At 43.6% G+C, this 57,364-nt stretch overlaps 5 protein-coding genes and 1 long non-coding RNA gene across 8 annotated transcripts; 5 read left to right on the top strand and 1 right to left on the bottom strand.

Moving 5' to 3' along the window:
• The first annotated feature begins 862 nt into the window (after window positions 1–862).
• wnt10b (wingless-type MMTV integration site family, member 10b) lies at window positions 863–22,205 on the top strand. 2 transcript variants are annotated; one of them, XM_076741222.1, is made up of 5 exons: window positions 863–1,268; window positions 2,004–2,133; window positions 18,360–18,622; window positions 18,803–19,254; window positions 19,364–20,855. In XM_076741222.1, the coding sequence occupies exons 2-5, from the start codon at window positions 2,033–2,035 to the stop codon at window positions 19,862–19,864; spliced, it is 1,317 nt and encodes a 438-aa protein (XP_076597337.1). In that variant the 5' UTR covers window positions 863–1,268; window positions 2,004–2,032; the 3' UTR covers window positions 19,865–20,855. The 2 variants fall into 2 exon arrangements, with proteins under 2 accessions (XP_076597337.1, XP_076597338.1); XM_076741223.1 differs by lacking the exons at window positions 863–1,268; window positions 2,004–2,133 and adding an exon at window positions 17,556–17,738 and having other exon boundaries at window positions 19,364–22,205.
• Window positions 9,235–14,617, bottom strand: wnt1 (wingless-type MMTV integration site family, member 1). Its single transcript, XM_076742170.1, has 4 exons — window positions 14,225–14,617; window positions 11,966–12,219; window positions 11,510–11,775; window positions 9,235–11,384 (listed from the first exon to the last, which is right to left on the bottom strand). Exons 1-4 carry the CDS (start codon window positions 14,323–14,325, stop codon window positions 10,893–10,895), a joined length of 1,113 nt encoding a protein of 370 aa, XP_076598285.1. The 5' UTR covers window positions 14,326–14,617; the 3' UTR covers window positions 9,235–10,892.
• A 1,208-nt stretch (window positions 22,206–23,413) lies between the features above and the next one.
• arf3a (ADP-ribosylation factor 3a) lies at window positions 23,414–29,350 on the top strand. 2 transcript variants are annotated; one of them, XM_076740601.1, is made up of 5 exons: window positions 23,414–23,483; window positions 25,876–26,058; window positions 26,170–26,280; window positions 26,633–26,757; window positions 26,865–29,350. In XM_076740601.1, the coding sequence occupies exons 2-5, from the start codon at window positions 25,911–25,913 to the stop codon at window positions 27,024–27,026; spliced, it is 546 nt and encodes a 181-aa protein (XP_076596716.1). In that variant the 5' UTR covers window positions 23,414–23,483; window positions 25,876–25,910; the 3' UTR covers window positions 27,027–29,350. The 2 variants fall into 2 exon arrangements, with proteins under 2 accessions (XP_076596716.1, XP_076596717.1); XM_076740602.1 differs by having other exon boundaries at window positions 23,430–23,483; window positions 25,887–26,058.
• Window positions 29,351–31,986: 2,636 nt separating this feature from the next.
• On the top strand, window positions 31,987–44,641 carry erbb3b (erb-b2 receptor tyrosine kinase 3b). Its single transcript, XM_076741626.1, has 28 exons — window positions 31,987–32,317; window positions 34,038–34,192; window positions 34,277–34,463; window positions 35,121–35,246; window positions 35,342–35,404; window positions 35,599–35,717; window positions 36,789–36,930; window positions 37,140–37,253; window positions 37,342–37,459; window positions 37,543–37,616; window positions 37,805–37,895; window positions 38,340–38,542; window positions 38,747–38,879; window positions 38,980–39,073; window positions 39,743–39,900; window positions 39,986–40,042; window positions 40,544–40,685; window positions 40,771–40,890; window positions 41,026–41,124; window positions 41,275–41,460; window positions 41,562–41,717; window positions 41,831–41,906; window positions 42,035–42,181; window positions 42,253–42,350; window positions 42,434–42,610; window positions 42,713–42,784; window positions 43,082–43,373; window positions 43,497–44,641. The coding sequence occupies exons 1-28, from the start codon at window positions 32,239–32,241 to the stop codon at window positions 44,408–44,410; spliced, it is 4,392 nt and encodes a 1,463-aa protein (XP_076597741.1). The 5' UTR covers window positions 31,987–32,238; the 3' UTR covers window positions 44,411–44,641.
• An 894-nt stretch (window positions 44,642–45,535) lies between these two features.
• LOC143327499 (proliferation-associated protein 2G4-like) lies at window positions 45,536–51,814 on the top strand. The gene is made up of 13 exons (XM_076741869.1): window positions 45,536–45,756; window positions 47,391–47,519; window positions 47,604–47,709; window positions 47,818–47,887; window positions 48,033–48,125; window positions 48,216–48,279; window positions 48,374–48,452; window positions 48,535–48,613; window positions 48,701–48,834; window positions 48,936–49,030; window positions 50,339–50,466; window positions 50,669–50,722; window positions 50,809–51,814. The coding sequence occupies exons 1-13, from the start codon at window positions 45,669–45,671 to the stop codon at window positions 50,866–50,868; spliced, it is 1,179 nt and encodes a 392-aa protein (XP_076597984.1). The 5' UTR covers window positions 45,536–45,668; the 3' UTR covers window positions 50,869–51,814.
• Window positions 51,815–52,819: 1,005 nt separating this feature from the next.
• Window positions 52,820–53,671, top strand: LOC143327194 (uncharacterized). The gene is made up of 4 exons (XR_013077727.1): window positions 52,820–52,856; window positions 52,955–52,981; window positions 53,226–53,248; window positions 53,356–53,671. It is a non-coding gene; the product is annotated as an uncharacterized LOC143327194 (long non-coding RNA).
• The last annotated feature ends 3,693 nt before the right edge of the window (window positions 53,672–57,364 follow it).

Here is a 57,364-nt window from a genome sequence, read left to right as displayed (position 1 = left end):
ACTGTACATACAGTACTGCTATATAGTACAATATATCATTAGATTATTATTACTGACGCATTAAAGTAAAGCAGGATTTTACCATTGTCGTAGGTTCGTGTGGTATTTTTCAACACTTTTGTATAGGACGGCAACTAATAATTATTTTCATTGTTTTCTTAATTGATTGATTGATTGTTTGTAAAAATTCAACTCAGAGCCCTAAGTGACACCTTCATGATGCTTTATACAAATCTAAAAAATGATTGAAAATAAATTAGAATAATTAAACGTGATGTGAATGTGAAGCAGGAACCATGAAATATTTTTGTTTGAAACATTTTTTTCAACACTTATTTGAATTGTTGCCAATTAAGCTTCTGTCAATCAATTAATCATTTCAGCCATTCTTGTATATATTGTTGGGTAGTTTATAACATCATATTTTATAAGTTCTTCATATGTTTAGCATGCAAAAATCTTCATTGGTAAAGTAACTAAAGCTATTAAACAATGACTGTAATTAGCGGAGTTAAATATATATTCATATACTGTATATTAGCCTATGGAATGTAGTTGAGTAGAAGAAGACAGTAGCATGAATAATACTCAAGTAAAGTAAAAGTATCACAAATTTAAACTTCAGAGCAGTTCTTGAGTGAATCTTCTTATTTCCATTCAACGCCTGCAGCACAGGCAGGGTTTCATTGTGCCCTCAGGTGATCTGTCATCGCTTTGGGATTCAGGGACGTGAACACGTGATCAGACGTTACGTGAACAAACGTTAGCTGACAACTTGCGCACTAAGAGCTGCACGTTGTCGACAATAAAAAAAAAACAGCCGATTTCAGGTTTAAATTGTGTCAGCGGTCCTTACTTGTTCCATTTCAGTCGCCCACTCCTTCTTCTTCTTCTTCTCCTGCCTCTCTCTATCTTCGATTTCTTCTTCTGTTTTCCGAGTAGTTGGCAAACAAGGAAATGGTGCATTGCAGCCTCCAATGGAGGGAGGGATTCTATCAATCGGTTTTTTGAACAACTGGAGGATAATAAGATTTGTTATTTATTTATTTATATATATTTTTTTCAATCTGGTTTACTCTCTGGGTGACTAAGCTAAATAACGATGAGCCTGCCACATATAGTTTGTGTTAGTCACCTCCTAAAGTTCAGGTGCGATTGACCCAGGATCTGATTCCTCCTCTTATTTAAGACTGCGTCAAACTGCGTAAGTTACCTGCTAACGTTAGCATAACATTTAGCTACACGCACGGATTGACTCGAAGCTTCAGGTAAACAACAGCTGCTCATTAAACTGCGGTTATTTTTGTATTGCCAAATAAGTCTTTGAATGAATTTAGTGTTTTTCTTTAGACTAAAGTTAACTCTGTTCTCGCCATGAATATCAGGATTTTACTTCATGCAAATGTTAAGTTGGCACAGTCTCAGGCAGCTAGCTCACTGAAAAGCTTTTATTCCTGTCTAAACGACTAACTGTTAGCTGTGTAGCCAACAGGTGTGTTTCTATTGCGGTGCTCAAATCCAGGCTTTGGGTTAAATTAAGGTTGTAATTCGAACTGTATTGCACTAGATGGCAGCCGTTCACAATTTTTAAGTCCGCATTGCTCCTAGACTCCATTCAACAGTGTGACCTGTGTTTGTGCCCTCAGGTCTGTCTTAAGGCAGCTCTGTGTTACATCAGAGGTGAGCCATGAGTATACAGCAGTAAAAACACACAGTGACCGCCACACAAGGCCGCTTGTGCATGTAGCTTATACTTGGGGCAGGTTATTACTGCAAGTTTCGTCACGCTGCACATGAAGGTTCATTCGGAGACTACTGTAATCTGGGAAATTTGCTCATTAGTTAGCATTATTGCCTCAAGAAAGTAAAGAATGTTTGGGGTTAAAATCCCAGCTTGACTGGCAGAGGCAAACTAACTCATACAATGTTGGAATAGATCAAAAGCACAGGATGACTTTTCCCAGGGGTACACATATCTCATGTCCTTACCATTCTGCCTCCAGGGTCTCAGGGGCCATGTACAACCTTGAAGATGAAGACGAACAAGGAATGGTTGCAGGGGACAGAAATCTGCTATAAACAAGGCGGGAACCCCCGTACAGAAATCTCCAGAGCCCTGCAGTGCAAACACAGGTGAGCACTTGCATACACCTGTAGCTACACTAATGTATGAACCAATCAGTGCACAACACAAGGCACCTGACTTACAGTGCTGCACATCTGCCCCCCAGCCCATAGTTCCTCAAAAGCCACCTCGTTCCTATATCTTCCAAAAAGTGAATCAAGCTGTAATCAAACCGACTTGTTTATATCCCAGAGGATTTTCAAAACAAACTCTGGCTGCCAGACAAATGTGAAGCTGGTAGCCTGTTACAATCAGGGTAATTATTCTATCAAGCTAACACACCCATTTGTCTTTTAGATGATCCAGATGCCAGAAAACTTCATGACTGGCAGCCAAGCAAAACAACATGCTTGCTGTTCAGAGAAGCTGCTCACTGCTTCTGTACCGTGAAAGGGCTACAATATCCATGTGATATTAATTAATGCACTTATCATGCCATTTCAATTATACAAAGAATGTGTTTATTTTTCAGCAGCTGAGTGTCAGCCCAGGACACGTTCAGGTGCAATTAATCTTTCAACTGTCTCCTCTGCAAGGCAGTCTTGAGGGCTTAGTGCCCTTTCAGCATGTGTTGATGGCTGTAGCATCCCATATGATGACATTTACAGAGCAATTTTCATTATTTAACTTTGCACTTTGGACATTGCCCAGGTCAACAACAAGCAGCATTTAATGTTTCTAAATTAAACACATTTGTACATAAAATCGCAGCACTTAAAGCTTCTGCAGCGTAGCTCACCCAGCTCATGTATTACACTCACACAATATTCATTTTGGGGCCAGAAGGAACTTTTTAGGGTGCAAAATGTACTGAAAGGCTGCTGGCACAGTTTGTAGGACAGCTCTGGTTCTGGAAGCGATTAGCCCTCAAAGCTTGGGTGAGTATATTGCAGAGAGACAAGGGCGGGTGGGAGCAGTATTTGTGTGCATGTGTGCATGTGTGTGTGTGCGTGTGTGTGTGTGTGTGTGTGTGTGTGTGTGTGTGTGTGTGAGTGAGTGTGAGTGGGACATGGAGAAAGAACTTGTGTGTGTTTTGAGAGAGAGGGAGATTGGGGCGGTTCTGTTATGCAAGCAGTTCTCAGTATGCATGTAGATTGGAAGATGTGTGGCTCCTGTGGTTGGCTGTCCCCTGTGTCACTGCCTTTAAAAAACAGTTGCCAAGAGAAATGTCTTCTTTACAGGCTTTGGCTGCCAGATGCTAGGGATAATGGATAGGACTGCAGAAGGAAAGATGGAGAGGTGTGTGCGGCCAGCCACACAGACATGCGAGTGAGGACTCACACATATTAGCACACAGACATGCACGTTTGCACACTCTGTGGGCAGGGATCACCATAATGCTGAAGTAAGGCGTGAATAATTCATCTTCAAGTCACTGTTGTACAGCTGCCACACACACACACACACACACACACACACATAGTGACACACAGGGGAAGTATTAGGCCTAGTAAGTCGTGTCACACTAAGTCGCCATGAATGAGCATACGGTTTGGGCATGCTTACAGATTCCAGTGGTGCCACATTTTGTGGATGTGTGCAGGATGTGTTAGGAGGGAATAGTTGTGTGCGTCTGTGCAGCTGTGAACCAACACATGGGGCGCCAGTGTGTGAATGCGAGTGTGTCTGCGAGCAGGAGAGCCAGTGACACAGGAATGTGTCACAGTTCCTGCAAGCCACTCAGCTCCTAAACTGCAGCAAATAAACATTCCTCCACTGCTGTGTCAGTGCTGAGCCCTCGCCCACTGTCGCTGTAAAACACAGCTTGTAATTAAAACCAAAAACTGCACATTTCTCCCTTTGTCTCCAACAGTATTACTAGATTAGAGATAATGGCCCCATGCCTTCAGACATTTCTCAGTGCTGTTTATTGACTCAAAGATGGCATGTTGTGGTCCAGATTATGTCAAGGTGGGCCAACTGAAGTGCAGCAGATACAGTAATTTTGACTTGCTGTGGTTAGTCATATTTCACTGTGTAGCACAAATGATCTCACATCCAGGCAAGTAACACAGTACATAGTACTATACAAAACATCATACATTCAAATCCACATTTGGAGGAAGAGAAGTGTTAACATTCAATATAGCCAGACACATATTGCTACAATCTATCACTGACTAGTCTGTTTGATGTGACTGAAAGCTGGCTTCATCCTTGCTGACAGGTGAAATGATGCACAGGCTCATGTTGTGTCACATAGATTCCACCACAGTTTGTGCTCATATTTCATGTGGATCTCAGAGCTGAAACATTGCCGTGCTGTACCCATACATTGTCAGATGTCTGTAAATATATTCTACTGTTGGTTGTCCTTGCCCAAAGTCTTTCCCTGTCATTACAGCTCTGTTTACAGGAGGACTAACAGTGTTTGCTAGCACACGATCTCCCTCAGAATATACAGTGGTTTAAAGTCGCGCTCTGACGCACAGTTTTCCACCTAAAACACTTAATCCCAGTGGAACCAATTTTGACATGTCACTTTATCTGTTTGTTGTCTCTTGTCAGCTCGCACCAGGTTAACCATTCACAGATGTGTGACTCGGGAGTCTAACCTTTTCTTGTTGGATAATTGTTCTTAGCAAACTACTGCCTGTGCATTCCAAGTTGTTTGTCAAATGCTGCTTAAAGCAGATGATTCAGTGTTCGCAGTGGACTGAAGACTACTTTTAGGTGTTTAGTAGGGGTGGGCCGGTCCATTCGTACATGCAGATCTGTAGATTCTCAGAAAAGTCAGTAATTGGAAATTCAAAAACCCAATGCTCAACATCATGAGTACCTGTAATAATTTTGTAAGACGGGGCTGTACTTTCCTCACAGCTCAACCAATTTGATGGTGAAAGCAAAGCTAATACAAGTAAATTCATCTGTATTTTAATTATGGATGGATTACAAATGTTTTAAAAGTCACAAGTTGGCACACAGTGAGAGAAAAAATAAATCATGAATAGAAATCAAAAATTTTAACCAATATGCATCGATAATCATTTTCTAATCACATTGTAGCCCTTTGAATTGGAGTCAAGTGGCGAGGATTCCCACCCGCTAGCTAGCGGTGATGTTTCACCGATGATGGGGTGTTTTTTAATATCAACAAAAAATGGGCCAAGAGAGAAACGGGCCTTGAAGCCAAGACAGCCAGGAGGTCTCGCTGTGAATGTGCCGAGGGGTGAGGGGGTGTTGATAACCCCAACAAATATTATCGCGGCATGCGGATTCACTCACAAATGTGTGTTTCCGTGCAGGCGGCTACAATTCACGATGTGCTTTAACACGTGTGAAGAGTGCTGGGATATCACAAACGCACGCATGCACGCAGGAAAACCGCAAAGTTATATCCCTCCCACCTTAACTGCTGGGCTCACTCTCCATCTCGCTCCACAGGGGCACAGAGCCTGACCACAGACATCATACTGATTGCTCACCATGGTCGAGTGGTCTGTCCACATTCCCACCCTGATTCACTACGTGCAGAAAACCCAACAACGGAAAACAGCGGTTTGAGAGTGTCTGGAGGTTTGCGGACAGCAGTGAGCGTCCGCTGTGTCTCTCCTAAATCTATCCTCCTCTCAGCCCTTCCGACTGCCCTGCTGCACACCCCAGGAACATGGGAACAGTCGAGCACAGACCCGCACTGATGTGTGTGTGTGTGGAGCGTTTTGGGATGAGCGTGCGTGCACTGGCCGGGACGGACGGAACCTTCCCTCTCTCCTGTGTGACAGGTTGTGGCAGGTCGGTAGATGATGAAGTGATGGAGATGTTAGGAGGCCATGGCCATTGTGATGCTGGGTGGCTGTTACTCTGGAACTGCCATCTGCCCAAAAGGTCAGTTGCTAGGGGACGATTCTCCTGGACCGTGTCTGCCTCCCAGCTGCCATCCACACACACCCACACACACACACACACACACACTGGCTTGAGTCTGCACAGAACTCACACACATTTGCACAGTCACACTCTTCATTGTTTTCTAGAAATCTGAAAAGATTTTATTTTTTATTTTTTTGGGGTAAATTGAACCCACTGTATTGACCACTGTTAATCCACTGGATAGTTTTCTGTAACTTAAGGTGAGGCTTATTTGATTATAATTCTCGATGCAGTATGTGTGTGATGAGATTGTAAATGTACATCTCATGATATAATAGCCCGGTGGTCACTTAATGGCACCAACCAAATGCTTCTGATTATTACACGGGCAGTCGAAAGGGTGTTCCTGTCATAACAATGCCCCTAAGTAACTGGAACGCGGCCCACAGTCGAATGCTAGGATTACAATGAACTGTTGGGGCAGACGCGGAAATCAAATCAGTATTGTGCGCGCCAGATCCAAGCCATGCCACGTTGTCCATCACAACCACTGCAAGCAGCCTATCATTCAGTGCGGTGACCCAAACCCAATTCTAAATTCTTTATCTTACGCCCTTCAAATTAAAGCCAACTCCACCCAGCGGGCAAACATTTTTCCACAATTTAGCAGGAATTTTAATATGAAGCTGCTGTGCCTTCATTATGCCGTCTCATCTTCTCTGCGTATTCCGTGGCGATTGACCTGATCGCCGCGTCATTGCCGGGAGCACAGTTTGGGCAAGTGAAAACTGTTTCCTTTGTCAAGCTTAAATGATGAACACCTTTTTTTTTTTTTAAGTGACACTGTCACTTTCAGGTCAAATGCGGGCAGTGTGCTCGTATTTCTTGTTGTCAGGTTACTTACTTGGCAAAATGGTTCTATGAACTTTGACCTTTTATCCAGGCTATGTTGCTCATGACCTCAAGCATCCTATGAAGACACCAGAAGTATTTTTTTGACAGGAGCTTAGAAAGTGACATAATAAATATTGCTGCATACAGTGAAAATGTTGTACTCACAATGTGATACAGCACGTATGCTGATCATGAGGAACAAACTGGATGCCACTGTGTTATTATCTTAAGATTTTGGCTATACAGTAGCTAACAGGATCCAAACCAACTGTACAATTTTGTGTACTGTCCTTTTTTTTTTTTAACCTTCGTGTCACACTTTCCTGCTCTCCTTCCTTTTTCTGCTCCTGGCGTCCTCACCTCCAGCCTGCGCCGTGTCTCCGCCGGCCTTCCAGAGACACTGACTTTTGTGTCGCGGAGCTGTTGTTTTTGTTTGTACCCTTCTCACCATGGCTGCCTGCTCGCCGCCTGGCAGCCCCGTGTGTCAAAGGTGGCTGCAGCAGAACAGACTGTGGGAACAGCCGGTTAGCCTCCTCTGGTCCCCTGCTCCCCAACCAGAGGGGCAGCCATCAATCCAGCGCTCCCCCTGCCCCTGCGCACACAAATGCCCAACCAAACACACACTCACACAAAAAGCCTACAACGCTCACACCCTCTCCCAATAATCCTCGGAAGCAATTTCATCTCGACTCGGGTGGCGGCCCATTGTCGCCAGCCCCTTCAATCTTTCCTTATTAACTCTCGCTTTGTCCTGCATCCGAGCTTCTGGACTCATCTCTCCTACATTCCGATCGGTGCAGCTCCCAGCACTCCCAGGCAACCTCCATTCGCTAATCCCACTGCCTCCCCCACCAGCCGCCCCACCCCAAGGAACTCTTACTGCTTTTTTTTCTCCAACCTGCCGATCACCTACTTACAGAGTAAGGTAGGGGCATTAACTCCATGGGTTTTCTGAAGGCAGAGTGTGAAGGCGGGGTGGGTGAAGGAGGAGGCGGCCACAAAGTGACTCCAGCCCAGACAATTAGAACAATGAGCCGGGCCTGTAGGGGGCTAACTCGCTGCGTCACGCCTGGACGGTGGGGTATTTTGTCAGTTTAATGAATTGTCCGTCAGGCCAGGGCCACATCGCAGGCTGCGCAGGGAGAGGCCAGCAGGGACCCAGACACTAAGTCGGTATTTATTACACTGCCTTTGTCACTAATTGAGCTAATTATCACTGACTCCTCAGCACTCCCACAGGCAGCACCCCCTCCACTCACTCTCTCTACCAACTCTCTCACTCTCACGGCTGGGATTTGAACTCTGCCTTCCCTCTTCTTTTCTTGAATCAGGTCTGCCATTCTCTCTTTCTATTGTTTCTTTCTGTGTATCCAGGATTGCCTATCTGATCTCTCTCAAGCCAGGTTTGTATCATTTTCACATTCGTGAGCTTTCGTTTCCTCTTGACTCGTTCTCTATTTGTCACATACTGTAAGCCGAGTCATACATTCACCCCTGTTATCCAGTAACACGAGACAGATTAGTGTTTTGGAGCAATCAGATGTGTCACTCTGGCATCAATATAAATTTTAAGTTCTCATCTTTCTGTTTTTATAGGCCACTCACCCTCATGTGACCCCATAATTTGCAGTGTTTCAATTCAGTTTGCTCTGATTTGTTCTTTGTATCCTCCTAACCCCCTACGTCTACAGATTTAAACTTTTTACTTCTTTCGAGAGCCAATCTCTGTTCAATTTATTGGTTCATTACTTAACTTCTTGCTCTCCGTTCGTGCAACAGGCAAAGCAGCTCCTTGTTATCCCCCCTCTTACCCTCTAACATCAAGACTGTAGTTCAGAAAATTTTCATCCCTGCCCGTGGTCCTATGTTGCCCTGCCTGCTCTTATAATTACAGCTTTGTTGTTCTGTTGTTGGGACCTCTGGATGTTTGGGTGTATGTTGGTGGCCTTACTTTGCCTCCACTGTGCTCTATGTGGATGACCCTGGCTGCTCCTGTGCTGTGGTGGGAGAAAGTGGAAAGCTTTCCAAACTCCCGTGGTTAGTCGGGTTGCCAGGGGTTGGGGGAGACTCTAGGTTTTCATTATTTTTCATACTATTTCTTTATTTCTTTCCAACATTAAGCAAATGAAGCAAAACATTCGATGCAGCAGTAAAATCCTATACTGTATAAAATAAGGTATGTGGCTCGGTAAGCAGGGGCCGTCTCTGTGGTTGGGAGCACAGATGCAGGGATGTTTTGTGAGCTGGAGAAAGAGGCTGCTTTGGTGGTGGTAATAGGATTAAGCAAAGGACACCCAGGGACAGGCTTATATGTTCACTTGGTTGGTTGTCAAAACTATCTCAAACACAGAAACTACAACAGGCATAATAGCATCTTTTGACACATTCAGGAGGGCAACTTAATTGAAAATATAGACTTTATTGTTCTATCATACAATACAAAACCAACTGCAGGCTAAACCTTTTGATCACAATCTAAAAAATGTCTTCTCTGACATCTCTCTAGAACAGTATAAAAATCCTCAGAAATAAATATTTTGTATTTACACTAATTAAAAAAAGGTATATATTCAGTGCATGGACACAAGTTTTTTTTTTTTGTGTGTTTGTTTTTTGTTTTTGTTTTTTACAGGAAACAAGCAAAGAAGTGGTAATGTTCTGTTTCCACTAAGAGTTGGCTTTGTGTCAGCTACATTACACCAAAGAGAGAAAGGCATAAGATCAAAACATCTCCTGACTTGACACTAAGGATAGTATATTCTCCAGCCACTGACAGGTGCATAAATCATTCAGCAAACTTACAAACTTACGTCATTATAAATATATCCATATATTTTAATATTTACAGCATTTTGGTTCTCTTAGCCAATATACAGTATGATTTCTTCAGCAGAGGCCGTATTCTTCAAAATAAAACACTTATCTGAGACCTTTTCACAGCCGAGCCTGAAGTAATACACCATTTGCCTACTTTAAACCTGCTACACCCATGTATTAATGGAAAATTTAGTCTATTTGAAACATTAATGTTTATCTCAGCATGGCATTGGTTTCATTTAGAGAGTATGGTGAGATTCTGCAGGTCACATTTCAAATTTTTCTCTTATCGTCATTTATTGTTTTTTATACTGACCCATTGCCAAACTACATCTAGTCATGCCATGATATTCAGTGTATTGATAATACATTCAAATTACATCGCCTCAGTAAGATTTGTTCAGTCAGCTTCTATTTTGGTTGGCAAACACTGGTCCTAGTCATGTAACATCAGGACCATCCTGTGGTAAGTCAGAGTGGCAAATCAGGGTTGAGGTGTATTCAACTCCAGAGAAATCTAAATAAAGGGGCAAATGTGGTGAGGAAATTATAAGTGGTTGGGCTGCATCCAGGGTCTTAAGTACACAAGTTGGGAGCAGACAGCCCATCCCCAGAGATAAACTTCACACAGTTTCATGTGAGAGAAGCCAAACTTCAGCAAAGAAAACAAAACACAGATTTTTTTTAAATAACTTTCCTCTTGTTAGAGGTCTTCACCAGTTTATGAGAGCACGTTTGTGGCTCTCTGGCCACAGAAACATGTGTGAAGCATTGTGTCCAGTTTCTGCCTCAGTGGGAGCGAAGAGGCATCTGGTAATACCTGGTTAGAGCGATCGATTCTCCACCACATCATTTTGTCTCTTTACTTCTAATTCTATTTATCCACAGTGTAAACGCTTGAGGGATGTGGATGAGTTCCATTCTACATGGATGGTTGTAGTGTTTTAATACCCTCGTAGTACTGTAAAGCATCAAAGGCAAGGAGCAAGCACATGTACTCCCTCCCATACCCTGTTCATATATATTTGTGCTTTTCTCCATCTCCCTCTTTCAAAAACACTGATTGAATTTTTGTGCCAGAGAGTTCCCTGTATCAGTTTACCCGCCTCGAAGCTTTTCTAGCTTCTGCCTAACATCTCAAACCACCTGTGTGCTAGTGGCTTTCTCAGCCAGCTACCTGTTGTGATAAGAAGTTCTTCTTTGCCTTTCATAAATGCCTAAATATTCACTTGTTGTCGGCCTGCGATCATAGACACTGGTGTAACGTTCGTGTACTGGTGCAGTTCAAGCAGCTGACGTGACAGCACCAGTGGAAGGTGCAGTGGCAGCGTTCAGTCACACTCTCAGTCCGGGTCTTAAACCCACGTCCACAGCAGAGCAGCTCACATCCGTCCAGGCCTGGAGAAGAGCTGTTGCATGTCCTCCCAGAAGTTCCCAAAGTGCCAGTTTTGCCATTGTATGAGCAGAAGTTTGGTGATTTCTCAAAATAGACCAGGTCCATGGCAGAGGGGGGTTTGTGGGTCGGGTTTTCAGGCTCCAGATGCCGGGGGTCGGCTCGGTGAGAGGCACGGTTGCTTCCCTTGTTGGCATAAACAACTCTGGATGCGCCATCAAAGCGGTCCTTAAGGAAGTCCCCCACAGTGCGGAAGCTGGGCAGGCGCATCCAACAGGTACGCACAGTGCAGGAGCCTGACATGCCATGGCACTTACATTCCTGACGCATCTCTGATGACACAGTCTGCAGAGAGGAAGACCAGAGGCTACTGATTAAATTACAAAGTAGAGATCACAAATGCAGTTGAGGCATGTGGGAAATCTGACAAAAACAGAGAATTATTGAACATTTGAGTATCAAATCCTTACCATTCTGCCAGCCTCGTTGTTGTGTAGGTTGGTGAGGTAGCGCAGATCTCTGCCCCTCTCGCTTGAGTCCACAAACTCACGGCTGAACATCCGGCCAAAGTCCACATTGTCACTGCAGCCCCCCCAGTGCCAGTCTGGCCCTCCAGGACCTCTGCGGCGGTAATCGCATGTGCACGACTCAATGGCCCCTTCTGAGCAGGAGCGAGCCACCGCATGGGTCACCCCTGCGCTGGTAATGGCAAATACAAATGCCGTCTCTCGGCAACCTGAAGAAGCAACACCAAAATTTCCCATCAGAACCTGATCCAGCCTTTTAGACTTGGCTTTGCCAATTATTTGCCCCAGATTGAAAAAATATTTGCAGACAAAGCCTTTTAAATGTGTACAAGAGATTCCATTGCATCCTGCCCAAAAATGTCCAAATATTGCCTGGTTAGAAAGACAAGAGAGGCTCACCACGATTGACAATTTTGCCAAAAATTGCTGGACTGTGGGTGGTCGGGCAGTTCCAACGGCGGTTGCGGAACTGCCACTTGCACTCTTTTATGGCAGTGTGCAGCCCAGCGGCGATGGCATGCAAGATGCCAGGATTCTGCCGAATCAGCCGGCGCTGGCGACGACTCAGTAGTGCCAGGCTTGGATCCAGGACCAACTGCACGTTCTTGGAATTGGTGAGGAGGTTGGATGAGGAGGCCACATTGACAATACCCCTGGCACAACACAAGGACAAGGAAATTCAGAGACAAGGAGCTGGCAGTTTATGCATGTACCTCCTTCTATGACCCTCTAAACTCTTAAACTGATGTGTCCTGGCATCTCATGGGTGTTTGTGCTTTTAAAATTACAGTTTTCATGATGTAGAACAGTGACACAAGTTGTTCCAAGACCATGGGCAGACAGTAAGTCTCTGAGTCAAAATGCAGGTCTCTGGCTTGGCAAATAACATGAAACTATAGCTGCACCTCTTTATTAATATTATTGTAAAGGCTCTTCTGGGGGACGGGGATTGGAAATTACCCATAAATGCTGCGATACAGTGCATTGGATAATCCAGTCCAATTCTCTTTGTATACTGTATCTTTCTCTATTAAACATTTCATGAAATTATCACTTGGATCAGAACATTTTTAGAGTATGTTATCATACTATACTGCTAAATATTTAGCATGAAGATGAAGATGGTGTCACACGGTTTGACTGAAAAGTGGACAGGACTTGGACACTCACAGGAAATCCCCCTTCACATTTGTCCTTTAAACAAATATTCTCTGTCCCATGTGACAAACCGAAAGCTTGGACATAAGAGTGACCAAATATATCTGTCCTGTCAATATGTCCCACGCCACCAAACAGTAAACCCTTGCACATTAGGTTTGTGTGCTGTGAATGCGAAACACTGTCCGTCACAAATTTTAAAAACTCAGATTCTGTAGGCCATACTTCACAAATTAATATATCAATTTATGTTGTCCTCTGCCATGTGACATCAGGAAACGTCCTGTCCTAATTTGTGTCCAAACATAGCACCTGTGCTGCAGCTTTATACCACTTTTGGATCACTCAGTGGAGCTTTTTGGCTGTCAGGTTCCAGAACATTTCTAGTTCGAGCGTTTTCAGGCTCTACAGTTTTCCACTTCACATTCTGGCAATTTCTTGGAGATTTCTGTGTCAACATTTTTTTCATTCCCGTGCAGTGTGATGGCTGTGTCTCCTGTTAAGCATTATCATCCGGAAAAGCGGGCGAGCCTCGGCCTGTTAGAGGGCTGACCCAGACGCTTGTGCGGTGAGGCCTGGGAACATTAATAATAATCTCGTCTTTTGGATGCTTTCTTCCTTCCAAAACTCCGCGGTGTGTTTTTTCCCCCCGCTCGCTGTTTTCTTGGATTTCAGCTGACATTTTAAATATTTGAAAATCGCCTGACTTTGTAAGCAAATACTGTCCATCTAATGACACCGCAAAAACGACAAAATCTTTCGTTAAATCATTACCTCAACAAACACAAGCCACAGTTTATAGATTTTTAAACAAGGGAGACAATATACCCGCTGACGCACACTATACAGATTTCATTTTTGTTTTCTGTTGTGAAATTTTCGCTTGTAGGTCGCTGTATAGGCAGGAATGTACAGTACTGGATCAGCACCGCCCTGGATGAGACCTCGTATGGGATCCCTTTCAGCTATGAAATAAATCCATATTTAATTTATCCCACATTGGACTGAAAAATGTTGTCTCGTGTTCAAACCGCACTGTCCAAATGACAGGGAAGCAGAGGGAGCGAGTAAATTAAATCTACCGCAAATAAAAGGTAATACGGCGATGATTAAAAATGTAATTCGTTTATTGTTAAATAGATAGTCTGCTGATTCCTCTGAAAGGACAATAAATTTTGGGGGAAAAAAAGTTGAAATAGTTTTAAGTTGAGCTCACGTGGAGCAATTCGGAAAGGACTGCTAAAAAAACCCCACAAGCTTTAATGTCGTCATGCGGTTGCCCTTTTTATTTCAAAGGCTGAACAGAAGTTGCGAACGGAGCCAAAACTAACACATTATTCCGAGCATGCAGTTTGGAATGCGGCGGCCCAATAAAACACGCTTCATACGGCAGCGCGCGGTCTTCCCCGCTCAGATCAGCTTGAATGCAAGTTTTCAGTGGTAGGATGCTGATAAATGAATGAATGCATAGGCCTACGGTGTCCCGTGTGGTGAACTCACCACCACCGGCCGCTGTTGTTGACGGCTCCTGTACCCGAGAGCGACGACACCAGCAGGATGCAAGCGGCTTTCACCCCTAACAGCAGCGCCAGACTCCTCATCGTGTCTTCAGGTCAAATATGAGGAAGAAAATGTCAGTTTCCAACTTGTTCCATCAGGGAGTTTGCTCAGGCAAACTTGCAAATATCTTTAACAATTATTCACACTTGGACACTCCAGCACTAATATGTTAGAGCGCATTCAGAAAATAACCTGAAAATACAACAATCAGCCTAAAAACAGGAAAAGATAGGTTAAAGTCTGGCGTTGTGTGTTTTCTTTCATCGCGGTGGCTTGCAGGAGATTACATGTGATAATAAATTCAATCAGTCAAATCTGCTAAATAATGACCAAAATGACCATGGTGCAGGGTGTTTATACTCACCACGCCGCAGTCCGGTGAGAGGGCTTAGAAGGTGAGAGAATCAGGATGCCCTAATTGACTTCAATGGCTCTTGAGTGGAGACAGGTTGCTAAATGATGTGAAGTGTCCAGGCAGGATGCTACTGCTGCTGCAGTCCTCTTCACTCTGTCTCTCTCAGTGATGCTCTGCACGGCGCATTGAACGCGTGGGACAGTCTCGAAGACTTGATCCCCTCGGTTGTTGATAGGCAACACATTCTTCTCTTATTGAGCGCTACGAGGGGAATAAAAAAGGGATTTGCTGCTCTCATCTCCCTCTGTTTTTTTTCGGAGCCCTTTCAATGGGATTGGAGGGAGGGATAGTTAATGCTCTTCATAGGGCGCACAATGAATAAGGAAACACAACTGGGCAGAAAGGAGAAAGGAAGAGAAAGAAAAAATAGGGCAATCCACAGAGTCGCGCATATTACTTGCGGAATCTCACGGTCATCAGAGAATCGATTCCTGTAAGTGCGTGCGCCTGAGAGTATTTTCCCACTGGCCGCGCGCTCGCTTCCACATCCAGTCTTGCAGAGAGAAGTGCCCCGTGAAGCGGTGATGTGTTGGTACAGATGCTGTGGGTGCGCCCGGTTTGGTGCTCCGCCGCTGCTCAGAGCTGGTGTCACGGTGCAATACAGGGGAATATGAGCCATCTAAAACTGCCCTTTTTACCCGGTGGTTGGATTAGCCTACTCCCTAACCGCATCTCCTCCTCCTTTCTCGAAATGCGCTCTCAAAATGTGCTGTGACTAAGGACATTTCTGTGCATTTCGTTTCCTTTTTACACTAATCCCTTTACAAGTGCACTCTTATTTTAAATTATTGCACCTATTAAACGACTAATAGCGTGCTAAAACGTGACTTTTATGAGGGTCTCCGAATATATTTAGGTACTAATTTAGATTTGGCCCATTATACAAAACTATTATCACGAGTCTTTATAGCCGAAGACGCGCACGCACACGCACAACGAGACTTGAATGTGGTAACAAGCAATAATAAAGACTCAGTTGTCATATAACTCACACTGCCTGCTGGGCTACTTAAATATTTTTCGAACTCCGAAGAGATGAAATATGGTCTCCAATCAGGAGTTTGATGTGTGATGAACCAGGAAAAGGGAGACGAGTAAGAATAAGAACCGTTCCAAACATCTGGCCTGCAGACCTCCCTCGACGCACATGTAGCCCAGTGTAATCACAGCTTGAGCCACTTTGCGGCATCTCCATCTAACCCCAGACTAGGAGCAGGCTTCAGTGTCCCCAAACTTCTCCATATTGGTTCATGGCTGAATGTTTCATTATGTGACATTTATCTGCTAATTTGCATGTTCCACATTACTCACTGTAGCGGTGGTAGCCTGAATAATCTCTCTCCCTTCCTCTCCTTCTCTCTCTCTTTCCCTCAGATGACAGTAAAAGGAAGTGGGCTTTTGTAAAACGGCTTTGATGACAGCCATCCTACGTTTATACTCCAGCCTTATATGAAGGTGCTCAAACGGGTTTCCTGGAGCAGTCATGCGACACCGAGCAGATTAGAGCTTCAATCCGGATAAAGGGGGCCTTTTATATACAAATCAACTTCAAATCACTTTTTAAGCCACTTAGATATACACGCCAAGGCAGAATGCTAATGCACTTTTCATTGCTGCAGCTTAGGGAATGGAAGGAGATTAGATGAATTGGTGTCACTATGCGAACCGTGTTCGAGGGGGGTTTTAACTTAATTTTATGAAAGTAACCCACATGCACCTTCTCAGTTCCAACAGCAGTGTCTACGATTGTTTTAAAGTGTGGTCGAGAAAACTTTTTGAATTTTTGGGCAAATTAGCAGTTTTAGTATGTGATAAAAGACTGTGACCTCTTGATTCAGCAGCAGCAGCCGTCTGTTGTGCTTAATTTGGATCAATAAGCTGATTGGGTCGACGCCGAGCTGCCACATCACCCTCACCAAATCCTAACAGAAGGCCTGGGCATCTGGTTTCATAGACCCAGTCATTACTGAGCATAGAAAGCTAATCTGAATGGATAATTGAGATGCTGTTTTGTAGTCTTCAATGTGTTTAAACTCCATTAAAGCCTTACTTCCTATAAGGCATCACATACCAATTTTAACAAATCCCAAAGCGTTATTTGCCTTTGATTTTGCCATGATGTGATAAATAATCACACAAATCAGACCTGTTACGTGTGATTCACGCATAGAGGTTTATGCTCAAAAATAAAGACTTTGGAGTGACAAAGTGAAGTTGTTTCAAATACAACAATGGAGAACAGCCGCTCGGATGGAGGTGGGAGGAAGGGGGACCACATGACTAAAAACAGTATTGTTGGAGGGTCTGTTAGCGGAGCCGCTTGCCTGCTGCTGCCTCCCTGTTGTACAGTGGAACCAGCAGCTCTCCCCTCCCCCCACCCATCATTTAACTCACCCTTTATGAACAAAATCTTCTTTGACTTTCCATATTTCATTTTACTGAGCGTTTCTTTGTTCCTTCTCTCAAAAACAAAAGAATGTGTGCAGAACAATCTACCGATCCAGCAATAAAAAGCAAGACTACATACGTTACGTTAATATTCCTATATCCTATGAAATATGTTTATAGGATCCAGTATTTTAGATGACTTACCAGAAGTTGACACCGTTTTGCGCACGGCTTAGAAAGTGGTGCTTGTGCGTAAAGGTTTGGAGACGTCATTTTACGCTTGGATGAATGATCACATTCTCAACTAATAAAATGATCAACTGGTGATCCAACTTTCATATTGGCCAATATTTTGCAAACAGCCGCCTGTAGAGGCATCTCCTCCCCTCCCCTCTCTCACTCCCCCCCTCCCTCCCGTTCACTCTCGCCCCCGAGCTCCTCTGTTCTCCGTCTTCACTCTTCGGTCGTTTGGCGGTGCATCGATAATACTCCACTCTTTTTCTTTTTGATATTCTCGTTCAACACAGGACGTTATCACCAGTGTTTTAATGTCACGTCGCGAAAGCCGCTTAACAAAATGGAGCTATCAAACAAACTCCGTTGGGACCAATTCCTGATTTTGGCAGCAGCACTTATGTCACCTGCATTAACGTGAGTGCACTTGAGAGCGCCAGGAGAGTTGGTGCATGCGGGTTCTGGCTACTTGGAATTCGGCAAGAGTAGAGGGAAGTTCCTGTGTATGAGTGTATGATTTAAACGAATATTTAACCTATGTAGATAAAAAGTGAAACATCTGCCTCTGATTTCACAGGCTGATTTAGTGTAATATTGAAACAATGGAATCAGTTTTTACTAATTTTGTAACCTCTGACAAGTCTGAACAATGCCATAAAGAATTCAATTTAAATCCCAAGGTAGTTATTCTCCCATAAGATGTATTTGGTAATTTATTCTCTGCTTTGGTGACTACTCAGCTGGATGATCTGTTTAGAATTATATTTTGCCCGGATTTAAGCAACATCAGTGGAAACACTGTAGTGAATACTTGTGCAATCGATTAACACATTTTATTGCTAAGTGCATTCAGTAAATCCTTTAGAGATGAGATACATTTTGTACTATATCCACCTTAAATCTTTCCTGGTTTTGCATTTTTCTGATCTTCTTAACTATCTATTGCCACATATTTCTCTGGATTTGACTAATGAACTCCTGACCAGCTCTGATAACCCCCCAACTAACCCCCCCCCCCCCATCTCTCTCTCTCTCCAGGGTGCTGTGTAATGATATCCTCAGCCTGAAGGTGGCAGGAGATCCAGTGCTAACCCCTAACTCAGTGTGCCTAAGGCTGGCAGGCCTCAGTAAACGTCAGATGCGGATGTGTGTGCGGAGCCCTGATGTGACAGCCTCTGCTCTGCAGGGCATCCAGGTGGCCATCCACGAATGCCAGTACCAGCTACGGGACCAGCGCTGGAACTGTTCTTCACTGGAGGGCCTTGGCAAGCTTCCCCACCACAACACTGTCCTCAACAGGGGTAAGAGCCTGAGGCAAGATAATGATGGTCAAAATGTGACCTGGGTTTATGGCGGAGTGGAATTGGAGGTGTGAGAGTAGAGATTGTTCTGCACACAGATGCAGGACTGTTTTTGAGCTACTCCTGTTAATCATTTTCAATGTGTGTGTGTGTGTGTGTGTGTGTGTGTCTCACTCCCAGGTTTTCGCGAGAGTGCCTTCTCCCTGGCCTTGTTGGCAGCGGGTGTGGCTCACTCTGTGGCCTCGGCCTGCAGCATGGGCAAACTGCGGGGGTGTGGCTGTGAGGCCAAGCGTCGCCAGGATGATGACAAGATCCGGCTGAAACTCACACAGCTGCAGCTGCAGACCCTGCAGAAGGGTGGGGTGGGCCTCGGCATGCCACGCTCATTACCATCAGAGCTAAACGGTCACCATGGCGACCTGCCCGCTAACCTGCGCTCCACCCACCCCTCCGCCCTGCTCAAGCCTTTACCAGATGAGCTAAGCTCCATGCAGGAGACCTGGGAGTGGGGGGGCTGCAGTCATGACGTCCGCTTTGGGGACCGTTTTTCCAGAGACTGGCTCGACTCCCGCGGGTCTCCAAGAGACATCCATGCTCGCATGAGGATCCATAACAACCGGGTGGGACGGCAGGTGAGTAATTTGCTTATCCACTGTGTTCTTAATGTTCTTTAGAGAGAAGTCCGGCTCCTCACCTCCATGAATCATCATTTGCCTCCGTCATTTCCCTGTGTCTGTGCAGATAGTGACTGACAACATGAAGAGGAAGTGCAAATGTCATGGCACATCAGGGAGCTGTCAGTTTAAGACCTGCTGGCATGTGTCTCCAGAGTTCCGGGTTGTGGGTTCTTTACTCAAGGAAAAGTTCCTGTCAGCCATATTTGTCAACTCCCAGAACAAAAACAATGGGGTTTTCAACCCTCGAACAGGAAACGGCGCCAGCGGGAGCACAGGGGGGCTCAACGGAGGTCGCCGTCGAAGCATGTCCAGAGAGCTGGTGTTCTTTGAGAAGTCTCCTGATTTCTGTGAGCGCGATGCGTCCGTAGACTCTCCGGGTACACAAGGACGCATCTGCAACAAAACCAGTTACAGCACAGACAGCTGCAGCTCGCTGTGCTGCGGCCGTGGACACAACATCCTGAAACAGACACGCAGCGAGCGCTGCAATTGCAGGTTCCACTGGTGTTGCTATGTGCTCTGTGAGGAGTGTCATCTCACTGAGTGGGTTAACGTGTGCAAGTAGATTGCAGCTCTCCCAGTCCCAGCTGCCTTTACCCATCCAGGACTCAAGATGGCGAGCCTGTCCCTTCGCCCACTCCTGTTGTTCGAGCATTTGTTTTGCTCCTTGTGTAACTCTCCCAGAGAATCTGTTTATTCCCCCCTTTCCTTTTTTTTGGGCCATCATCTGGGATCTATTTTCTCTTTGTAGCCGCTGTTATTCTCAAAATGCCAAGTCAGAGATTGAAGAGGTGACTCACGTCATTTGTCTTGCCATGGTCTGTTTAGACACTGCCCTCTCAGCCATGAAAACGGCCTATACCCCATCTTTTCTATCCCACAGAACATGGACGAGCAACAGCAGAGAGGCATTTCTATTTCAATATCTACATGCTGACTCATCTCATTGTACAGTAGATGTGTATTTTAAAGTGTACATGTATATTTGTAAATGTATTATTATTAATATTATTATTGCATTGGAGGCTGTCTTTTTGGTTTGAGTCAATGAGAGACTTGTGGTGGCCGAGTGAAACATTGCTGTTTGACAACAAGGTCTCGTTGCGATTTAGCTTTTACTCTTCTAAAGATCTCTTTCCTGAATCTGTATATTTTGCACCTGTGACTCAGACAGAGCAGCAATGCTTATTCAGTCTCAAAATCTTTCTAGACAGGGGTTTTACTAATAGAGAAAACAAGAAAAAGGACAGTGTTTTATTTAAGGACTGAAGCTTTCTCATAGCAGGACAGAAAGCACATAAGCTTATCAAAGCTTGTATAACTTGTAAAACTAAAGATTGGAAAGTCAATACAACGTCAGTTTCGGAGGCAAATCTTTACGCTCAATAACTAATCAGTCTAATTTATTTACACCATTGTAATAATAGTAATTATGTCATGAGAGCTAGTGGTGATGTTTTTCATGAATTCATCCAGTATTATGACAAAAATATGCTTCCTCTTGATATAACTGTGATGTGATGTGTGTCACTTTCCTATGAAATCATGACTGAGCTCATGTTATTCTCTGCTCGCTTTTGTCCATTTCATCAGTCTGAGCACTCCTTAGATTCTTCCCACATGTCGTACATGTCAAAGTGAGAGATGGTCCTGCTTTAGAACTGATGCTGAAGGGTGTGTGTATGTTTAAGTGTGAGTGTGTGTGTCTGTTGCTGTGTAAATGGGGGGCAAGTTCTGCGCACTACAGATTTGGGAGGTGAGAGCCTTTTTTATGGCCACTCCATGCTGAGAGAAGGACTTTTTATGGCTGCAGGATATTGTTTCCTTCAAGTATGAGTTTTATTACTGGAAAGAAGCATCAAGAGCGCAGAGAGTGGGGGTGATTATACCAGTCTTTGCTGTGCGAGCATCTGAGGGGATCATCTGTCCAGAGTTCATAGCCAAAGGAGGGACTCGCTGAACCACGTGGAACGCAGTGTCCCTGTTACCTGGGAGACAGACTACACAAACATAAACACAGGCACATAAACACAAGCATGCGTTTATGTACAAAGACACATGTAGAAATCCTGGCACTGATGCACAATCAAAAACATGCATGCTGGTGCGCACATAGGAACTGTCAGACAGCACGCCTGGTGACCCGAGTGATTTGCATTCTCATTTTGGTTGCGCTGCAGATTTAGCAAGACGCTAACGTCAACACCTGACTGAATTTACGATAGCAGCATTCCTTGATATCTCAGATGATCCAGAGTGTCTCCATTCTGGGAAAACCTCTTCTGCCGTTTAGGATTTAATGCCAATTAATTCTTGTTTGTATGGACTTTGGTAAATATCCCTTGACTCCTGAGGAATGGCAGCGCCAGTGGCTGAATCAACTGTTCTGTCTATTTGGTATTTAGTGAGGGAGGCAGCGACTGGTGAGGAATGATAAGGGAATGGATTTCTGGTTTGCATTTCTTCATTCCTTTATCATTTCACCCTGGAGCTGCTGCAAAAGGGAATTTCCTGTCACTGTTTTCTCCCATGTGTGAGACAGAGGTTGGTGGACAGCCTGGGATTGCTCTCTCTCTCCCTCTGTGCTCTTTTTCTCTCTCTTTCCCACTCTCCCCCTCATTGCTGCAGACATAGACGCATGCATAGCAACACATTGACTGCCCCCCGAGTAATGACAACCAGACTGGGCTGAAATTAAAGAGAGGCAGGCAGAGAGAGGAAGTTAGGAGAGATAAAAGTTACCCTCTTTGATTGACAGGATGATTATATGTATAAAGTAAGGCGATTTAGTGTGTTTAGTTGGATATAAAGATAGGGAGATATATCCTTGCTGTACGTACAGCAGAGATGCAGAAGCAAAGGACAAATGGGGTATGGAGAAGGGGGTGAATAAAGTGTACTCTGTATAAATACATGCCTGAAAACATCTGCTTCTCAACTCCCCTTTCATTTTTGATGTGGGACAGGCAGAGAAGGAGAGCGGGAGAGAAAACACAAGGAGCCAGCTACCCAGAACATCAAAGCCCCTGCCCTCAACGCGCAGGCCCTCATTAGTTCAGCTAGCAGAACCAACGAGACTTGTGATTGTGTTTGCTGGGGTGCACGCTGGCAGGCACTTCAGAGGAAAGGCTCCTTTAAGTCATAACTCCCCACCCCAGCTCTCCTGCCACCACCCGAGCCCGCTGTAACCCCCCTGTAACCCTCTCGAAAACTCCCCGCGCACACAAACTCAGCAGGCTCCCCCACCATCCGCTCCACCCCATAATCTGGTCTGCAGCTGCAAACATCTGTTCCCCTCTTTATTCCTCTGCCTTCACCACTGAATTGATAAACACATCTATCACCGGACCACTGACTGACACACAACAGAGAGGAAGAGGGAGGCAAATGTTGGATTCACCTGTGGCTGTGGGGTTGGTTTGGGGCTTGTCATGTAATCACTCTGAGGGTTGTTTTCTTTCATGGTTAATGGGTTAAACCCACACATAAGAGTTCCTTCCTAATTCCTATATGTATTGTCACCTGGAAAACCATAAAAATGTTGAGTATCACCTCTTAAAATACACAATAACAAAATCAGTACTCAGTGTTGGTAACCTGCTACAATATTGATTCAGTCTATGGGGTTTGGGGGTGGGGGGTGGGGGGCGGTTTTGCCTCTCATCACCTCATTATTTGTGACACAGAGGGCTGCTGCCAGGAAGTGTCACTTGGCATCCTATTACAGTCAGCCATTTACTTATTCATTAGGATGATTCCTGTTTTAATTATTCAAGCATGTTTGCCTGCAGACTCTCTGCTACATTTCATATTGGTTTAGTTGTTGGCATCCTACTGCAACATCACACAAATAACACTTAAACACATGCAATGTCTATTTCTCTGAAAGGATACTGTGAGTAGATCATGTCTCGAAAGCTGAACGCATCACTTAATCTCACAAAAGCAGCTCGACGCTGATGTTACACATGACTGTTTTTCATATTTTATAAAGAGATCATTAAATTACAGTTGAACTCCGGCAATGCTCCTTCCTTCGAGCAAGCCAAAGATGAGAAACGTGAGAGGTGCTCTTGAGAATCCAACTACCGCGAGAACACACTGCATCACTGCTGTCACTCATCGCGAGACTACCTCCCAGTCCTTTGCCTGAGTCCAGCTGGTAGCCTGCCTGCCGTTGACGGGTAAGTGTGAATGAGATGCAAATGGTGAAAATGCTCAAAGATGTGTACAAGTAATAAAGGTGACCGCAGCATAATTATCGCTGTTTTAACGCGGTTTTAACGATTCGTCGTAAATCAACGGCCGTTAATCGACGACATCAGGCCGACTGGTGCGCTTGTCGTGACTGAACGAGGGGATTACAGCACACAAATTGACCCGGAAAATTTTTTTTCAAAGCCGAAGACATTAGCTATTATCGTTGATAGCTAACTACGCTCGAAAAATTGTCGTTTCGCGCTGTAAACACGTAATTTTGCGCATTCATATTGGGCGCCTGCTTGGACTGCAGCATCAGCCGTCTTCCCCTCGCGTTATGGCAGATGTACATGGATGTGCGGCCACTGCAGCTGTACGGCAGGCTATGCTAGCAGCTACAGCCTGTACGTTTAATATAACTATGTTAGCTAAATGAATGCGTAACGGAGCTAATCACTGACAGCACCAGTGACAAGCGTCGGACGGTCAAGCATAAAACGTAAAGGCTTTTCTAGAGGAAGAGGGGGATGCTCCAACTGCAGCACTGTAGGTTTTTTTTCCCCGTTAACATGAAATGCACCTTAGGTAGAAAATGTTAGCACAAGTTGACAGCAGAGTTGGCCTGTTAACGGGGCCATGCCAAGAAAGACGACAGGAAAGCAAGCAGGAGCGGAGCCAGACGGTGGAAACATTCGGGGGGCTCGATCCCCCGTGGAGATCAATTTTCCCCATCTACAGCAGCATATTTTCAAGATTTTTTTTCAAAAATCTGTACATAATTTGGGAAAAACAGAAGTTGGACTGGGGAAAAAAATCATTCTGAAGAGCTTACATCCTATAATTGTTCTGCTGCCTTCATCATTCTGAGACCATCACACAAAACATGTAGAGGATGACTAACTTTCACTCCTGACACCTAAAAAGAGGCAAAAAAAAAAAAAAAAAAAAAAAGGTCTGGTGTTGCTCTTTTTTAAGTTACATAACATAGGTAGGGTATCCAGCATTACTAATCTTGAAACCTATTTTTGTGAAACTGTGCTGGAGGTCACAGAATGAAGGTTGAGCTGACAAATCTGCCACATGTGAATCCATGACACAACAATCTGGGCTGCTGTATTTATAAATCAAGGATAGCCAACAATGGCATGTAATAAATGTGGTCTTCAATATAATTTAATATTAGGTCGACAGAAGAACATTGCATGAAATTATATTAGATTCCTTTGGGAATAGCATAATTGGATAAACAAAATGGGCATATATTATGATCCTGGGGTGCTTAATTTGATCTACTCCTGGTCCTCCTCATTTCTTCTTCTTCTCTCTCTCTCTCAGCTCTCATGAACTTAAGATGCAAAAAAAAGATTATATGCATATACTAATTACTCACATTTGTTCCTGTCACCTTTGCTCCTTTCCTCCTCTGTACCTCACTCCTTTCCTCTTGACTCATCTTCATCTCTTGTCTCTCTTCCTGTTCACCTGCTTGCTTTCACATCTAATTTCCTGTTCTCTCCTTCATTCTTTTCCTCACTTTCTCTTTCACTCCCGTGTCCATGTTTCACTCTCTGATGCTGCTGAACCCCGTTCTGTGAAGATTGACCGCTCCTGAAAAACTTTGTCAGTGCCGTAGTCCATAGCCGGCTAGGAGCTTGCTCACTGAGATGACGCAACTGAATGAAACACAACATACACAAGACAACAATCCCTCATGGCGATGTTAAGGCGGCCTTATAATATGGTGATATATCCAGTAATAGAGCTTTTTCTCCATTGATTTGCTGGTCCAGTGAGAGACTGAAGGGAAATGACACAAATTTCTTTTTAAAACCTCGAAGATTTGGGGCTTTTGAGAAGACATTAGTGACTGCAGCCCCCCCACCTCCCCGCCGTTGAACCTAAGCCTCTCACCTTAAGGCTGGAGGCTGTGTGCGCCACACATTCTCACAGCCTTAGGTTATGTGGCATTTGATGTGATCTGAATTGATTGTTACACGGTCATTTATTCAATTGCCAGCAAACAGCATAAAAGGTGGTTTACCCTGCACCACATGAAAGCCGATCCGTATAACAGAGATCCAGCATGGCGGCCGGTTTCCCCAGCGAGCTGTCAGAGTGTAAAGCAAGAGCCTTTAAGTCAGGTCACCCGCCTGCCGAGGTGTGAAGTATGCTTTTACTGGCTTTCCTCTGAGGTGGCTTCAAGCCCTAACGAGGTGGTAATGTTAAGAGTTTCTTTTGAAGAGCTACTGTGTCTCACCGCGTGATTTGTGTGTGTGTGTGTATGTGGTTTTGACTTTCTATATGTGGTTCACAGTTTGCTTTGGCTGCTTTGTTGCTATGTATGGAAAGTGGTCTCTTCAGAACCCTGTCTAACAGTTCTGTTGCAGTTGAGGTAAGAGCCGCCAGTCATCATGGGAAACATCTTTGGCAACCTGCTGAAGAGCCTGATAGGAAAGAAGGAGATGAGGATTCTCATGGTGGGGCTGGACGCTGCTGGGAAAACCACCATCCTCTACAAGCTGAAGCTGGGGGAGATCGTCACCACCATCCCCACGATTGGTGTGTGAGGCAGGAAGTCATTGCTGATAACGCTACGTACAACAACCTGTTGCTGAGTTTTTCCAGCTTGTGTAACTGGTCTTGATTTTTTTTTTTTTTTTTTGAATCCAGGTTTCAATGTAGAGACAGTGGAGTACAAGAACATCAGCTTCACCGTTTGGGATGTGGGTGGCCAGGACAAGATCCGTCCCCTGTGGAGGCACTACTTCCAGAACACTCAGGGTAAGCCATGCCAGCCGTCTGAGATGATGCACTGGTCGGCCATGTTGGAGTTAACAAGGCCGCTCAGTCCTGTGGCAGATCCTGCAGCACACGCTCGCCCCCAGCACCTGAGGGCATATCTGACTAATGCTCTAGATGAGGTCATTTGCATACAGCCTCCAACTGTTTCAAATTATTATCGTCTTAGTCATGTTGAAAGCCTCGACAATGAATAAACATGGTTTAGCAATATGATTTAACAAAATGATGTCAGCACATTGCTAAGAAGTGGGATGAAATTGATTCTGGCATACGAGAGCTGGTGGTTTTGTTTAACCCTTAAAAAGACACACGCTGTTGTCGCTCCCCGCAGGTTTGATCTTTGTGGTGGACAGCAATGACCGCGAGCGGGTGAACGAAGCCCGGGAGGAGCTGATGAGGATGCTGGCTGAGGACGAGCTGCGGGATGCTGTTCTTCTCGTCTTTGCCAATAAGCAGGTATCAGCGTCCTTATGTCTCCTTCTTTGTTTTGCCTTCTTTATGCACCCGTTTCCTACCTAATTGAGGCCTCCTGATTGACACTCCCCTTGGGATTTTTTGTTCAGGACTTGCCCAACGCCATGAACGCTGCAGAGATCACAGACAAGCTCGGCCTGCACTCCCTACGCCACCGCAACTGGTACATCCAGGCCACCTGCGCCACCAGTGGAGACGGCCTCTACGAGGGCCTGGACTGGCTGGCCAATCAGCTGAAGAACAAAAAGTGAAAGGCCCGGTCAGTAGAGTGGGGAAGAGCCTGGGTGCCAGCTCCAGGTAGTGGTTATAGTGGATCCATTGTGTTTACATGGAGAGGCAGTGCTGAAAGCTCCCAGGGGGTGACTCTCAATGGCTTTCTCCCCCCAAAATACTTTCATTTCATCTCTGTATTTTGATTAATTTTATTTGTTTGGATCTGCGGTGAGCGTTTTTAAATATTTACAAACCAGTGGTGTCGGAAGTTGACCTAAATTACTTACATTCTTACAAGCTGGATACATAAATATTGGGATGTAATAGTATAATGTTACTGTAAAGACATATGTATTCCCCCCCTACTTTGCAGTCTCTATGACCTTCGACCTCCATCACCTTTTCATTTCTTCAGAAAAAGTGATGATGGCAGAGTGACCGTCCCTCAGATACTTTAAACTTCATGTAAATTATAAAGAATGTCATAATAGTATAGTGGGAGTACTACTACTATCTCAGAATACTATCACATTGTTTAAAAACAGTATACTCATACAGGCTCAGATAAATGTGAAGTCGTCATTTTCTGTCCATCCCAGTGTTTTACCACCACCAAATCTTTGCGCTTCAGAGTTTCTATTTAATTCAAATTGTAAGTTATTTTGGATTTGATTTAAATGTATTTATTTATTTATTCGTTGGATTTTATTTATTTTATTAAACACAAAACCTGATGGCGTTCTGGACGGTTTTAAACAATTCATGCTTTTGTCAGCATTTATTTATTTATTTATTCCTAAGTTTGTGCTTTGCCTTTATTTTCTAAGTGCATCACATGGTTTCTGTCCCTTTATTGCATTCACTGCTAAGGCAGCTGTTGAAAAAAGATGCCCTGGTATCACTGTATATTACCGCTTCCCAATCTGCATGGAGACATCCCAGTCCTGGCTCGTGGGCTTGTGAGAGCTGTGAACTGCTGCAGGCCGCTGCTGTAAATAAAGATTCGTTCGTAGTCGACTTGCCTGGCTCGGTAAGGGTTAAAACAGTTTGTCGGGCGCCGGCGAGGTGTGATAACTGAACTGATACAGATGACAGAACAGGCACACTGTACCAGCTCCGTGGCTTCGAAAAAAAAAAAATGCTGCTATTGGCCTGCCCTGTGGAGAGTGATGCAGCAGAGCATGTGATTGACAATATCAGAGCGCTTACACGGTTTAGAATGTTTATTTTTTAAGTCAGTTTGTGCGAGACGCTGCAGTCTGTCAAAAGAACTCCCATCGCTTGTCATCCTAGTTTATCCATCCCCCCAATTGGCGTGACATTACATGTGTTTCTTGTGTTGACCGTATCCCTGTGTACCATGTCGCACAAAATAACTCTAGATGCATTATTGTTGTACAAAATGTAATGTCTGTTTTTTTCCCCCGTTGTATTTTGAGTGGAATATTTATTCATTTTGGACCAAAAGTGTTGATTTTAGTGAGGTTTTTTTTTTTTTCTTTTTTCTTTTTTTTTTCTTGATTTGCTTACTAGATCAGACAATTGTCTTTTTGAGTGTTCACACAAATCACATAATTTGAAAAAAATAGGAGAGAGGATGATCGTAATACTGCATCATAAGGCATGTCAATACTGTACAAGATCTGTAATAAAAGTGAATTATAATAGCCTCTTTCCTCAGACTATATTTGTTAGTCTAAATTACTGCTGCTGGTTGGATCAATGCTGTACTGATAAATGTTCTGGATTTAGTGTAAAGTTTACCGAACAACCTTCTAATATGCAAAAGCATGCTTTTCTATGTCAGCGCAACTGTATATATGTTTATGTAACAAGAAAAGTGTACCATGGTACTCGTGGTCGAATTGAAAGTGTTGTTGATACACCTGTAGATATCGGGGTCAGTGTGGTGGCAGATATGTATAACTGACAGCAGCTTGTGTGTGTGATGTGCCCTCTATTACATTCGGTTTGGTGTGAAAATTGTTTTTGTGGCCTTATATTGCCAGTGGTTAAGTTCTCTTTGATAACAGGTTTGTATGTAGGAATGTCCATCATTCAAGTATCTCACCTACGATCTGTAACACTGATGCACTCACGGTACTGTTGTGGCTAAACATCCTTCTTTCAGTGACTATTGGCAGACTTTTAACTTGAAAAATGTAGAAGAAGCAAGACTGCAGAACATTCCAGCTGATCATGTTTGCTCAAAAAGGGACAAACTGAAAATGGATTTAGTTAATTTAGTGGAATATTATCGAGAGGAGGAGGTAAAAGCAAAGCAAAGTGGTGCAAAAGTGTTGAATGATTTAATGACTCCTGGCACTACATCGATCAATCAATAAAAAGACCAAAACACAAATTTGCCTTGCCCATTTTTCAGCTTGTTAGCGCACACACTCCGGTCCTTCTAAGATTGTGCTTATGTACCTGTTTGTTAAAATCTCAGTTTTTTGATCAAAACACAGCTCCTATCTTTGAAGAATAATTTGTGTCTCATGGTTTTTCCATAAAAACTCAAGTATCTAGTTAAAAGTTCTTAACTTAAATCCACATTCGCTGCTTCCTGGACCATGACAGGCCTCTGAACTGGCTGTGGTGACACGAAACCTCAGTCTTACATACAGTCTGTGTAGTTACAGTGAGATTTACGGTGAGCACAGACAAACATTGGCCCTTCAGGAGATGAATGTGAAAACAGCCTTGTATGTGAGACATGCATCATTCTGCACAGTGAAGCTCAGACATCAAATGAAACAACAATAAGTAAAGCACATTTCTGAGCAGGGGAGGCCTTGAAACTCAGTCAAGATTCTGACTTCAGGATTAATTTCGATGCAGCAAATATTCATTTTATCAGCTGCCAAATTAAGACTAAAGCCAGACTAACAGCACGTACAAGCTTGATCACTGAACATGTGCTGGTGGACATGAGCGGGGAAAGAGCAGGTCAAGGAGGTGGGAAGGACGTGGATCTATGTGGTCTTTCTCTTCTGGCCTTTCCTAACTGCTGCCATCAAGAGAAGTTTGGCACGGTCAGGTGGTCTCCCTGTGCGGAATTGCTGCACTCCACAGAGAGTCATTTTGTCTGAGCCAATCAGAGGTCCATTTAGAGGAGAGTGCCGCTGTGTCTCCAGGGGTGTGACAGCAGTATGTGGGTCAGAGCTGCTCCCGGGGCCACCAGCCCCCAGGGCCCCCTGCAGGACGGCTACAATAGTAGCCCCAGGGCGGATGCCATAGCTGGGATTCCCACCCGTAACCGGGACGCCTTCGCCCAGGGCACAGACACACTGGCAGCAGCCCCACAATCAATTCATCAATCTCTGAAGGGAGTGGCAACTGCAAAAGGCCACAGCAGTCACCCCCACAGCTAGCCTTTGGAAGGGACAGGGCCACCAGGGCTGACACTAAGGCTGACACCACGGTGGCATTGTGAAACTGCCAGACTCTGCAGAAACCACGGACTCGTCAGGCCTTTATTGAAGTCACTTTTCTTGACCTGACAACAGAGAAACCCCCCTGACAATGTGGAAACTAATCACCAAACTTTATTTGTTTGGTATCACTGCAGTTATAGTTCACCGAACAAGAGGGAAACCTTCACATTGGCTGCTGTTTATGCGCTCAACTACACGACTGACTCTGGCTGTGAAAATTTCTTCCAACTTACTGAGTAATGCCGCTCTGCAAAGTTTTCCACCATTCAGCAGGCAAGTGGACAAACCTCAGCTGATCATTTTTATTAGCACAGATGAGAGACTGTACCGAAACTTATGAGTCAAAGAATAATAATGTCAAAGCAGCCATGAGGAGCTCACACTGGCGGAGAGTCCACCTCCCACAGTGCCCTGCAGCAGCCCTGAGAGGAGAGCGCCAATCCTCAGACTCTGTCTCCTCCTGCTGGACGGAGATCTGCTGCTGGACCGAAGTTATGAGTTCCACTTAATAGTACAGGTTGACGCACAAATAATTAATGTTACGGTGAAATATTACACTTTTTATCCTTTTATTTGGTGGTTTTTTTTTATCAGAGAACACATCAGACAGACAAAAAGATGAACATAAAAAACACATTTTTACTGAAATCTGGTGATAATTAATATAGAATAGTCTCATTCTCGGTCAGATTTCCACAGAAGGATACTTCCAAACAAGCTGCAACTGTTCGACTAGCTCTTTCTCATGCAAAATAAGATTAACAGTAAATCTGTCAGAAGCAGTTACTGATATCCATCCATTAGTGAGTCGACCCCCTTTCCACTCACAGCTTAATGTTCAGGAATCTTGCCTGCTCTGAGGCCATTTTCTCAAATTAAGCATGTTCTTGTTTTGGGTTCAGAAGTCACTTGACCGTCTGACAATGTGCCCATTGTGACAGGCCGCTCCACACGCATCAAAGAGGTGATTAACCAGTTGACAGGGCTGTGGGGACAATACTGCTCTTTACAGGGAAAACAGTGCAGCCACTCACAGCGCTGGGTGCTGACTGGGAGACCACAGCCGCGCTTCCACAGGCAGCAGCTGACAACATGAAACCAAAATAAGTGCACATAAAGGGAACGTATAGGTTACATGGTGTTCACACTGGTGCACAAAACCAAAAGGTTTTAGTCAAAATCATGTGGAGCTTGTTTGCCATATTAGAAGTAGTAGTATTAGAATTAATTTATACTCAGTCACAGGCAGATAACTGATTCATTTAAATTTTATTCTGCTTTTTCTTTTCTATCTAATGTGACTGTTGTGGTATTTTACTTGTGTGTGCGAGAAAATAAAAACAGTTCACATCTCTTCAATCAAATAATTAAATCTTCCTCATTAACCTAACGCTGGCTCTTCACCCGTTTGGATGCTCAGTGGAACATTTGAGGCTGGTGCTCGTAAAAGAAAAAAAAAAAAAAATGACGGACCAACCTCTGATTGGTGAATAAATCGGGCTCTCGGCCAATCACATGTCCCTCTCCGGGAGGGGGAAACCCAGCGTCAAAATAAACTGCCACTTGTTCGCTGTTGTCAGTTTCGCATTTAGCGCATTTTATCCGCTCTTTAGACTCATGTTTTGCGCCGTGTTTTACGGGAGTTACACTTTTTTGGGATTTTCTTCTCATCTGACAGAGCGTGGAGGTTGAACATCATCTGGTTTGCAATATATGTTTTGTTCATTTTTGTTTGGGTAATAAAACCCTTTCCCGCACATCCCCGGATTACCTAAAGCGTGTGTGATATGATAATACCTCACTAAACGTCAACATGATCCAGTGGAGACTCGTATTACTGTGTGTGACATTATCACGGAGGCTGCAAACAGCAACATCCCAAACTCATGAAGGTATGGTAGCTTATAATTCCATGTCAGAAACCTATTCTGGCCTGCTCTGTTTGCCGTAATTTCATTAATTATGCTACTTTAAGTGACATTAACCAGGAAATTGTGTTTTCAGCATTTACCTGCCCTGAAGGGTCACAGCATCTCACATAGTATGCAATTATATTTATAGAATATAATACAATATTATTGAATAGCATTAACATGGATGCTGTTGACTTCTGAGGGGTTAAGGAGGCTCTGTTTTATAAACTTTTCACCCTCATCTCTTAGCTTTTATCTCAGATCACACAGTACTTACTCTGCTCTCCTCCTTGAGAGCTTCATTTCACTGTTATTGCTGGACTCTTATCAAGGCCCTTAATGCAGCATTTATCATTACTTTATGTACTGCTCCTGACGAATGGCAGCAACATTTATACCCTGGTGGAGGCGAAATGGCCTGCATGGCAATGAGCCCTGCTGTAAAAAGCTATTGAGGACAACTAGTCCTGTTCATGTTGACATGTGCAGTGTGCAGATGTGGATCGTGCACGTGTGCTTGTGCATGTGTTTTAATTGCCCTGACAGTCAGCATTATCATGCAGCTCTCCCAGATAAGCTGTTAGTTGCACTTCTATTCAGTGCATGTGAGGGAACTATGCATAAATGTGAGTGCATGAAGATATGAATTATGCTGCAGTCATCTGTCAACTCTGCAGTATTTTCCAAAAGAATACCTGCAACAAACCTTAGAGGATTATGGAGGCAATCAACATTATTTTAGTGTATCCGCAAGACTCTGGTTTATACCTCTGCTTGTTCCCAATGAAGACAGGAAACGTGACGTGTAGTTTGCTGCAGGTGCCTGATCTCTGCAGATAAAGGGCCAGTGCCAAATTTTTCATTAGTTAGTACGAGATGGTGTGTATGTCTCCTTCCGTTCACGATATTTCCCTTCTCTGTGCCAGAGTGGCCTACTCACACATGACCCATTGTCTGCTGGTATGATCTCAGCAACGTCGACCCCCACAGACACACATACGCACATGCACACACACACAGAAGCACTGTCTGTCACTGCATCACTCTTCACTCACTAGGACACACTGTCCACATTTATAGCTTTATCACAATGAGGCACTTTGTCTGAAGAGAAGCCCTGCTCTCCTCGACCCTCGGCCTCCAGCCCGTCAGCCCCAGGCCTGGACTGCTCCATGTAGCAGGGTTAGAGCCTGCCTGTTTTAATCCGCTTCACATCAAACTGTCCTGCCAGAGCAGCAGCACGCGCAGCATCAGGAAGACTCACCAAACCCATAAATACTGCAGGGACAATACAATCCTAGCACTCAAATATTCACCATTTCTTCACCTCTAAAGGACCATTCTAGTGTTTTTTAGGTTACATTTTAGGTCCTTAGCTACAAGTCCTGCTATACTTTTGAATGTCTTTTGTCATTCCCAGCTGTAACTGGTTTCCATTCATTTCTGTATGGTATCAAAACAATTAAGCAGACTCTTAAAACCTACAATGCATCACAGGCTGCTTTCATCTTTGTCATCATCACATTATACTTGCACTGTGGTGCAGTGCATTACAACATCATGAAGATTTCATGTTGACTGTGATGGATAAGACAACTCCAACAAGTTTCAAGAGTCTACTCAATTACAATTACCTTTCAAGTGTCCTTTATTTTCTTCAGACTTAGTTATATGTGTATTTCCTCTCTGTATGTGTCAGTGGTGTGTCCTGGTACACAGAATGGACTGAGCTCTACAGGTTCTCAGGAGAATCAGTACAACTTGACTAAGGACCGGTACAATGGCTGTGAGATCATCATGGGAAACCTGGAGATCACTCAGATTGAGAGTAACTGGGACTTCTCGTTCCTTAAGGTAAAATTCCTCCCTTTCTTCTTTGTCTTTCAACTGATTTGTATGTACAAACTATAGACGTACACTCTTCTTTTTCCCCTCCAGACAATCCGCGAGGTTACTGGTTATGTCCTCATCGCTATGAACCACTTTCAGGAGATTCCTCTGGGGCAATTACGGGTCATCAGAGGAAATAGCCTTTATGAAAGACGCTTTGCCCTCTCTGTCTTCTTTAACTACCCAAAGGATGGCTCCAACGGCCTGTGGCAGCTGGGGCTCGCTAATCTGACAGGTGAAGAGGGTTAATGATACAACAGAAGCATGGAGAAAGATGCAAGGTTTAAAGGGTGCTTTCCTGAGATAATTTTTATGAAGCAACATTTGACTAGTAACAGGACAGGTGGAAAATATTCAGGGTGTAATGCCAGCCTCAAAAATACTGTAAAAAACAAATAAACTTGTGTAACACAGAGTAAAGTGCCCTTCATTTAATCCAAGCCTGTTTCAAGTTCTTATGAGGGACTGTACCAAAAGGGTAGGAGAGTGGGCCGAGCATTATCAATATCAATAACCTCCCATTAGAATCTCAAAATAAGATTTAACACGACAAACCCCAAACTACAGTCGAATTATTCAGTACATATGGAGAATCAATAGAATTCCTACTTACACTGAAGTATAAGAGAAGAAAACAAAGGTTTAGAGAATAAGGAGGTAACATGTTTTTGTCTCAGCAGAGACTACAGGTGGAAACATCGTTTTTCATGCACCGATCAATCTTGAGATTATGGGCTATTTTTTTCTGTAACATGTCATCTTTTGGTCTACAAAATATTTGCACCCTCAGTTTATTTGCTATAATGTAAAGTCTTACTGTAATGTCATCTGAAGGATTTCCTGTTTGCTCTCTCTCTCTTTAGTTTAAATAATTTCTCACCCACTACTACAGAGATTCTGGAGGGCGGAGTGCAGATTATCAATAACAAATACCTGAGTTACGGCCCCTGGATCTTCTGGCAAGACATCATCAGGGACAACAGTGCTCCTATTGACATCCAGTACAATGGAGAGAGAGGTCAGTGCTGGCATAGCGCAATTTATTTATTCTCAAATTATCTCTAGATTGTCTCTTTCTTTCATGCACTGCCCATCTGTCTGTCCCTCCCTCAGGTCCATGCCACAAATCTTGTGGAGATTACTGCTGGGGGCCAAACAAGGACCAATGTCAGATCTGTGAGTGCCCAATTGTTCTGTTTCCCTTTTCTCTCTGAGTTTTATCACTCTCCTCCTCCACCTTCTCTCTCTCCACAGAATGTCTCTCTTCATAGACAGATATATATAGAGACAGAGAGAGATGAACACACAAAGACATAAAACACACACACAATGGTGACCTCTGTCCGACCTGTCTCTCCTGTGTGTCTCAGTGACTAAGACGGTGTGCGCTCCACAGTGTAATGGCCGCTGTTTTGGGACGAGCCCCAGGGACTGCTGTCACATAGAGTGTGCAGCGGGATGTAAAGGCCCTCTGGACGTGGACTGCTTTGTAAGTGTGGTCTTTGTAGATATGATCAAAAGAAGGCTCCTTTATGGAAAAACTGCTTTTAATTTCAACTCAGTGCTTCCAGTCACATTTGATCCTGTTGTAATATATATCATTATAAGCCAAAGTGTTAAAGGACATATTTTATCCACTTACACACTCTTTGGATTGAATTCCCATCTTCCAGGCAGCTACTGGTTTTTGTTAGAGTAGTTCTGTATGATGGCGTGGTGTGGAAATCCCCTTGCAGACACTTGCTCACTGTGGACACTCAACCCACTTGTTGGCACATCTGATCAGCTTGAGTCAGCTGCCAAACAGCAATTCACATTATTCTGGATTATTTTTTGCCTCCCGGGTTTGATATTCTAACAACGTAGCTTGTGAACACAATAGTTCATGGTAGCTTTAGATCCTGGGCCTCTAGAGGGTAACCAAGGCCAAGAGTCTACAGCCATGCTAGCAGCTGTCAGGTTGTATTAGGGGATAGCAGTGCTTTGAGCTAAAGGCTAGCATGCTCATAATTACAATGCTAACATGCTGATGTTTAGCAGGTACAATGTCAACCATGCCTGGCATCTTAGTTTAGTTTGTTAGCATGCTAATATTTGTTTATTAGCACAAAGTAGAGCTGAGGCTGGTGGAAACATCAAACAACACATTAAAATGTTGACCTGATGGTTTTGCTTGATGAAAGCATTGCCATCTATAGAGCCGGGTCGATAGTATGGCAGGAAATCAACCTAAAATCGTATGTATGTGTTATTTTCAAATGCAGATAGAAGTCAGATTAAACTGGAATGATTTATACAATGAAATGATTTGTATGATTTGAGTGAAAGCATCCAAAACCATAGTTATAGGTTCCTTTAAGATTTGTTTTTTTACTTGCCCATAATTGACATCAATAGTAGCCATGACTGTGACATATGGGATGTCAGCGTATTTAACTGGTATCTTATTTCATAAAGAAATTGTCGCTAATGTAATTATCTCCGTGTGTGTGTGTGCATGTGCGTGTGTGTGTGTGCATGCGTGCGTGTGCGCGTGTGTGTGTGTCTACCTGTATTCAAGGCGTGTCGTCATTTCAACGACTCTGGAGCCTGTGTGCCACAGTGTCCCCAGACTTTGATCTACAACAAGCAGACGTTTCAAATGGAGACCAACCCTAACGCCAAATATCAGTACGGATCCATCTGTGTCTCCCAGTGCCCCAGTGAGTGGCCTGTGTTTGTCTCTGTTTGCACACCCAACCGCTTTTCTTGTTCACTTTTGTGCAGTGTGGCACATACTTTAACTAATTTTCCCAACTTTGCAAACCAGTATGTGTCATATTAGTCTGGTGGTATCAGACCTGGCCTGATGCTGGGTCTTAAACACTGCTGCAGCTGATCAGCTGTTTCCTGCTTTTCTCTCCCCTTGTAGCTCATTTTGTGGTGGACGGCAGCTCCTGTGTGAGCGTTTGTCCTCCAGACAAGATGGAGGTGGAGAGAGAAGGCCAGAGGCAGTGTGAGCTCTGCAGTGGACTCTGCCCAAAAGGTCGACACTAATAAACACTCTGCACGTCTTACACTGAGTTTATTTGTCAGTCGTCAAAGCCAATGATGCTGTTTGGTCATCCCCGTAGTGTGTGAAGGCACTGGTGCTGAACACAGACAGACTGTGGACTCCAGCAACATTGACAGCTTCATCAACTGCACCAAGATCCAGGGCAGCCTTCACTTCCTGGTCACGGGGATTCTTGGGTAATTGTCTGCCCCCACCTGAAGAATCTCAGAGTGCTCGGTCGTACAGTCAGCTTCATATGATATGTTTTCATTCTTCATAGAGATGACTTTAAAAACATCCCTCCCTTGGATGCCAAAAAGCTGGAAGTGTTCCGCACTGTCAGAGAAATAACAGGTCTGCATATACAGTAACGTTTGTTGACGCTAACATATCATCTTGATGCAGCAGCAATGTTTCAGCACATTTAACTTCAGAAAATTCAAGTACTGTGTGGTACTTTCAACCATTTTTCAAGGTGTACCAGTAAGTTTTAAGTTGATTTCTGGTGACAAGTTTTAATATTATGCATGTTTTATTGTCAGATATCCTGAACATCCAGTCATGGCCCAAAGAACTGAATGATCTGTCTGTCTTTTCAAGTCTCGCTACCATTCAAGGGAGGTCGCTGTACAAGTAAGGCTTGTTTACACTCCAGGAGAGACTGTTAATGATGTTATTAATTCAGTTAAAGCCAGTAAATTAACCTGATAGAACAAACAGTGGAGAGAGCAGATGTTTAAACATCCATTAGGATTTAACTTTCAAATCTGGTGGCCTCAGGGTGTGAAGCACCTGCTGCACGACTCAGGCTGGTTCTAATGCTTGTGTTCATACTCAAACTAATGAATTACATGCAAAGTGTGTTGTGTGACCATGTATGACTGCTGCTCTCTCTCACGCTTTGCTCTAAACCCTCTTATCTGTCTGCTCAGTTTTAAAGTTGCAGATGCAATCCAGCATTGCAAATTTTTAGTGATTCTTTGACATTTGCTCTGCTTCACATCTAACTTCACTGTTATTTTGCCTCTGTTTTTCTTTTCATCTGTCTCCTCCGTTCTCCAACCCTGTAACCAAAAGGCGTTTTTCTCTGATGGTGATGCGCATCCCCACTCTTACCTCACTGGGCCTGCGCTCTCTCCGGGAGATCAGTGATGGCAGTGTGTACATCAGTCAGAATGCCAACCTCTGTTACCACCACACTGTAAACTGGACGCAGCTGTTCAGAGGCCGCAGAGTTCGAGTCAACAACCTGAACAGCAACAGGCCGCTGGCAGCATGTGGTGAGGGAGCGAAAAAACTCTTCTATAATCCAAAACGTTGAACTTGTTATCTGTTGTTATGTCTTTTTTGATGCATTATATACACTACGGTCAGAAAAATGAGCCCCCTCTTCTTCATACTGCAGTGTTTTCATTTTGAGTGAAGTGGAAACTTGAATAACGTGTTTCTAAAGCAGTTTCCTCACGCTTTTCTCACATGTGCAGTTGCAGAAGGCCATGTGTGTGACCCGCTGTGTTCAGACTCAGGCTGCTGGGGCCCGGGGCCAGACCAGTGTCTCTCCTGCAGGAACTACAGCCGAGATGGCACATGTGTGGGCAGCTGTAATTTCTACACCGGGTCAGTAGATACATGTACATGTTGATATTCTCACTGGTGTTTGTGGATTGAATTCATTCATTTTATCAAACTATATGTACTTTTAATATTGTGTCCCCAGAGCACCAAGGGAATTTGCAGGGCCTGATGGCGAGTGTGTGCCCTGTCATCCAGAGTGTAAGCCTCAGAGTGGGAAAGCCAGCTGTACTGGACTGGTAATCACTTCCTTTGATAGTACGCTTTGGCCCACTTTGGCATTTCACTACCCACTCATAGCATTTGTGGGAGGTATGACAAATGCTTTTAAAATATGTCCGACCTCACTATTTTGTCTTCATGTGGTATTTTTTTTATTGCTATACCGTTACTGCAGTAGAAGGGTGTAATTTCCCCTGAGGATGGTGGAACATGTCACCTTCAAAACTGTGTCTCCCACCTCTGAACCCAAATCTGCTCCCTTGACACATTAATACAAATACTGTCTAAACATGCTGCCATTTTCCGTGCATAAGAAGAAAATTGCAATGATGACCATCTAGATTATTGAAAGAAATTTAATTTGTGCTTCTCAAAAACATCTTAAAACCTTTGCTTACCTTGTGACACCTCCTGCCCAACAAAACCCTCACAAAATGCTGGCAAAGTTGTTGCTTTCTTCCATTAAGAAAGCAACTCCATTATTTTGCAAATTATATACTGCAGCTGGCTGTCAGAAATAAATCATATGTTCTGTGCTGGGATCAACAACCATACAAAGGCAGTTTGTTGCACCACGTCTTGGTTCATTGCAGGTTACAGTGCCTGCCCACAGTGTTAAATACAATCTCTCTCACTCCGTCTCAATGGCTCCCATATTTTTCTGCCTGTCTCTCTGTCTTTGACAGGGTGCAGACAAGTGTGTCGCCTGTGCCAACCTTCGAGATGGTCCTTACTGCATGTCCTCTTGCCCCACGGGAGTTAATGATGGACAGAAGGGGCTGATCTTCAAATACCCAAACAGGGAGGGTCACTGTGAACCATGTCACCACAACTGCACTCAGGGGTGAGACTGGACTCAAAGTATAACTTGTGTGTAACAGCCATTAAATCAGTGCATTTGAAGGTGATGATGTGTTTATGTGTTACAGATGCTCAGGCCCAGGATTAAATGATTGTTTAGAGGCAGCCAGACTGGTAGTAAGTAGGTGAGTGTTTCCCCCTGCTGGTGAATATAAAATACTTCACTCCAATATGTAAGATCTGTCCACAACTCTAAGTGATGAAGCAAAACCTTTTTAACATGTCACAATTCACACATCTCATCTGAGTGCTGGGGGCTAGAGTTCTTATCTGCAGTGTGTCTGTGACCTTTGAAATCATTACTGAGACTCTGTTACATCCTTTTGAATTCATACACGTAGAAGCTAATGTAAAAACTAAAAAAGTGATGGAAATGTCAACAGATGCTACACTGGGCCTCAGAACAAAGGATTTGATTTTGTTGAAACTTTGCTTCACTCTCTCTTTTTTTCATAAATATAATACAGGCTGGAACAACCAGCCGACCTTGAAGAAACACAGTTTTTTGATCGATCAGATCGGCTTGTTGTTGCTGCCACAGGACCATAGTTTCTGCCACAGTAAAGTTTTATCATGACTTATCATCTCTTTAACTTTACTACAGCTCTCTTTTCTTCTCTGTGCAGTGGTCAGATCACAGGCATAGCTCTTGGTGTACCAGCTGGCTTGATTTTCTGCCTGGTGTTGTTTTTCCTGGGCGTGCTGTACCACCGAGGCCTGGCCATCCGCCGCAAGAGAGCCATGAGGAGGTACCTGGAGAGCGGAGAGGTGATGCTTTTTGCTTTGACTGACACATGCATCTGTTTTCAGAGAGAAGAAAGATCACATGGGAATTACTGTTGTTGTTTGGCAGAGCTTTGAGCCTCTGGGTCCCGGTGAGAAAGGTACCAAGGTTCATGCTCGCATCCTGAGGCCCTCAGAGCTGAGGAAAATCAAAGCCCTGGGCTCTGGAGTTTTTGGCACAGTAAACAAGGTATTTATTAACCTCTTTGTTTTTCTGGACGTCCATTGATTATCCACTGGTTGGTGTGCTGTTATGGTTGCAGATTTAGACTCATATATCAGAGAGCTGATGTGACTGCTGCTGTACATTTGATTTTAATTTAAGGGTTTTTGGACTCCAGAGGGTGAGACAGTAAAGATCCCTGTGGCCATCAAGACCATCCAGGACAGCTCAGGCAGACAGACCTTCACTGAGATCACTGATGTGAGAATCAAAGCTTCTTACTCTCTTGAAAGAAATTGCAATTAATGTGATGTATAACACGTAGCTCGTCTTTGTGAGAAGTTTTTCGTACGAATACGATCAGAAGATCAATATAAGCATCAGAAAACTGACATTTGGCTCTCTGTGTAGCATATGCTGTCCATGGGCAGCCTGGACCATCCCTACATCGTTAGGCTGCTGGGCATCTGTCCAGGTCCCACTCTGCAACTGGTGACCCAGCTTAGTTCACAGGGCTCCTTACTGGAGCACATCAGGCACCACAAGAACAGCCTGGACCCCCAGCGCCTGCTCAACTGGTGTGTGCAGATTGCGAAAGTGAGTACAGCTGAAATGACAGATTACTGCAGAACCAAACGTTATGAATAAACTGTTGTAGTATATATTGGGTATGTACCTTATGTATGCCTGTGTGTCAGGGTATGTACTATCTGGAGGAGCACTGCATGGTCCACAGGAACCTGGCTGCCCGCAACATCCTGCTGAAGAATGACTACCAGGTCCAGATCTCTGACTACGGTGTAGCTGACCTTCTTTATCCCGACGACAAGAAATACGTCTACACTGACACCAAGGTTGTCATGACTCCTTCTTTTTGAGATTCTCCTTGCATTGTTAAGTTTTCTCTGTCTTTTCCAGTAATGGAATCAATCTGCATGACTTGTCTGCAATTTTTCTCTTAATCCAGACACCCATAAAATGGATGGCACTAGAAAGCATCTTGTTTCGGAGATACACTCATCAAAGTGATGTGTGGAGTTACGGTAAGAGGCTGTGTGTTTGTGTGACTCTGTGAAGTGTCACACTGTTTGTGCCAATAAATCTCGAAAGCTGCTGTCTGTGAATTTTGGCAGGGAGAGCTTCTTAAATGTTGCATCTCTTTTCCTGACAGGGGTGACCGTGTGGGAGATGATGTCATTTGGGGCGGAGCCATATGCATCTGTGCAGCCTCAGGAAGTGCCAGGGCTGCTGGAGAAGGGTGAACGACTGTCACAGCCCCACATCTGTACCATTGACGTCTACATGGTCATGGTTAAATGTGAGTGATGCTCCAACAGCATGCACAAAACAAAAAAACATGATCTGAATTGCTCTGTTTCTTCTGTTCAGGCTGGATGATCGATGAAAATATAAGGCCAACTTTCAAAGAGCTGGCCAGTGACTTCACCCGCATGGCAAGAGACCCTCCCAGATATCTTGTCATCAAGGTGAGGTTCTCGTCATTTATCTCACAAAGTCCACTGGCCATTTCCTTAGACCTTAAACGCTGTACATCCCTGACATTCTGTAGGTGGAAGGAGCAGAAACGGCCACAGGAGAGATCCATCGAAGAGAGTCAGAGCGAGGGCTTCTGGAGGCAGATTTGGACGACCAAGACGAGGAGGGACTGGCGGATGGTTTGGCTACTCCTCCTCTCCAACACTCTCCATCCTGGAGTCTGTCTCGTTCACGGATTAATTCTTACAGGGTAATGAAATACACCTTAGATGTGACACATTTTTAGGACCGTTGTGACTGGATCAGAGGCAAAGGAACCAGCACCTAACACTCTTTGTTCTCTGATTTGTAGAGTGGCACCTCTCAGGCCGGACCTATTGGATACCTGCCAATGACGCCCAGCCCTGTGGACAGCATCCGCCAGGTGTGACAGACACACAACGTGCATGCAAACACATTCCCACCCAGTAAGACCAATGGTGAAAAAGTAGCTATATTTAGCTGTAACAGCTTCACTTTAATCTGTATTATTACTTCATTTGCCATATTGAAATATATTTTATGGCCCCACACTTGCTAGTAGGCCATTACCTCACATTAAAATATGTCATTCTGGTCCCTCTGGTCTCATTTATAATTTATATTCAGAATTAATTTTAAATAATAGGACTCATTTCTTTGAGCTGCTGCATCAGTCAGAGTCTTTGCTTTTCTGTCTCAGCTGTGGCTTCAGAGGCCTCAACTGAGCTCGGTGCGGACGCTGCCCGAAAGGTTGGAGTTCAGGGAGAATGGCAGAGAAGCAGAGCTGCGTGAGGAAGGCTCACGGAGTGGGAGTCTTCACAGGGCCAGGTTTGGCTCTGAGAGGGGGAATCCTCGAATATCCATCAGCCGGCACAGGAAGCTCTCAACAGCATCAAGCCCATCCTCGTATAAGGAGTGGACAGCAGAGGAGGAGGAGGAGGTGGACCACTATGGCTATGTCCTGGCTGGGTCACCTGTTACTCCAGACAGAGGTAAACTATCAGCGCTTAGCTTAAGGCTGCAGAGCTTCATTTCTTAGTTTTGCAAATACTTGGTAAATTATAGCGCAAACAATACATAATCAAAGCCTCTTCCCTTGATCTTCTTCCCTTCAGTCTGTAGAGTCTCTCATTCTGGGCGGCGAAGCTCAAGACTGAAGACTAATCTCTCTCTCGTAGTGATAAATCCCTCCCAGGAGTATGAAGTCATGAGCAAAGAGTCTGGTGCTCCTCCCTGCTCCACCAGCGACGCCTCATCACAGCCTGATGCCCCTTCAGTGGCACTTTGTTGTAAAACCTCACCTTTAACTTGTACAACTATCATGGCTCCGTTAGCTGTAGAGGACACAGAATCTCTGACACCAATCTCAGCTGTGAGGAGTAAGCAAGTAGAGGAGGAGTGTGAGGGGAGTGTTGCAGAGCAAAGACACTCCACAGAGAATCATCAGCTCACTGGGGAATCTGATAATGGAACCAGAGCTGTGGACAACCAAGGACAAGCCGCCCAAGGGATAGGCAGGTATGAATACATGGATATCAGGCGATCCAACTCTACTGAGGGAGACGACCCAGCATGGGAGAGATGTGGGAGTCAAACATCTGCAAATATTACAGCAGAAACAGAGGAAACAGACCAAACAGTGGAGGTGTTGAAAAAAGAGCTGGGGGAGGAAGAGGAAGAGGAGAAGTACCACAGCACAAATAAACAACCCGCGCTTCAGGGGAATCTGAGCGGTATGGTCATGCCCAGGCCAGATGTGCTCACAGCTGGGGCAGAAAAGGTGGAGGAGTACGAGGAGATGACCAGACTTGGAGTGGTGCCCAGTGGGTGGGAGCAGGCAGACTACCAGAACCTCCCAGTGAAGGGGAGGGCTGTTCCTGAGGAGACGGGCAGTGGCAGGTGTGCAGGGATCGGGGGATACATCAAGGTGTGTGCTGGCATGGGGGAGCCTGGCAGCAGCACATCATTTGACAACCCAGACTACTGGCACAGCAGACTGTTCCTCAAGCCAGATGCTGTGCGCACCTAATAATGTGGACAGGGACAGAGGCATGCTAACAGTCGCAGCTACTTCCAGCTCCTGTCATAATTTTGGATAGTTTTGTAATATTTTCCAGCATCCAAAAAAAGAAAACCATTGAGATACATTTATAAAAGAAATACATCATTGACTCTCTTTTCACAGTTTTATGCAGTAATTAAATGTTTATTAAACTGACTGTGACTTTTTACAGAACCACAAAATAAAGGTTAAAGCAGGCAGGACATGGTGTTTGCCCATGAACTTCAAAGAGTATGGTGAGCAGTTCCTGAATTAAAAACAGACATTTAAACTTCCAATTATGTAACAGTGGCCATTTCCTTTTTGTACAATTTACGACGATATGAATTATGATATGAATGAATAAATACATTATTTTGCAAATATTAAATCACTTGTGTCATTCATTTGTAGAGTCTTTCTTTTCCATTGTTTTACAGTGAAACAATAAAATACCGACTCGAAAATGAGCCTTCATTTGTTTCACTTGCGTGTTTTTTCTTATTCCGTTGAAAAGCTAGTGATATATGCACATCACCCTGCGTTCGGCTGTACCGACACCATGAACACAGCAGAAAATGAGATGGAGGCATGTGAACGCACCGGTGACGCACTCGCGCGCGATGTGGTCAAAGGCGGCTCAGAGATGATAAGAGCAGTGAGAGAATAATTTCAGCGTTTTTCCGATTTCGTTCGTAAACAGTTTATGAGCTGACGGGTTTTCTACAAAATTACTGTGTAATGCAGAGTCACTTAGCAAGTCCTTTCAAGTTGTCTTTGTCCATAAATGCATTAATGCGCTTTATCGCAACAATGTAATGTGAACTCTACGAACTTAATTATTTAGCCTATGAAAAATAGGCTGGTTGGTTATCCACCAGCCATGTTGGCATTTTCAAACCTTGATATATATATTTTTTTTCATTAATACATTGATACAGGCAGACTGCATAAATTAGCAGCTATATATTAACATCTGTCATGCTGGCTATTACTACTCGCTCGTGGCGTAATTTCAAACGCCCGGCATGATTTCAAAGATCACTCCTGCCGTTACACTAAACGCGCTGAGCAAGGCCGTGAACCATCTTGACTGTGAAGTGTGTCTCTGGCAGTAGGCGGGATCTAGTGATCGAAGGGCTGCCAGCCCGGGCGGGCCGGTGCAGAGAGCAGCGTGGTCCTTCCTGTGACTGACTGACACCCGGCGGGGAAAAAGTTACTCTGAGTTCGCGGACACACTGCCAACATGTCGGGAGATGACGAGACGCAGGAGCAGACCATCGCCGATGACTTGGTGGTCACCAAGTATAAGATGGGGGCCGAGATTGCGAATCGTAAGTTAAATGCAGCGTTAACGTGCCGTCTGGGCTCAACAGTCCATAAGTATCAGGGTCCGTCTAATGTTAGCTAGCTGTGTCAGCTAGTCATACTCCCAGGCAGCAGCTGTGCCATGTGCCGCAGCAGTGCCAACGGCAGATCATATTAGAAAGCGGGCCTTTGCTTAAAATGAATTAAACCTAAGACTTGCTATTTATTTAGCCATAGCTCATCTATATAGTTCCTCGTGTTTGATTAGCGTGACGTTGCTGTCACGTTAGCCTGGTTAGCTAGGTAACTTAGCTACACTGTATGTGGCTGAGCTACCCTACTAGCAAGCGTTAGCTAGCTGTAACTGCTAACAGATAACAATGACAGGTACAAAATTTAATTACAATTAGGGGTTGTTTCAAATAGAGAATAGCCGACATTTAGAAATATACCTACAGCTAATTCAGATTGAAACAATCACAATTGTTATGTAAGAGACTTGGCTGAAGGCTGGTGGTCTTTAATTATGTCATTTAAAGTCATTATCAGAGTAGGGAGAAGCCAGTTAACCCGCTACTGTTGTGACTGATGCAAATATATTGTTTTCAAGGCCACATGCACACAGCATCGTTAGTGTGATGTCATTGGTGGGAGTTGTTTTAATATAAATGCATATATTTAATTTAAAATCTAACAAACAAGCATCTAAACAGTTTGAACCTGCACTTTCTGTATATCAATATTTCAGAATTCCTCCATTCTTAACACAAATTTACCATTTGTAGCTTTAAGTAACCCAGTGAAGGCTCGCTGAGTAGGGATGTACCTTTTCAGCAGTACCTGCCTTCACACTCGTAGATTACACCTGCTCACACCTGTCAGTTGCACAGGTAAACCTCTGTCTTTATGTTTGACAATAATCTATCATTCAGTTCAGAGTCTGAACACCTCAGCGCAAACCTTAAATACATATAGTAAAACTGAAATAACACGAAATAACTACCACAGTTGGAACTAATCTCTGATAGTGTGTTAGTGGTGTGAGGGGATCTGATCAACAACTTTCTAATCAAAGGATGCCACAGTTTTCCACTTAATCCCAATCTTTCTAAGGCATTCATATGGTTCAGTATCAGTCTCCAGTGACTGGTCCTTTTCATTCGCAGTCCATCTTTGTACTCATGCCATGGTGTGGGGATGACTGCATGCTGTGGCAGCTTCACATCAATGTCCATCTGTGTACTTGTGATTTTGTGTTGTATCTAATCACAGCTGACCTACCTATCTTAAATTAAGGCGTCTAATTTACTGCCAGCGTTATGCTTTTGCAAGCTGACGTACAGTCTGTCAAATGTTTACCTTCTAGCTAATGTAACATCATCTTTCCATCTCCTGTAATGTACTGTCGATAGTCACAAGCCATTAGTTGAGCCTTGAACAGTGAGCAAGACTTGTTCTAACTTGTTTGTTAGTGTTTACCAAAATCTCCCTCCACCGTGGTGGACACGTGGTGCAAAAACACTGTGACCCCAAAGATTAATCAAAGACAGATTAATTGATGATGAATATAATGGCTGGTTGGAGCCCAAAACTACACGCAGTCTGCGTCTGACATACCATATAAAGCACAACATGGCTCTTTCTGTGTCTTGTCTTGCAGAGGCTCTGAAGATGACTGTTGGGGCAGCTATGGCTGGAGTCTCCGTGCTCAGCCTGTGTGAAAAGGGAGATGCCTTCATCATGACAGAAACTGGGAAAATCTTCAAGAAGGAAAAAGACATGAAGAAGGGTACGTCTCGTTGTTGCATTTTATTAGTCACCATCAATGTCTCAGTGACTCAGCATCCCCTCATTCACTGTCTGTCTCTCGCAGGTATCGCTTTTCCTACTTGTGTGTCAGTTAACAACTGTGTGTGCCATCACTCTCCTCTGAAGAGCGACCCTGATGTCATACTGAAGGATGGGGACCTCGTCAAAATGTAAGCTGCCAGATTTAAACCTGTTGTGTGTACTCGATAAACAGTTTATATTTTATCTGCGGGTCACACTTTCTTTACCTCACACCTTCCTCTTCTGTTTGTTGGCAGTGACCTGGGTGTGCATGTTGATGGCTTCATCTCAAATGTGGCTCACAGCTTCATTGTCGGAGTGACCAAGGTACATCGTCACTGTTGGAATGAATTATAACAGCACTGTAGAGCCATGATTTGTTACTCCACATACTGATTGTCACACCATCAACAACTATATGTTATTCTTTGTCACTTCTTGTGTCTTAAACTTGCCTCCTGCATCATTTCAGGACAACCCAGTGACAGGACGGAAGGCTGACGTTCTCAAAGCAGCTCACCTCTGTGCTGAGGCTGCTCTGCGTCTTGTTAAGCCAGGAAACCAGGTGAAACTCTCCCACCGCGATCACCGATTTGACCAGCGGTATCACCGTTTGCACCTCATCTAATGAATGCCGTTATGTCTCTTCCATCAGAACACGCAGGTCACAGAAGCCTGGAACAAGATTGCAAAGTCATTCAAGTGCTCCCCTATTGAGGGTGAGTTTGTCGAGCTCCATGATTACCAGTGATGTAAAATTGCTGAATGTAATTCGACATGCTTGACTCAGTTTATTCCTCCAAACGTGTACAGGCATGCTGTCCCACCAGCTCAAACAACATGTGATTGACGGGGAGAAAACTATCATCCAAAACCCAACGGACCAGCAAAAGTGAGTTCACTCAGCAAGTGCTTCTCGTCAGTAACTTGATGAATGTTTAACCAGTGGATGGTGTTGTCTTTTGTTTTTGTAGAAAGGACCATGAGAAGGCTGAGTTTGAGGTGCATGAGGTGTATGCAGTGGATGTGCTCATCAGTACTGGAGAGGGGAAGGTGAGAGGAAATCAGATTTTTCCGCTCAATTTGGAAAATCCCATAAAGGCAGGTCATTTCTAAAACATGCTTTGTTTTGCAATTCAGGCAAAGGATGGAGGTCAGAGGACCACCGTTTACAAACGAGACCCCAACAAGGTGTACGGCTTAAAGATGAAGACCTCCCGGACGTTCTTCAGTGAGATGGAGAGACGCTTCGATACGATGCCTTTCACTCTGAGGTAGCACCTTTTCTCTTCACATCAGATTTTTCATTTGATCTTAAATAGTCATCTCCCAGGGTCCACCTCCTCATGTTTTCTGTTCGTCTTTGTCTCCTCAGAGCTTTTGAGGATGAAGGCAAGGCCAGGCTGGGTGTGGTGGAGTGTGCCAAACATGAGCTGCTGCAGCCATTCAATGTGCTGAATGAGAAAGAAGGTGAGCTGACAATGAGGGATGGAAATGAGGGCTGTGGACATCATGAAAATTCTTCTCCGTGCTCTAGTCCTCTTCTCCTGGTCACAATCCAACACTGGACAGATACAAACTAAACCGACAGACAGAAACTAAACCGAAATACTTCAGATATCATTATCATTCATTGTTTAATCACTGCAAATAGAATTGCATTTGCCGCAGAGAACATACCTCAGTTAATAACAATAATCATTTTCTTGATTAATTATTTTGTCTCGGCCTTGAAATGTGGAAAATTGTCCACAGTAATTTCCCACAGCCCTAGATGACCTCTTCAAATATCCTCTTTTCTCCAACCAACAGCCCAAAATCCAAAGATATTCAATTTAATGATGTCACTTATGACAAAGGAAAGCCTCACATCTGAGAAGCTGGAACCAGCAAAAGTTTGAAATATTTGCTTAAAGGTGACAATAATCATTCAACATCAAAGCAGTTACAGATTCATTTTCTGCAGATAGACTAATCAGATCTGCTTCCATTCTGCATTTATTTTGTCCTAATAATGGAAAATTGTCATAAACTGATCACATAGCCAAGACTATTTCCTTCCTGTCCCTGGGGGAATAATGTAATCCTCAAACAGATTCTCTTTTTTCTTCCTGAGCTAAGATCGTGTTAGCACTGTGTAAGAAAAAGCAGTCCCCTCGTTTATTTTAATTTAAATTACTGCAATTTGATTCAGGATCACATTGTTTTGGTTAACTTTGTAAAGTGAACTGCATGAAATCATTTTTGCAACTTTCCAGAGTTGTGAAATCCTGTCTTGTAGTTGTATAAACTGTGGCGCAGCGTAATGGTTTTGACCCACATTGAAATTCACCGATGTGTGGTTCAGACTGGACGTGCAGGACCTCATCGGTCCCTTTAGCGACTAAAGCAATGAACAATTTTTTTTGTTGGTCGGTTGTTGGTTTTTAAGACCTGTTAACTCCTAATTTTTTGTTTTAACTAATCGGTTTCTGCATCACTAATATTTGACGTGTCCTACCTCAGAGTGAAAAGTATCAAAGTGTCACTCATGTCATCTCACAGAACAAAGTCTGAGAGGTCGTCTTTTTGAAAGGAAAAGCGTATCTGTACATCCTGCGCAGTGGTACGTGATATAGCGTTTAGAAGACTGAGCTCATGCCTGGTCCAATAGGCTGTTCTAAGGCAAATCCTCATAAATTAGTTTCGGCCATTCATTTTAATAAATTAGCTGACAGCACTTTAATGTCCACATCTGGTTTAGACTTTAATGAAACTGTTGACGTCATCTTTGTCCAGGTGAGTTTGTGGCCCAGTTCAAGTTCACCGTGCTGCTCATGGCCAACGGACCTCTGCGAATCACAAACAGCCTCTTTGAGCCAGAACTCTACAAGTCTGAGCACGAAGTGGAGGACCCCGAGCTGAAGGTAAAATGTGTTTGATGGATGGGATGTTTCATGGGATATTTCATCCTCTGCCCGAGCAGAAAGCACTAAACTAATGGGACCGCTATAGCATGCTGTTAGCTGACTTAGCATTCTCACAGCCATTATGTGCTGATATATTGTGTGCTGCACCTCATGAGGTTAGAAGTCATTTCTGTCTTTTTTTCTTTTTTTTCATATAAAGGCTTTGCTTCAAAGCTCAGCCAGCCGCAAGACTCAGAAGAAGAAGAAAAAGAAGGTGAGTTCCAGGGCAGTGCGTTTAATGAATAAGAATATGCATGCCAAGTGTTTCCTCTAATTTCAATCTTTTTTTTTCTTTGAAAGGCCTCAAAGACTGTCGAGAGCGCAACAGGACAGGCGATGGAGACCGAAGCTGCAGAATAGATTTCTCTCTACAAGAAATCCTGACAGACATCTGATGACCCAAAGAACAGACGTCACGATTCCTTCTGTCCCAGCTGTCTGAGGCACTTGCAGGCGTAGCCGCTGTGAATACCTCTGAATCTAACTGATGTCAGTCTGGGATGATGCTGCTCCTAAATACTGTCACTCCACCTAAAACACACACACACACACATGCACACACGTACGTCCCTAATAAATTTCACTGTCCTTGAGACAGCCTTCTTCTCTTAGTGGATCCAATTCTGCTACACAAGAGGATGTTTTGTGCAAGGGCATACACTCACTGGAACATTTAACCATTCGACTGACCTTCAGCCCTCGTCCCTTTCTCCACGGTAACTGTAGTGAAAAATATGGAAAATAAAATGAGTTTGATGCAGCGAGCCAAGGATGATGAATGCACAATACTGTGTCAGTGTAATCTTGTGGCATTTAGATAATTTCCTTGAGGTCATAAACCTGTAGCCATGCCTTTTTGAAATGGTCGCGAGCAGAAATGTGTAACACCTGTTGTCATTTGACAGTCACACAAGTCATAAGCATGACATTAGTCGTCATTACTGATGAGTTCTGCATAAGTACTGCATTTATACTGCGCTGGCTTAAGTCTGTCTACTAGTACGGTGTGTATACCTATAGGCATCTACTGTAGTTCACTCAGCTAATAATTTCTCAAACTGACATTGTAAGACCTACTGGTTGAGTAATTTAACTAGTAAAAAAAAGAAAAACTTTATTTTTCTCAGTTGTGGATGGTCTAAGTCCTGCCAAGGGTTCAGCATTCAGTCTTCTGATGCCACCACTGAGTCTGACAGTCTGTGTTTACATAAGAAGTCCATACCTGTTAGATATATGGATGCTTTTGTAAAACAAATCCCAGTTTCAGAGACTATTTTTGGAAACATTAAAAAGCCACCTGACATCATTTGTGTTGTGTTTTTGAACTGTGCGTGTTCTGATTGTCCTGATGAGTGAAGGTGTGTGTGTCCGTGGGGGGGGATTAGTAAATTCATCGTTGGGGACCTTCAGTCCGAAAGATGCTCAACAGGCTGGTGTTTAAATATGAATAGTGACATCTCCAATTAAATCTCTGGGAAAGGCATCAGTAATTTGAAGCTGAAATTGTGGTTGACGGCACACATGATGATTGATGCTTGTGCATTAGTGTGATATGTAAGGAAAAGGACGAGAAACTTCCTCAAGAACACTCCATTGACAATTACAGAGGGATATTATAGTAGGGTTGCAGTGCATAAACCCATCATTACAAAGATGAACACACATCTGAGAGTTCAGTCGTGCAAAAGAGGCTTATAGAATCAATGCCAAGGTGCACTGAAGCTGTTCTGGCACATGGTGGCCCAAGATCTGACTGGGACAATTTATGAAGGTCTTTCATGACATTTATCAAAAGCTAAATCAAGAACTTGTGGGAGAACACCAGCTACCAACAGGTTCAACAAACAGAGGTGCTTGTTTAAAGGTGTAGCCTGGATGGAGCAGAAATACTGAGGTTGTGTTCTCCATCACCCAAAGAAAAAGTATTTATGTAATTTATTCATTCAGATAACTTTGTTACTTATAAATGTTATTTTTCCAACATGAAGGGCTATAATAGGAGCATAATTCGTGTTGAGAAAAGATGAAGCATATTTAGTTTCGTTTTAGTTTAGTCGTCTGAAAACTTAAAGGATGTGCAATATGTAAGCATACTGAGTGTTAAAATACTGGATAGCGGTTGTTAAATGGCCACCATGCTTTTTAAATTGCCCCAGGTTAAAAATCTAAAATCGCAAACACACACCAAATATATAAGCACATAAAAGCTGTATACGCTTTATATGTAGAAAATAAAACTGCATTTCCCATGTTTTACTACAGTCCAATCAAAGTGACGTATACAACGTTTACAAATAAGGCGTCGCCATAATATGACGTTCTTCCTGGAGACGATTCCATAGCGGTCGGTACGTGAGTTTTTAGCTGTTGGTATCACAATCCAAGTCAATCATCTTCTTTTTAAATCAATCGAATTAATCGCTCTCACTTTCCCTCCCTTTTGCAGCCTCCTCTGTCCGACATGAGGGCTAAGGTTTGTGTTTTATGTCTGTATGATCAAATAATCATTGGTTCCAGTGGTGCTAACATTTGCTAGCTAGCTAGTCAGTGAGTTAGCTGGAGCAGGTCGACGGGCTCAACAGCACGTCCATGATCACTCAGCTGTAAAATGCGTGTTTTGTCATTATGTGTATTGTTGTTCTCTAGAAAACGTTTGTTTTCACAAATGCATGAATTTAGCGTGAAAATAATGTCAGCGCTTTCTTTTTCTTCCGCAGTGGAGAAAGAAGCGCATGCGCAGGTAAGACTGTTCAGCGCATGTTTTCTGTCACACGGTTGTCAAGTCTACTTCTTTAATCGTGTTGAAGGATTTTCGGCTCATCACTTCTTGTAATGATCACCTTATAGGCTGAAGCGGAAAAGAAGAAAGATGAGGCAGAGGTCCAAGTAAACTGTCCTCTCCGCCATGGCTGTGACAGCACAAGTTGCCAACAACCGGACCGGTGAGCTCAGCTGGAGACCCAGGACCCTCCCGGTGTCAAGTCTGAGGCCAGTGGTGCCTACATCAACCTGAAGCAGCTGATCAATGCTGGAGAGCTGATTCAAGACCTGCAGGATGACGGGCTTTTCCTCTGGGACATTCTGGACTCTTTGTTCTTAATTCCTCAACTTTTGTCAGTTGTTTTTGTTTATACTTTGATTAAAGGTTTTGGTTTAAATACAATTTGCAGATTTTTTTTTATTATTTGTTTGACTTGGCGTGTCCTTTCAAAGTCCAAAGCCCAATTGTTTTCATAATGGGTGTAGTGATGTTTACTGGGAAGTGGCGTATCTGTGTCCTCTTCTAGGTACTCTTGTTCAAGCAGCGTGGATCAAGTTGTTTTTTTTTTTCATAGAGCACATGTTGACATGTTACAGTAAAAGGTGTGGTGATAAAACTGATGGCTGCTTCAGTTTCAGGGTCCTGATTTTGTGCATGCTGGCTCACTGCCGTGGCTTGCTGGGACACTTGAACACTTAGCCGAGCTATCAGGTGTCATTAGTTGCACTGTAGTTTTCCTAATATAAGTCAACATTTCAGCTGTGGAAAAGGCTTATTAGTGCCGTCACTAATCCAAACAACCATACTGACTGCTTCACCTTCTGAGAGAAATAAAGTACACGGATGCTGTACTTAAGTAAATATACCACAATGTATAAATACTCACTTCCAAAGAAAAGACCCACATTCAAAATCTTATAGATAAAGTTGCTAAGAATGATGTAAACATACTCCTAAATGAATAGTAACTACTCATTATGCAGAACAGCTGCTTGGCTTTAAATCATTGTTATTAATGCGTTCAAGTGTGGTCATTATAAATGTTAGAAATGATTAATGTGGAGATAAATATGTAGTGTCAGGTAGTTTTTTGGTCATACACTTAATACAGAATGTTAATTTGCAAAGACACCAGACTTAACTAAATCTCTAATGTAGTAAAAAGTACATTTCCACAACTACAACAGTAGCAGAGTACAAGTATGACATGGAAATATTGAAGTTTAAAAACTGATCGTTTGGAGCATTTTGAACGTGACTGGCTTGGAGTCACATCTGTAACAGGATGTGTGCAAATGTCTTTAAAAGCATTTCACATTCAGTCCACATCGCATGACTTCAATTAGTGCTGTAACCTTTACACAGTGCTTGCTCAAGACAAATAACTCACGAATGTACTTCGTTTTACCCTTCAAGGCATCCCAATAATTCATCTTGTCCTTAGCCAAGGAGATCATGTCCAGGCTATCGCCGGAGAGCACAATTAAAGGATAACGCCCCCGTTGCTCTCTTTAACAGCGTCATTCTGTTTGCAGTCACAGCCCAATCTAAAGCTGTAAGGAGAATTCTGCTGTCAGTTTTACCCCATATTTTATACTTTATACCACAAGAAATAATGCCATATTCAAGGCAGAAGTAAGAATTATGGCACAATCAAACAGTGTACTGTAGGCTATAATGCAATATATTTTCTGAAGAGGGGACAAAATCACCCTAAAACTGAGTTCTAATGGACATATTTCACAGGAACCTGATGTGGACATTATTGGGTTTTAGAATACACTTTATTTCTCTCAAGGATCTGCTTTCTACAAAACTATGTGATCCTTTCAGTCAAAGAATCCCTTCAGTGTACTCAGATAAGAAATGGACAATGCGTCCATGCACAATAACATCATCTGTACCTGTAATTTGAAATATTATCCTTTTCGCAACTGTCCTTGCAGTGTTGAATTGAGTGTGTGCTGGCAGATCTTCAAGATTTCTTCTCTGCAAACCAACCTTATATAACTGAAGGGTGTTGTCCAGGTAAAATAGCTTAAAGAGCACCGACCAAAGTCTGTCCTGGACAGTGAGAGCAGAAGGTAGTTTATGATACAGAATATTTCAGCAGGGTGGAAAGGTTGGACTTGGTGTAATTGAAAAAAAAAAAAATCCAGCAGGTGATTCAACAGTTGGCTGAAGGTAAGCGTGGCCCAGTAAGCACTGTATCAAGTCTGTATTATTTACTTATCTCTGTGGTAAAGGTAAGCATATGACACAATGTGCCGAAGTCTTACTCTTACTTTTCAAGTTTAACTTTCTATGTTGCACTTGCAGCTCCAAATAAACTCACTCCATTCAGCATCTGCTGAGTTTGCTATTGCAGCTACTAAGAACTTTCAGTAGATGATGTACTTTAAGCTCTTTGTGCCCAGAAAACAGACGTTAAATTACCAACATTGCCCTGATTAAACAGGCTGCCTTGAGCAATTGACTTAACTAAATATTCAATGGATTTTCAACACTAGTACCATTTGTTGTACTTAGAAAAATAGTTACACATTAATCCATTATAACACAACAAGAGCTAACTTAGCTTTCACATCCATTCAGTCAACAGCTTTTGTTGCTGGCCTTAACACATTTGTACTGTTGACAGTAAATGTAGGGAAGTCATTTTTCACAAAGTCAAAAAACACCAGTTTGAACTTTGACCTGTCTTACATTACTTGGCTTGCAGTAGTGCAAAGTAACTCAGTACATTTACTGAAGTACTAGTTTAAGGTACTTGTACTTGGGATTCCCTTTTTTCTGTCCATGCCACTTTATATTTGTACTGCACTGCATTTACTTGACAACTGGAGTTACTAGTTACAGTACAGTTTTGTGTGTACAAAATATACAAATTTCTCACTATTTTCAGAATTTTTACAAACCAAACAATCAAATACTTTACTGACATATTCAATGCAGAACTCGTGACCTATAACTTGTGATGTGTATGATACATTTACAGCATGATATCAGTACTTTCACTTAAGTAAAAAAAATCTGAATACTTCCTCCACCACTGTTGCCTCAATCATTTCAACTTCAGAGATAAGACTCATCATCCTGTGACAACTACTTCTGCTTCTCCCTGCTGGAGAACAAAACAGCTGTTTTCATGAGTCATTTCTGCTCAGATGAAATGTGGTTGTTGATTGAAATGTGCTTGTTCCTTATTGTTGATGTCTTTGCTTAACATGTGAGCAAATGAGGGTCATGGTCACATTGTGTGGGCTTGGAGGCATCTTAGTGATTGGTACAGATTTCTATCACAAAGCAGTGAAGCAAGCTTCCAATCGGCGGACACCACATGGATGAATTCTATCTCAGTCATAAACAATATTCCAGTCACATCTGGGAGGAAAACACTTGAGACGGGCCAGACAGAAGATGCTACTTATTTTCTTTCTAGCTTGAGAATATCAGTGTTTCTTATGAACACAGTCAGCTGTGAACCAGGCAGACAGAACGCTGTAATAGGAGTCTTGAGGTTTACTATATCAGCAAAACAGGCATGTGACAAGCCACATGGCTGGAAAGGGATCAGAACTTGCACTGAAGAGGCAACGTTGAGCTATAACTGAATGCCAAGTCCTTCAGAGACATAAACACAACAGTATAGAAATATCCAAACAGCCTTTCCTGAATAAAAAGGATGTGGAGACGATGAAAACTTACTGCATTTGGATTCTGTTGGCCTTTTTTGTAGCCGACACAGTTAATGTGTTGCACATTCTTGGAGTAAACTTACTGTACTTGATCTCAACTCTGTAAATATAAAATAAATACATAAGAATATAGAGACATTTCAGGCCGTTTCCTTTGACTAATATGTTGTCCTATACATGTGCTATAATGACCCGTGTTAATGTTGCGTGACTGAGGACATCGAGGATCAACGCACGTTTCTCCCATCGAGGTTGTATCCAGGCAGCCAGGGAGGATTTAAAACCTGCTGTGTTTTAGTTGCTAAGCATGGGCAAAACGCGTCTGAACGACAGCTTCTACATCAGGCTGGGCTCAGTCCAAAGTGCTCAGTTGATGTGCATTTTGCCGGTGCGTAAA

The sequence above is a fragment of the Chaetodon auriga genome, chromosome 10 (genome assembly GCF_051107435.1).
Source record: "Chaetodon auriga isolate fChaAug3 chromosome 10, fChaAug3.hap1, whole genome shotgun sequence".
In the NCBI taxonomy this organism is placed as follows: domain Eukaryota; kingdom Metazoa; phylum Chordata; class Actinopteri; order Chaetodontiformes; family Chaetodontidae; genus Chaetodon; species Chaetodon auriga.
This window is presented reverse-complemented; position numbering and strand designations above follow the sequence as displayed.

Excerpts from the sequence above, each read along its gene's own strand:
- wnt10b (XM_076741222.1), top strand. The coding sequence starts at position 2,033 with ATGAAGACGAACAAGGAATGGTTGCAGGGGACAGAAATCTGCTATAAA. Across the intron at positions 2,134-18,359 it reads GCCCTGCAGTGCAAACACAG|GGTGCTGTGTAATGATATCC; the intron begins GTGAGCACTTGC and ends CTCTCTCTCCAG. Across the intron at positions 18,623-18,802 it reads CAACACTGTCCTCAACAGGG|GTTTTCGCGAGAGTGCCTTC; the intron begins GTAAGAGCCTGA and ends TCTCACTCCCAG.
- wnt1 (XM_076742170.1), bottom strand. The coding sequence starts at position 14,325 with ATGAGGAGTCTGGCGCTGCTGTTAGGGGTGAAAGCCGCTTGCATCCTG. Across the intron at positions 12,220-14,224 it reads AACAACAGCGGCCGGTGGTG|GGGTATTGTCAATGTGGCCT; the intron begins GTGAGTTCACCA and ends GTGTTGTGCCAG. Across the intron at positions 11,385-11,509 it reads ACAACGAGGCTGGCAGAATG|ACTGTGTCATCAGAGATGCG; the intron begins GTAAGGATTTGA and ends TCCTCTCTGCAG.
- arf3a (XM_076740601.1), top strand. The coding sequence starts at position 25,911 with ATGGGAAACATCTTTGGCAACCTGCTGAAGAGCCTGATAGGAAAGAAG. Across the intron at positions 26,059-26,169 it reads CACCACCATCCCCACGATTG|GTTTCAATGTAGAGACAGTG; the intron begins GTGTGTGAGGCA and ends TTTTGAATCCAG. Across the intron at positions 26,281-26,632 it reads CTACTTCCAGAACACTCAGG|GTTTGATCTTTGTGGTGGAC; the intron begins GTAAGCCATGCC and ends CGCTCCCCGCAG.
- erbb3b (XM_076741626.1), top strand. The coding sequence starts at position 32,239 with ATGATCCAGTGGAGACTCGTATTACTGTGTGTGACATTATCACGGAGG. Across the intron at positions 35,247-35,341 it reads CCAGTACAATGGAGAGAGAG|GTCCATGCCACAAATCTTGT; the intron begins GTCAGTGCTGGC and ends TCCCTCCCTCAG. Across the intron at positions 42,351-42,433 it reads CCAGATATCTTGTCATCAAG|GTGGAAGGAGCAGAAACGGC; the intron begins GTGAGGTTCTCG and ends GACATTCTGTAG.
- LOC143327499 (XM_076741869.1), top strand. The coding sequence starts at position 45,669 with ATGTCGGGAGATGACGAGACGCAGGAGCAGACCATCGCCGATGACTTG. Across the intron at positions 48,614-48,700 it reads TCAGTACTGGAGAGGGGAAG|GCAAAGGATGGAGGTCAGAG; the intron begins GTGAGAGGAAAT and ends TTTGCAATTCAG. Across the intron at positions 50,467-50,668 it reads TGGAGGACCCCGAGCTGAAG|GCTTTGCTTCAAAGCTCAGC; the intron begins GTAAAATGTGTT and ends TTTCATATAAAG.